Source organism: Colletotrichum lupini, chromosome 10 (assembly GCF_023278565.1).
Source record: "Colletotrichum lupini chromosome 10, complete sequence".
Classification (NCBI taxonomy): domain Eukaryota; kingdom Fungi; phylum Ascomycota; class Sordariomycetes; order Glomerellales; family Glomerellaceae; genus Colletotrichum; species Colletotrichum lupini.
This window is the reverse complement of record NC_064673.1, coordinates 1,439,593-1,504,945: the sequence shown is the minus strand read 5'-3', so window position 1 is coordinate 1,504,945 and position 65,353 is coordinate 1,439,593. Positions and strand designations below refer to the sequence as shown.

The 65,353-nt window shown below is 46.4% G+C and overlaps 14 protein-coding genes across 14 annotated transcripts; 6 read left to right on the top strand and 8 right to left on the bottom strand.

Moving 5' to 3' along the window:
* Window positions 1-10,575: 10,575 nt before the first annotated feature.
* CLUP02_17648 (phosphatidylinositol-specific phospholipase C) lies at window positions 10,576-11,631 on the bottom strand (the record flags this gene model as incomplete). Its single annotated transcript, XM_049296556.1, has 1 exon — window positions 10,576-11,631. One exon carries the CDS (start codon window positions 11,629-11,631, stop codon window positions 10,576-10,578), a length of 1,056 nt encoding a protein of 351 aa, XP_049137780.1.
* Window positions 11,632-14,642: 3,011 nt separating this feature from the next.
* Window positions 14,643-21,283, bottom strand: CLUP02_17647 (uncharacterized protein; the record flags this gene model as incomplete). The annotated part of the gene is made up of 29 exons (XM_049296555.1): window positions 14,643-14,795; window positions 14,857-14,968; window positions 15,042-15,251; window positions 15,317-15,415; window positions 15,498-15,686; window positions 15,759-15,823; window positions 15,882-16,059; window positions 16,130-16,223; window positions 16,288-16,776; window positions 16,853-17,022; window positions 17,085-17,125; window positions 17,185-17,355; window positions 17,410-17,495; window positions 17,558-17,744; window positions 17,813-18,045; window positions 18,168-18,319; window positions 18,378-18,494; window positions 18,574-18,709; window positions 18,801-19,165; window positions 19,267-19,325; window positions 19,491-19,581; window positions 19,633-19,776; window positions 19,832-19,895; window positions 19,995-20,257; window positions 20,307-20,434; window positions 20,522-20,660; window positions 20,699-20,763; window positions 20,820-21,191; window positions 21,248-21,283. The coding sequence occupies 29 exons, from the start codon at window positions 21,281-21,283 to the stop codon at window positions 14,643-14,645; spliced, it is 4,608 nt and encodes a 1,535-aa protein (XP_049137779.1).
* Window positions 21,284-23,009: 1,726 nt separating this feature from the next.
* CLUP02_17646 (uncharacterized protein) lies at window positions 23,010-24,704 on the top strand (the record flags this gene model as incomplete). Its single annotated transcript, XM_049296554.1, has 4 exons — window positions 23,010-23,020; window positions 23,157-23,347; window positions 23,474-23,772; window positions 24,141-24,704. 4 exons carry the CDS (start codon window positions 23,010-23,012, stop codon window positions 24,702-24,704), a joined length of 1,065 nt encoding a protein of 354 aa, XP_049137778.1.
* An 882-nt stretch (window positions 24,705-25,586) lies between these two features.
* Window positions 25,587-25,898, top strand: CLUP02_17645 (uncharacterized protein; the record flags this gene model as incomplete). Its single annotated transcript, XM_049296553.1, has 1 exon — window positions 25,587-25,898. The coding sequence occupies one exon, from the start codon at window positions 25,587-25,589 to the stop codon at window positions 25,896-25,898; it is 312 nt and encodes a 103-aa protein (XP_049137777.1).
* On the bottom strand, window positions 25,836-27,490 carry CLUP02_17644 (uncharacterized protein; the record flags this gene model as incomplete). Its single annotated transcript, XM_049296552.1, has 5 exons — window positions 25,836-26,108; window positions 26,153-26,233; window positions 26,330-26,373; window positions 26,469-26,600; window positions 26,665-27,490. The coding sequence occupies 5 exons, from the start codon at window positions 27,488-27,490 to the stop codon at window positions 25,836-25,838; spliced, it is 1,356 nt and encodes a 451-aa protein (XP_049137776.1).
* A 2,384-nt stretch (window positions 27,491-29,874) lies between these two features.
* On the top strand, window positions 29,875-31,835 carry CLUP02_17643 (uncharacterized protein; the record flags this gene model as incomplete). Its single annotated transcript, XM_049296551.1, has 3 exons — window positions 29,875-29,914; window positions 30,005-30,588; window positions 30,642-31,835. 3 exons carry the CDS (start codon window positions 29,875-29,877, stop codon window positions 31,833-31,835), a joined length of 1,818 nt encoding a protein of 605 aa, XP_049137775.1.
* A 970-nt stretch (window positions 31,836-32,805) lies between these two features.
* On the bottom strand, window positions 32,806-36,003 carry CLUP02_17642 (uncharacterized protein; the record flags this gene model as incomplete). The annotated part of the gene is made up of 1 exon (XM_049296550.1): window positions 32,806-36,003. The coding sequence occupies one exon, from the start codon at window positions 36,001-36,003 to the stop codon at window positions 32,806-32,808; it is 3,198 nt and encodes a 1,065-aa protein (XP_049137774.1).
* Window positions 36,004-38,098: 2,095 nt separating this feature from the next.
* On the bottom strand, window positions 38,099-39,679 carry CLUP02_17641 (uncharacterized protein; the record flags this gene model as incomplete). The annotated part of the gene is made up of 1 exon (XM_049296549.1): window positions 38,099-39,679. One exon carries the CDS (start codon window positions 39,677-39,679, stop codon window positions 38,099-38,101), a length of 1,581 nt encoding a protein of 526 aa, XP_049137773.1.
* Window positions 39,680-41,853: 2,174 nt separating this feature from the next.
* Window positions 41,854-42,216, bottom strand: CLUP02_17640 (uncharacterized protein; the record flags this gene model as incomplete). The annotated part of the gene is made up of 1 exon (XM_049296548.1): window positions 41,854-42,216. A coding segment is annotated over one exon (363 nt), but the record flags the coding sequence as incomplete, so codon positions are not given.
* Window positions 42,217-55,199: 12,983 nt separating this feature from the next.
* CLUP02_17639 (uncharacterized protein) lies at window positions 55,200-55,557 on the bottom strand (the record flags this gene model as incomplete). Its single annotated transcript, XM_049296547.1, has 2 exons — window positions 55,200-55,361; window positions 55,390-55,557. 2 exons carry the CDS (start codon window positions 55,555-55,557, stop codon window positions 55,200-55,202), a joined length of 330 nt encoding a protein of 109 aa, XP_049137771.1.
* Window positions 55,558-55,804: 247 nt separating this feature from the next.
* Window positions 55,805-56,270, bottom strand: CLUP02_17638 (uncharacterized protein; the record flags this gene model as incomplete). The annotated part of the gene is made up of 2 exons (XM_049296546.1): window positions 55,805-56,006; window positions 56,119-56,270. The coding sequence occupies 2 exons, from the start codon at window positions 56,268-56,270 to the stop codon at window positions 55,805-55,807; spliced, it is 354 nt and encodes a 117-aa protein (XP_049137770.1).
* A 497-nt stretch (window positions 56,271-56,767) lies between these two features.
* On the top strand, window positions 56,768-57,477 carry CLUP02_17637 (uncharacterized protein; the record flags this gene model as incomplete). The annotated part of the gene is made up of 2 exons (XM_049296545.1): window positions 56,768-56,944; window positions 57,133-57,477. Coding segments are annotated over 2 exons (522 nt in total), but the record flags the coding sequence as incomplete, so codon positions are not given.
* Window positions 57,478-57,847: 370 nt separating this feature from the next.
* CLUP02_17636 (uncharacterized protein) lies at window positions 57,848-60,620 on the top strand (the record flags this gene model as incomplete). Its single annotated transcript, XM_049296544.1, has 3 exons — window positions 57,848-58,056; window positions 58,110-59,746; window positions 59,800-60,620. The coding sequence occupies 3 exons, from the start codon at window positions 57,848-57,850 to the stop codon at window positions 60,618-60,620; spliced, it is 2,667 nt and encodes an 888-aa protein (XP_049137768.1).
* A 765-nt stretch (window positions 60,621-61,385) lies between these two features.
* CLUP02_17635 (uncharacterized protein) lies at window positions 61,386-65,121 on the top strand (the record flags this gene model as incomplete). The annotated part of the gene is made up of 4 exons (XM_049296543.1): window positions 61,386-61,466; window positions 61,634-62,327; window positions 62,381-63,264; window positions 63,319-65,121. 4 exons carry the CDS (start codon window positions 61,386-61,388, stop codon window positions 65,119-65,121), a joined length of 3,462 nt encoding a protein of 1,153 aa, XP_049137767.1.
* Between the last annotated feature and the right edge of the window lie 232 nt (window positions 65,122-65,353).

Genomic DNA, 65,353 nt, shown 5'->3' with positions numbered 1-65,353 from the left:
TTGTGTATATGTTCTCTTTCGAACTCATCAGCTCTCCGTCTCCAAGATTTGAAGTAAAAAATGTCTCAGTGATTGATAATGTCTCTAGGACGCGTGACTTTCCCATGTTCCCTGCTCACTGTGTCGAATCCATGGTTTATAACTGCTAGTGAAAATCGACCCGTAAAAGTAAACGTTGGAAAACTTCATATAGAAAAGTAGAATCATGTAGGAATACCTTTTCTGAGAAAGTCCTTCCAACTTTGAGAACAGGCGGTCGCCTGGCTTTGAAGCCTCGTCTCCGACTCCGCTAATGACCTATGTCAAAGATTCATCAGCAGTCGGTTTCCATAAACTCAACATATGGCGTCTATCTTCCAAATTCAACAAGTGCAATATATTTGCCTTCCGATTTGGCGTAACACTGTGACTCTGGGGGTTTTCGAACGACCTAACTTGTTTTGCCTTTCGAAAGTTAGTGAACATCAAGCTGTCAACCAGCGAAACCTGAAACGCCTGGATTTTGTGTCAAGGAGTTCGAATCACTGTTCAGAGGATGTGCTGTACCTTTTAATTGAGCTTCAACCTCTTTGATCCTTTGAAGGCGCTCTCAATAGCCAGCTGGTTTCATGAAATGCAAGTGCTCAGTGACACGAAAGTAAGCGTTGGCAACGTGGTTTTCTTTCTTCCGAGTTCATCGCCTTCAAAAACGTGTATAATTTTCTTTCGCGGCTTTGGGGTTTTCTTTAAGGAAGACTAGATGCCGCCAGAACCGGTTAATCTAGTCTCAACACCCGAGACTTTAAACTTGCTCATTGGACTTTCATCAAGTTTCGCAGTGAGCAGATGCATCCTGAATTACGGCATATGGTTAGCAGGTAATGTTAGAAGTACTTAACGCAGAGACGCTCTCCTATATCACACTTGCCAACGAACTCATTCAATTCCTTAAAAATATTCATGCAAATCGTGGTCTGTTGGCTACAGACACTTTGCAGCCGAATGTCTTGATGATTGACTCACTACCCCATAGTCCTTAGCAAGGAAGTCGGCGCTTCGGGAGTTGAGAAGATTGAACACCACATGATTCAAGTATTATGTCTGAATGCTGATGTGAACGTTTCACTACATTTTTGTCTATCGATCTGGATCTCAACCTAGTGTAAACATACAAATGGACCAGCAACCTTGGTGCTGTCAGCCATGAGCTCTTTGGCAGAACTTCAACTCTGACAACTGTCTCGGCATGACTATGTGCTTGGCAGATCTAGCCTACTATCAACTTGTTAAGTCTACTTATGTTTCCCTGGAGAAAGTGTGGTCACTGACAGGTTCTACGCAATCCAGATGGAGATACCGCTTTGACTAAGAGAACATATGCTCCAACGTTCCTGCATCATTCCTCACAATCAGTAAATCTAGGTTGAGTCCACCTACAAGACTAAACATCACTTATAAAGCTTGAACTACATCGTCTCGGAGTTAGAAAGAGAGTATTAAACCGTCGCTACCTGTTAGTATCCCTATTATAGGGTAGTTAGTTCGAACCGTAGTTAACGAAGAGATTAATTAAACTATATAAATATCTGCGTAGGTATAAAAAGGAGGTTCTAATTATAAGTTAGGCTAGCTACGATAATTATAAATAGGGCCCCCTAATTAGCCCCTATATAGTTAGCTATATACCGCGGTTAAATTAGACTTCTAATCCGATGCTAACTTTCTCTTTTTTTTATCGATTTAATTACTATAGTTAGAGGTATAATTCGACCTCGGGCCCGTCTACTAAGTCGTCTCCTTTTCTCCCTTTTTTCTACTCTTTTTATATAACCTATCCCTCTATTCGTATAGTAACTTTTTTACTACTTACGAATTACTCTAATCCCTTATTTAGTATTACTTTTATAAAAGCATTTACGAGGTTATTTTTATTATTAATCTAATAAATCTCGAGTATCTCGCGCCTTTCGTACGATTACCTAAGGGCTATAATATTAATTATAAGCCTCTTTTCCTTCGTCGTTCTTAATTTAATAAGGCATTCGTATAGCGAGTAGGAATCTATATAGATAATTATTAGAATAAATAAAAGGCTAATTCGATCGGTAATCTTCTTTAGCGTTATTAAAATCGCGTAAAAGAGGTTAACGCCGTTAATTATATTATAAACCTCTAACGCTAGTATATTTCTTATTACCCGCTTATTTTTAGTTAATAAATAGTAGATTATATTACCGTATATAGTAAATTTACTCTTGCTTATACTCTCGTTAGCTAGGATAATAATATACCCTAATTACAAAATAAGGTCGTTATTATTTATAAATAACCTATTAACGAAGATATAAAGCTTGCTCGTCGTAAGGTCGATTAGTTAATAAACGAGACCTTAATCGAGATTTATTTACTACTACTTAAGCCGCTTATTAAGTACTTCGACGTCTCGTTTAGTTAGATCCATAGCCTATACTACTTTAATATAGTTAAAAGTCGCCTCGGGCTAATAAATATTTATAATATATACCCCTCGCGCGAGCTTAGTTTTATACCGCTTCTTAACGTCGGTTATATTTAAATTAACAAGGTTAATCTTCTTACCCTACCCCTTTTATTAAAAAACGACGGTTTCCCTTTTAATTATAAGAATCCTATTGTTAAATACTAGGGGGGTATTTATTATAAGGACCTCTTTTAGCTTCGCTACGAAGCCCGCTTTTTAAAGCTCCTTATCCTCTTTTTTTATAAAATTAATATTAAATAAGCTTAATATATTGTTAGTCTATATTCTAACGATCCTAAATTAGTTACCTTCGTACTCCGCGATTAGTAAGCACGGGTCGTACGTAAAGGTAACTATTAATAATTAATTAATATAAAAATCGTAATAGGTAGCCCACTAATAGGTGCCCGATTCTGCGAGCCTATATAGTAGCTTAAGTACTTTAATAATCGTACTTTCTAAATACTTACTAGCTATTTCCTTTAGTAAATAGGCTAGGATTCTCCTTATAAGCCCTATAGCTAATTAGGTATAGGCCTAGGTAATATTACGGCTCTAAATCTCGTATCCCTTTTTCTATAGCGATGCTATTAGTACTATTATTAATCGTTAGCTATAGCGCTATATAGTGGGTAATTATATAAGTAGCGTTACCTTTTTAACGTTACTATACCCCTAAATTACGTATCTAAACTTCTCGTACGGCTAGGGTGTTCTTTTCCCTTTAATCTTACAAACTATTTATAATTTAAATATATAGAGGTTTATATATTTTTCTAGGTTATATAAGATAAATCGATAGACCCCTTAATTACGAAGAGTGTTTGTTTCGATAAGATCTGATCCCTTATACGGCTTTTTAGTAATTATAATTACGCCTTCCTTATATAGTTTAACTACTAGCTCGAAATCGGCTTTCTCTTTTACTATATAAAAGGTGTTAATTACCTCGTTATTAGTAATAAATTGCCGCATTAGGGCTTGCTATCGTGGTCTTTTGCGACGTCTTATTAGTAGTATTAGTGCCCTTTTAGTAATATCCTCTTCCTCGTCGTCTATTAGTACTATTACGACGATTTCGTTAAGGATAATTTCTTATACCTCTATTACGGGTTATATAGTTTCCCCTAGCTCTTCTTTTTTTTATAAGTTAGAAATTACCTCGTTAGGATTTATATAATACGGTCTAACTACTATAATTAATACTTCGAGTAGCTAGTCGCGATCTCTCGCGACTATATAAGAGCGCTCGTTAACGGAAATTAACTTATATAGCCTAGTTTATTATTAAGTAATTTCGCGCTATACTCGTATATCCGAATTTAGTAATATATCTAGATTATCCCCTATATCGGGCCTATTATACGTAGTAATTACCTTGTTAACTTACCTTTTTACGCTTACCTTACGTAGTGCCCGTATTACTTTTTTAACTACTCGGGCTCGTTAGCTTATACCTAGCGACGGTAGCGAGGCTAAGGTCGTTTTTAAATATATTCTAAATATTAATAGCGTTAGTATAAGTCCGTTAGGCCCTATAGTATCGTTATAGTATTTAAGTACTATTTAGAGGCATTCGTCGTTAATAGAATCCGGATTTTCCTCTTTAATAATTCTAAACGCCCTTTTTAACTACTAGTATGCCCTTTTTACCTTTTTAATATTATAATACGCTTTAATAAGTACGACTTTTAGCTATATACCGTAGGCCGTTATATTATTTTTAAATTTTACTAACTTAAAGCTAGTACTAGCGTCGGTTCTAATACTATCTAACGGTCCTTAGTATATATTAATCTAGCTTTTTCGCAGGGCTACCCACACTATCTTTACTTATAGATCCTAGAGGAATTACCCTACTTAGAAAGATATAGCTACGTCGATTATATATAGTACTAGCTAACTATTTAAATAGAAAATATTAATAACGATTTCCTAGTTAAAGTTAAGCTTATTACGTAATTTAAACTTAAATTTGCGTAGGCTCTGCGCATTTATCTAATATTAATAATATACTTTCGTTAACTACTCTAGCGCCCCTATTTCGATATTATTATTATTTAATTATTTTAAGAGGTTATATAGCCTCGTAACTAACGGGTACCCGAATCTTTAGTATAATCTTCTAAGCTTACTTTCCGTTAGGTAATTAATTAACTTCGTGTCGTTAATAAGCTTTATAAACGCATGCCCCTATCGTTGTTCGACTATGTCGAAGTACTTACCGCTAGAGATTCTATTCCTTATATTATCGAATATAATACCTAGTTAATCTATATCTTTTAGACATAGGAGAAATAGGGTATTAATAGGCAAAATATAGAAAATTATCGTTCCGAAGTGCGTCTCTATTTCTATTATACCTAGGGCGACGATTTCCTTACTTAGGCCGAAACTAATCCTCGTAATACCTATTATTAATATATTAAGCGTTACTAGCGCGATTTTCTATAGCGCCTAGAATTGCCCTTTTCCTCTAATTAACTATTACGATGCCCTAGTATTTAAGATAATCTTATAAAAATCGTTTAGGCCGTACCTTTTACTTATATAAAATATCTATACGAGCTTAGTATTCGAGGGATCTAAGTAGTATAAAAAGGACCCCTCTAGCTACCCCTAGATATGCTTAGTACTATATTCCTTTTTTTTAGATATTAAAAGAGATAGCGTCTTCTCTTTAATTATTAAGATAATAGGCTTTAGCTATGTTAGATTCGCCCTTTTAGCCGCTTCTATATCCGTTATTTAAGGGACCTTCCCTTACTATTTATATATAAAAGCCTACTTATTAAGAGCTTTTACTACCCTCTATTCGTTTAGCCTCGTATATCCTCCGGAAGCTAACGGGGCGAAAAAAGAGTAGTTAATATCTTCGATTTCGTTATAATCTAATTCGTTAATATAAAGGGTAAGATCTTCCTTATTTTCTAAATCTCCTATAGAGGGTATATACTTTAGGCCGCTATTTTAGCTACCGTCGCTAGGTTCTATACCCCCGGATCTACCCTTATATATAACGAGGAATTAGTTAAACCGATAAGAGCTAGTTTTACTATCTACTACCCTCGACTTTTTATACTATTCGTACGATTTAGTACGCTCTTCTTTAGAGTAGTTATTTAACTAATATCTATCCTTTTTATAAATATAGTATTACTTCTTTTATTACCTTATTTATAAGTTAAATCTCTACTTATTTAACGAATCTAGGCCTCCTTACTAGCGATTACCGTATTTAGCCTCTTTTCCTTTTTTATTATACGTTCGATCGACTTAATATTACTAATAAGGGCCGTCGTACGCTTAGAAATAAGTTTAGCGCGGTATTCTCGCTTTAATATTAAAGCTAGATCTTAGCCTCGAGTAGAGCGTCTCGTAGTCTTTAGATACTTAGTATAAAGTAATTTTTATTTTTAATATACGCTAGACTATAGTATAAAGATATCCGACTTTCTACTCGTTTATCTCCTTATTTAGCTAGGTTTTTACTAGCTTATTAATTCGATTAATAAGCTCTTTAAGGATCTCTACTCGTAATTTGCCCTCTATTATCCTAGCTATAAATATAAAAGAAATCGCTCGTAGCTTAGATAGGAGCTCTAAGTTCCTATTATAAGTCTCGAAGTAGCTTCGGATTACGTTAATTATACTAAGGAAGTCGTTTTAATTAAGATTACGCACCGCTTCGTAATAATAATTAGAGGCTTTACTTATAAGTACGATATTAATTACTAAATAGTACTAGTGTTCCCTAATTCCGACTTTTTCGTAATAATTATAAAATATCGTTAGGGTTTTTTATAAAACCTTATACTTCCCCTTAGAATATAATTTCTTTTTTAAGAAGATCTTTTTAAGGTTTATAAATTATCTCGTATTTATTACTAGATTTTTAGTATTTATATACGAACCCTGCGTCGCTACGTACTATTAGTGACTTCGGGTCGTCTACCTTCTTTTTTATTAGCCGATTAGCGCTAAATTTCGTATTAATAGCAGTAATAAGTTATAGATCGAAATAGGCAGAATTATTAATTATCGTACTTCTAATACTATATTTTACCCCGATATATCCTTTTATAATAATAGATTTCCGTTAGTAATTATAGGGAGGAAATCTAGGTCGTTTACCCTTTTTTTAAATTCGTTAAAGCGATTATATACTCTATTAACCTATACCTAGTTCTATAGTACGAATTCCTCCTTTATAATTATTGCTATTAATATTTCGTATAGCTCTTGCGATTATAATTACGCTAGTAATACCCCTCGCTCGTAGAGGAATTTATTAACTACTTTTATAATTCCTAGGCTTGCGTTCGCGAACTATTTATCTAGCTAATAATTAAAGTCGTCTGCGATTTTATAAAATAGGGGTTGCCCCTATAGCCCCTTTTTCTTATAGACCTTAGTTAAATAGATTAATACCGCGTTAATTTACTTATTATTAGGCTAATCCGCGATTTTATATATTTACGTCCCCTAATAGTCCGGGTTAATATTTACTTATTTATAAGGGATTAGGATTCTATCTAGGATCGGGTTTCGTCCTCTTTTTCTTTACCCTAACTCGCTAAGGGTCGTGCTCTAGCTTATACCCATATTAGTAATTACTAGCGTATTTAATTTTAATAGGGATATATTTAATCCGCGCGCGGGTCGTAGTAAATCCGTACTTTTATTATTTAACGAATTTATTAGGGTCTAGGAGATTCTTATTTCCTCTCGCCGTCTCGCTACTATTTTCGTTTTTATTATTTTTAGCGATTACTACTACCCTTTTAAATCGCTAGCTATCGTACCTACTAGGATCCTCCTTTTTATTTAGTAAAAAAGGGTAGGTTTTAGTAGTTTTTTTTAATAATAATAGCGGTAAACGTTTATATTACTATAGGAAGATGTAATAATTAGTCTTAGGACTTTTACTAGTTACCGATTTCCGCTATCCCGTATACTTTTAGCCTCCTAAGCCTCGTGCTCTCTATAGTCTTTAAATAGCTTCTTTAGTTAATTTCTAATTATAGGCCGGCTATAGAAAAGTCGTTTAGTAAAAAAGCTACTCGGGGCGACGGTAAAAGGCTAGTTACTTAAGTAGTTCTATTAATTAACGTAGTTTAACGTAATAAACGTCGACCTCTCGTAAGTAGTAAAAGGCTATAATTACTTAATTTTATATAGTATTTAAAAATTGCCTCTTTTTTTATCTACTTTTATAAGGTTAATTAGTATAAATCTCTTATCCCGTACGGTATTAAGAGGTCGTTTCTTTTATATATCGAGATACTTTACTAATCTATAATAATAGAATTTAACTATTAATTAGTATTAGTATCCTTATTATAAGGTAGTTAGTTCGAACCGTAGTTAACGAAGAGATTAATTAAACTATATAAATATCTACGTAAGTATAAAAAGGAGGTTCTAACCGTAGGTTAGGCTGGCTACGATAATCGTAAATAGGGCCCCCCAATTGGCCCCTGCGCAGTCGGCTGTATGCCGCGGTCGAATTAGACTTCCAATCCGACACTACCATTAGATATACCAAAAAGTGATCCAAATGCTTACACCAGACATGATTGTATCGTTAGCAATTCCTTTTGGGGAGACTATCACTTCAAGTAAGGTAACTAACTACACCTACCTTGTTGGATAGTGGACCAACTCACACTTTTACGTAGAAGCATAAGGATCTCAGTAGCCAAGGCTGCCTTACAAGTAGAGACTCGAAATAGTACATTCTGGGACACCTGAGTTTTGTTTGAATCGCATATTTCACTTCGGCAACAAGACGCATCAACCCACGGTCCTGCTATGAGCAACAGACACTCGGTCGTCTTCAAGTTTTCTACTCACATTTCAAAAACCAGATCGATCGGCCAGACAGCGCCGTCCGTACATATTCTATCAATTGATTAAGATCAAAAGATCACCAAAACACAAAGCCCCCAGTAGGTTCATCTCTCAACATAGACACCATCCTCTATCCAGCATACAACCTACGTAGTATCACCTCTATGACTGAGCTCTCAAGTACAGAGCAACAGATCCGACCCGCTACTACGCAACCGACCCGATGTCGACTCAAGATGTGCATTCTCACCCCTAAGCCCACGTGATCGCGAGTGCCCTCATACCCCGTCCGTGGTGCCATCTGAAGATTCGCTCCTCTCCAGTGATCTTCTGAAAGTACTCTGCCTAACAAACTAGGCAAGAACAAAAGCTCCCTTCTCGGGCCTGACGCTAAGAGAAGGGGAAGAGGCGGGGAGCGTCTTGCGTCAACAGCTTTGCTCGCACCAAAAACTCGGCAATCGGACTCGGTTCTCCCAAGCTTCGATCTTGGCCGACGGAGAGCGATGTAGCTGAGCATGATGGGGTTGAGCTTAGAACCGACGAATAGGTTCCATCAACGACAAACGACATCAATCAAATCTCCGCTTTAAAACCACAAGTTCCTCGATCGATCCGGTTTTCATATTGGGTTCCAGGCCATTCACAAAGTTTTCCATCCCCGGGGCTAAGGAAAACCGTGTACGGAGCTGTCCATGAAGATCGTCCCTCAGCTCCGTGTGCGTGGCTACCGTAGGGGTTCTTTAAGCACTGAGGATGGTGCGGCGATATCCACGTTCCTGACGATCTCTAGTCCCACGAGGTAGAGCCGCAGAGGGCTTGGTGAAAAATCACGACCAAGAAATGAATGAAACCAATCACCATCGAACAACACAACCTCGACCACAAATTACCATGCTCCGTTTCTCTGAGCCCCAGCAACGCCAACAAACGGGGGATCCAAAAAGGCCCTCAAGCTGGTTTGGCAGCTCGGGAACGCACACAAGCTGAAACCGCCACTTGCGTAGTTGGCGTCGAAAAAAATGGCTACCAATTGTGGGGGTTTAGGGAAACACCTGATGAGAAATGGATTAGCCGAGGTGGGACGGCGTCAAGGAAACATCACGTAGCAGTCGCTTGCGTTTAGCAGATCGAGATCGAGATGGCGGGAGAAATTGACGCATATCCGACTGGAGGGTTCTCCGCAGACGCGTCGGCCATGTCGTTGATGATGATGAGCAGTCGACACAGCCGGCGTCGACAACGAACAAAGAAGAGGGTCCCTCCGCTCTCTGTAGCTTGGCCCGAATAGAGAACATTCTCAACCGAGAGGATCTCTAAACGCGCGTGTGTCCTGTTTACCTTCCAAAAGGCCCGAATCACACAGATGGATGGCAAACAGGTCTAAGGGGTCATTAGTACCCTCACGAACCCCCTATGGTCCCTATCCAAACCTTGATTCGCGATGAGATCTTATCCACTCAATCAGCCAAACTAATTAACCCAAAGGGTACAGACACCGAAAGGAACAGAGGGATCTTGCGTCGCCGGCCGGCCGGGCAGAAAAAAAATACACCACCGAAAAAGTAGAATGCGTAATAGGTCCTCGTCAAACAACTCCACATCAAGGCCGGCGCCGTTTCGGGCTACGCGGATCACCCGGATTCCGACGCTAGTCGTTTTCCCCGGCGAAGATCCTCATCTCGGGCGGGTCGGCGAGCGAGAAGGAAAAGGAGCAAGGGGAAGAGTGGAGCGAGACCCGTCAAGCAAGTTATCGTTTGGTTCAACCGTTGCCGTGGCTCATCGTCTGGACAAGTATGAACCGACCGCTGAACCAACCCCTTACCAGCATCCATAGTGTTCTTTTTGAGGAATCGAGCCTCTGACGTCCAAATCCCGCTGTTTCCACCCCGCTTCGCTATGACCAACGTCTCGAAAAGCTGGCGGTCTGGTAGTTTGCCCTGGGAGACGAGAACGAAAACGAGGCAGTCTTTTATGAAGCTTTCGGTTCGGGCATTGTGATTCTGTCTTGCCTGCGTGGAAACATGGTCTACCTTAGTTTTCGCAACGTGGAAGGGGCGTGTATGCTGGAAACGCATGAATCGTGTAGAGCAGATAGACGTAACGTTCGAAGACCGCGCTAATCATGAAGAGGGTAAGAGACAAGCAACGGTGGAGTATCAAAGAACAATGGTATTACGCTTGATATACGACAAACTTCCGCCCCGGGGGTGAGGTAAACACTTCTAGCTCTACGTTCGGACCTCTCACAACTCGGCACTCCGGTCCGTCAGCGGTCTATTCCGCGCCAGTACCAGATCCACCAGCTCCTTGCCGGGGAAGTCGATAATCACGACACCCGTCATCCCGCTGTCCCCCCGGTCCGCCGTCGCAGCGAGCCAGTCGCCGGTGCGGTCGTTGATGCCGGCCACCGTCCGGTTCAGGTTCCCCGCCGCGGCCTCGATGGGCAGCACGCCGACACTGGCGCTCAGGTGCGCGAGGTAGAGCACGCGGTTAGCGTGCGGCTTCGCGGTGGCGGCGCGGCGGAGGGCGTTCTCGACGGCCTCCCACTTCATGTAGAGGTGCTCGACGCTGGGGATGATCCAGAGGTCCTCCAGGACCATGTCGGCCGACTCCCAGATGACGCCGTAAGGGCTCTCGGGGCCCTTTGAGGGGAAGTTTTGCAGCAAGAAGATCTTGCCGCGGAGGGCGCCGAGGGTCGGGTAGGGCTTGCGCGGGTTGTGCTTGCGGAAGTGGGATTTGGCGCCGGGGGAGGTGGCGGTGGAGTTGTGCAGGTAGTAGTTGAAGGCGTCCTCAAAGGTCATGCTGTTTGTGCCGAGGGGCCTGCCCTCCTCCTTGAGGCGCATGACGATGGTCTCGCTGGGGTGGTCGTCGAGGAAGTCGAAGAGGGTGAGGAGGACTTCCGTGTAGGAGTGGCCCGTGTACATGGAGGCGTGGTAGATCTCTATGGAGTCGTTGACGAGGCGGCCCCGGATGTCGAGGTAGCGCATGCCGGCGTGCAGCTGGGCCGAGAGGTTGTGATTCTGGCATTGGAAGACCTGGTTGGTGAGGTCGTAGGTGAGGGTGTCGTGGGTACCCGGGATGGAGAGGGAGGTGAGGTTGGCCTCGTCCGGGATGGCCCTCATCCATTCGGCGTGGTCGGCCTTGTCGACGTCGAAGGAGTAGTGGGATTCATAGCCGCGGTAACAGTGGTTCTTGGACTTGACGAAGCAGGGAGCTAGTGAGAGAAGGACGGAGAAGAGGGCTGAGACGAGGAGGAAGAAGGAGAGGACGTAGAGGAGGGGCATGCAGTGAAAGCGCATCTTGTGAGGCTACACCGCGGTCTATAAACCGCGGGGGTGTGTGAGAGTGTGTGATACAGGGCACGCGTAAGTAGGTGAGTGAGTGATACACACACTCGTTTGAAGTGAGTGAGCGAGTGAGCGGGATGAGTGAGGTTGTACTGAGATGCAGAGACGCGGACGGGGGGGTGTGATCCGAGAGGTCCGCGATGCACGGATGAGGCTCCTCTCTCGGGTGAGACGCGGATGACGGAGCTCCTGGCACCTTGTTTGGCTCGCTCGCGGTGCGGTGCTCTGCAGGACTCCGGCACGGAGAGGGTCCCCACCGCAATGCTCGGCAGCAGAGTCTTGTTGGAACCGTTGAAGAAAAGGGGGATATGCCCGAGACTCGGTTCTTTGAAATGACGTCCAATTAGGTACACAAGAAGAAGAAGAAACGATGTACAAACAGCAAAAACCGAGTCTCCCACGCGTTACTTCTCCCACACACTCTCTCCAAGGGAGTAGTCAGAAAAAGAGAAGGTTTGGGGAGGGGGACGGGGCGCGGACATGTGAGGTTCAGATACTTTTACTGTTGAGGGAGACTCGAGAGTGAGAAGTGAGAATGAGAGTGAGAGTGAGAGTGAGCCTCAGAGCTTAGCCGAGCGTCACGTCACTGGTTTCCTCCCCGTTGGACGTCCGCGGCGTGGCTCACCTTTGGAGGGCCCACGTGCGCCGCGTGAGAATGAATCGAAGACCGCACCAAAGTTGTTCCGGAATTGCCTTTGCCTCCGGGCGGGACGCGGGCGGCTCAAAGCGCTCCACCATCTTTTTTGCGGGTTGCCCCTGAGACTGGAGGGGTTATCCTGACATTGGGGGAAGCAATCTGTGAACTTGAAAAGAGGTTGAAGCGTGAAGCAAGTCGTTCGAGTCCATCACGAAAACATCAGCATTGTGTACGGCTGTGCCAAGCTCGGATACTAGTCCCGTAGGTACGGACACCATATCCCAAAGCCACTAGATAGTCGACAGGCGATAAGACCATGGGATCAGCACATAAGTCCACGTCCAGGGCTCGCAGGTCACGGCGGCACAACCGTACTATTACAGGGCAACGCTCTGCCCCCGCGTGCGGCTTCGGCGGGAACAGCACGCGGCCGATCCTGGCCCGGCCACCGCCGAAACAACGACAGCTCGGCCCGCCAACCAATCCTCAACCAGCAGTCGGATAACCTTTCGAGTGCTCAACTATCATGGCTCATGTTCTGCCGCCATGTCTTGTGTTCTCATGATCCCCTCTGTTCTCAGAGACAGCTTCACGAGACGGTTTCATCTATCCAGAACTCGAAGAGCGTCGCACGAAAGGACATGGCGAAATGGTGAAACCACACGGGGGAACATGCGGTGAGTCGGGCGTGTAACATCACACAAGATAAACAAGAAACAAGGCCAAAAACAAGTTGTTGGAAAAAAACAGGCGTGCAAACGCAGCCAGCCGGCATGCCGGCACCCCGGCTGGATGGTCACGCATCTCGTTACTCCTGCTCCTCCCCCCACGTTTGCGATGGGCAAGGTGGTTGGGACCTGGGACCGTTGATCATTGATGGAGGTAGTTCCCCGCGCTGCGTTTCCAACTCTTTCGGCCGGTATACTCTCATCTGCGAGTCCTTTCGAGTCGCAAGATAGTTTGAATCTGCCGTCTCGCGGACATGTCTTACCTGGTGCTGCTGCTGCGGCTTCACACTCTCAGTCCATTTTATGATTTGACTCCCACCGCCGCAACCGCCGTCGCCCGACTTGATTTGTTCGTAAACAAGAACCTCTCCAACCTCTCTGTTTTCGTCAATGAACCAACCATACTCCCTAAAAGCATACATTGAACCACAAATATCTCCCAAGGCCCTGTCCTGTCAACGCACATATCCGCTGCCTGGTGCTGGGCCCCGCACCGAGCATATCTCCACCGAAAGCGGGCAGTCACGCTGCACCTGTGCGGATGCGTACATGACGTGACCCGCCGCCTTGCGCTGTGATAGAGCTCCGTCCACTTGAGCGTTGTTGATATTCTATAGATGATAGAGTTCGTTGAGCACAGATTGTGACCTGGGTTCGACCATTGACGATCTTACAGGGTTCGGTGTGGCTGGATGGCGGGGGTGAGTCGTGGAGTAGCAAACCGGAATAGAGGCGTGGATGTCCGTTCTCGCGGTACACTGAAGTCAATCATGGCACCATGATGCACGAGTTTTGTTGATACAAGGAATTCTCGCAGTCTTCATGAAGTTTTGGTACGGCTTATCACGCTGGCAGGATAGTGCTTGACGTTAAAGTACTCTCCAACCAGTGTTCGACCATCTCAGAGGGTTACAATTGTGAGGCTGAAAGGGAACCGTAAATAGCTCAAGTCTGGATTACTATCAAGAAAAGCCTCCTCGTCCCTGGTTAAGCGATGACACCCTCAGAGTTTTTGACAACGACTGAGGAAAAGGAGGCTCAATCACACCGTCTTAACACGAAACGACGGGAAGTCTGGAGGTAGGTTAGTTACGCTATATGCCAAATTCTTATTGGATTGCCAGGCGGTCGCAATCTCGACAGCGACAGTGGCAGTTCCCATTGGCACCTCGTAACACGAGTCCTTTCTTTGACACTGACAGGTTAACATAGGGTTTCAGAAAAAAAAAAACGCCTTCAGCCTGGTGGTGGTAGTAGCAGCTCGTGCGATTGCCAAACCTCAACTGTCATCCTTCAGGTCGATGACTGGGCAGTGATGAAGTGTGGTTCGACGCTGACGAAAGACACTCGTCCACGTCGAGGAATCCTTCCATCATGACAGCGTGAAGCGAAACAATCACTGCCGTGAGAGCAAAAGACTGCAACGGCCTGCAATGTGACGGTCAAGACTCCTTTCTCGCCACTTGTACACTGTACTGCGTATCACGGGCACGGCAGAACGTGCCGCGGAGAGCTTGCCCTCCAAGAGGCCACAAGTCGAGCACGTCAGGACTTCCGTAGTCATAGCTCCTCCTCCAGCTTCAAGGCTTACCACTCAGCTACTGTAGAAGCACAGCTATGGCCCCGTACAGGTCCAACTGGAAAGCCCGGCATCGCGTATCTTGGTCCGTGTTCATGGCCTGCTTCACTAGTCCCCGTGGATAGAGGGGGGACGACTGGGAGAGGAGCTTGGGAAAAGTTGTAGCCAAAAACTAGTGCGGCGCACGAACCCGATGAAGAGGGTTTCCATCTCGAACAATGGGATGGACAGACAGTGTACAGTTGGAGTGTGGAGTAAAAAAGCGAGAAGCAGATGTTAGACAAGAAGCTCCTGAAATCGCCGCCGACGCCGACGCCGTCCCTTTCCGTGAGTATTCCCCTTCTACTGCCGCCGTGGTATCGTAGCGTTGAACATTCATCCCCCAAGCCGACGAGACTCATCCAAGAAACAACAAGACCATGTGAGAGTCAAAGTCTGCTTCCCCCAGAAACATCTGATTCCCGAGGCCTTTTGCCGCCCGTGGAAACAAATACAAAAAAAAGATGAGATGACTTTTCTGGGTGAACCGCCCGTATGCTCCCAGCTCTCAATCCCGCCCCCGACGGCTTCATGTGATCCGAATCGCGCCTCGTATCCCCCCAATCTTTCCGGCATCCAACCCCCATCCCTTTTCGTATGCAGGCGTCGCGCTGCATACAACCCACCATCAAGTCTGCAACCACCACCACCAACAGCACCTCCACCACAGAGAAGGGAGGAGGGAACCGCTCGTCGTTCACATCATTAGGAAAAAAAGGCCATTCGCCAATCGCGCGCGAGAGGGTAGGTTCCCTGCGATTTCGACAACAAGAGCCTCCGAGAAAGATCGTCCCCCTCCCTCCTCTCTACAATGTACATGCATACATGCAGTCACGATATGAACGGCGAACGGCGTCTCGCTTGGCGGGTTGCACCGATTTGCAGAAGAGCCAAGAAAACCCAAGAGGAGACCAGCACTCGGGACACTGAGACTCCGGGGTCCATTAGTGCGAATGTGTCTGCGATCTTCTTCGCGCTGCCGCCATTCGTTTCAATGCTGCAGGTGTTTGGATAGTGCGAAGGACTGGGATTTGAAAGGTTCAAGAAGATCAGAAGATGGAAAGAATCAACAAAAAAAGAGGTAGGCCAAAACCACCTTGTTCCTTGTACGGAGAAAACGCCGCACCTATCGGGCCTTTGGAAACCAAATCTTGTTTCTTGCTACCATCGGTCGATAGCAGGTAGGACCTTGTCAAGTTGTCATTTTTTGCTCACCTACCTTACCGCAGACAGTAGCCTGCTCGCTGCCGCTTTTGCCCCGCAGCCGACTCCGCATCCATTGGAGATGGTTGAATTGACTTTTTGGATTTTGGATTTTGGATTTTGGATTATTTATTTCTTCGAGATCCTCCCCCGGGGGCCGGAGTAGATGGCTCTGTCTGCGGAAGCGATTCGGCCTTTTTGGTTCTGGCAACTCCGTCCGACACCAAAGAGTTGTAATGCGTGGGCAAAGTGTAGAGCACACACCCAAGCTTCTCGCATCTTCCAAGCAAAAGTGAAGTCATGAGCAGAAATATCGTGCAAGAAACTATGCCGCGGATTTGCGACCCTCTGTGCCAGCCTGGTGACTGTGGAGGCAAGAGAGAGAAACCAGCCCCCGGATCCGGCACCGCGTTCCCGCATACGATTTTGCGGCATGAGGCCCGATTCGTGCCGAAATGGCGTGGCATCTACGGCAGGATTGGTCCCCTCTGTCTTCCGGGAGGCCTTGTTTATCAGATGCAGATGCAGATGCAGATGTAAACCACGAGGTTGGTGATACGAAGTCGAAGCTCGTCGTGTGGTGGTAAATCGTACCCACGCTTTGTCATGGGGATGTCGGACTAACATGATGAATTCTCGCCGCATGGTGTGCCCGACTATCAATATCATGATGCGACGCAGGTGAGCCTTGTCAGAACAAGTTGTAGCTTCTAAGGCAGTCTGGGCAGCGCATATGATTGAGCTCTTGCCGAAAGTCGGCGAGGTTTGTGAATATGGGGCCCCGGTCTCCGATCGGGAAGCTTTCAGGCGGGCTTGAACTTGAAGGTTTTCGGCGTTCCGGGGGTGGTGGGATGAATGAGCGGCGGGGAATATCGTGGCACACCTATTCCATCGTCCCCTAGCCACCCGTCCTTTTCTTCTGTGAAGCATTACTGAACAGAAGCGAGTAACTATTTCTCCGGGATCCTCCAAAACAGTTGAACCAACTACTGCTTGTGGCGGGGTTCTGGAAAACAAGTGCCGTAATATTCTGCCTCTTTGCCCAGGTGGCGCATCTAGGCTGATGTTTCGAGATAACCATGGTACCAGAAGGTAGAACTTGGAAGCTTGCCCGCCACCCCTGCGGCTCCGGTTGTTTGGATGCATGCGACCATTGCCTCGAGCGTTGCCGAATGGGGCCTAAGAGCTCCCCGACGTGACCACGGTCATGGATTCGCACGGTTTCTCTACAACTTGCTGGTGCTGATAGAAGCCAGGATGCTGAGGATTTCGTCCGGTGTTCCTTTCTTTGCTAAGACGATAGCTTCGATTTACCGGACATGGGATGTGTTGAAGACCAGGATGACAAGCGTGTGTGTCCAAGGCAGAGCAACTCGGAGGGTGACAGTGGCAGGCACACACACAATTAACAGAAAGCGGCCCAAGAGCCAAAACAGCGCGACCAAGTCGGTAAAGCACTGCCGCATGTGTTTGGCGCCGGTGCTCCTGCCCTGGGAAGGGGAAGGCTCGTCGATGCTCACAAATCAAAATCAATGGTTCCCAACGAGCAAAAGGGGACATATCCCTTTGCAGCAAGAGGGTAAGGTACGGTAGTCAGGGAGAGCGTTGAGGGTGTAACCTGATGCGGCGGCTCAGGCCATGATGGGGGAATTGCAACGGGGGGGCTTTTCCCATAGTAGCGGCAACGCTAACACGCATTTTGTCGCGGTGCTATGCTGTTATCGGCGCGCCAGGCGAGTGCGTGTATGGTGAGTTTGAACTGGTGTGTTTGGTGGGTGTGAGTGCGGGTGAGAACGTGGGAGAGGAACAGTTCCATGACGAGAACAACGACGGACGCGATCCGGCTGCTGGACTGAATGCCTATGCAGATGGACGTGGCCTGGTATCTGGTGTAGATGAATCATGGACGTGAGCCGAGAGAACCGGGCAGAATGGAGTGTAATGGACCAGAAATGACTCGGCGTGCCAGCGGGCTCTGGCCTCCAGGTAACCCGCTCCGGGACCGTACTTGTCTATCAGCGTCAGCCCGTTTGGGCGGGCAACGACACCAAGCAAGAGATACGAAAAACAGGCCGGAAAGCGGTGCGAGTAAAAAGGTACGTATTCGAAGTCCGGGGCAAGATGAGAGCAGTCGCTGACAGCCCGGCAAACAATGGGATATCCAGGCGCCATGTCCACGGCTAAGTGAGGTAAAGTATCATATAGTAGACATGTTATTAATGTCGTTTGCGCCCCCGAAACAACCGGCGCCCCCGGCCATGGTGTTCCTGACCTCGTATAGAGTGACTACCTCTCTGCAAACAATATTGTTGAGGAATAGCCTGTGAGAGGTGACTGAGAGCCAACTCGTAACCAGAGAACAAGCAGGACTTCAATGCCGGATGAGGATAAGACGAGGAGACGGTAGCAACCGGCCAGAAGGATGCGAGAAGAACCGAATGCTTGTGAGATAGACTTGGTGTCATTAGTATGAGAGCGAGTGAGTACGAGTGACATGAGGTGTTCTCAGCACAGCAACAATGGCCCCAGAGACCGAGAGGCAGGATAAGACGGACGAAACGTGGCCGCCTTGCACGTAAGAACAAGCGAGTGTGAAATGTCCGCAAAACAAATGTCAATGTGGAGGTTTCTGTCTGATGGTGGATGCATTCACGACTCAGACATTTTTTGGGAACAATCAGCAAAGTGGGCGGAATAAGATAAGCAACAAGATTGAAGGGGTTGATTTAGACGTCGAAATGTCCAACCACGTTAAAGCTTTTGGATTCCCCGGAGCCGCGGGAATTGGACTGCAGTCAAGGCTCAAACATGACGCTGCAGCGCGCATCTCCGACATCGTATTCACTACGGCATGGTGTGTGTTGTTCTGTGAGTGTGTTGCCTCACTCGAGGCGGATCGATTATCCATCCACCCACCCATCCATCCATCCCTCACCGATTGAATGAGCGAATGGGTGACAGCGAGGGCGGGCGGTAAAGCAAAATAGCATGTTCCAAAGTTGGCAGTGTAAATTGGATCCGTGGAGGCGCCCACCCTTGCTTGTGTCTGGTATTTTAGCGACGAGATCATCGCTGTGGGGGAGAACTCTGTCGCTGTTCCAGCGCTTGACTTCAGCTGATGTTGTACCCGGGGGTTTGGGGTATCGGAGTTGGGGGGTTTTTGTGGAGAGCTTGAAGGCCTTGGGTGAGGGGGAAAGGGAGAGAATTTGAGTGAGAGACAGAGACAGCCGCTGAAGGCAGCTGAGAAGATGTCGGGCTACGGCAAGGAATGCAGGCATCATGCCTCCCGGGTACGCATGTCTAGTTTGTGTTGCCAGGCACGGCACAAGCGGCCAGAGAGACAACGTATCCATCCGTATCCAGCTGTTTTTTATGTTGTTTTTGTGCCATGCCAGATCCACCTATCAACGAGCATAGAGACAAAAGAAGTCAAGCGCTTGCTGGTCGGTGCTTTCTGGAGCTTGAGAGTGGAGAGTGACGACATTCAACATGGGCTCAGGGGATTAGGGGTGTGAAAGGAGCAGGGGTAAAGTAGAGAGGCAGCAGGGGGTTCTTGAAGGTGCATCTTGGGAGTGACAGATCATCCATCATTCATTCGAGTCTCTCTCTCACTCAAGTCCGAGACCCATACTGCGTAGATGGAGAACAAAAGATCATGAAGAAGAAGAAGGATGGAGTTGGCGGCGGTGATAAGCATGTGGCTGCCGCCGCGATGCCTGCCGCTTAGACAGCATTGATGGGATTGACAGACTCTCAGTCATTTCGACACGGCGGCGGGAGGAACGCAAGATTGAGATTGACGGACGCCGCGTCTGCTCATCCACTCACACAGCCGCATCGTTGGTTCGTTCTCGGGCACTTCTGTCGGTCCGTCCGCATGCTGCGTTTGATTTGGATGTTCGTCGAGACCCCTGCAAGCTCGACTAACAGTGCGCTGCTCACGACGCCACAGCCGGTCTAAGCTACATCAGGCCGAGCTCGGGATGGATGCGCCGGGCGCGCGCGAAGCGGGACTCCTTGGGCCATTCTGCTGTGACCGGGATGTCGTGTCGACTTCAGTGCCAATGGTGGGGGGTTTGTGGTTTTGGCACCTCTCTCGCTGATTGTCCGTCGGCTGGAGATAATTAACTCCCCTGCCGTAGGGCAGCTTGAAGAGTCAGGGAAACCAGGTCCAAGATGGCGAGGACGGCGAAGGGTCGGCGAGCATTGTATAGGCAGGGCGAAAAGACGAAAGGGTCCTTTTGGTGCTGACTGAAGAACGAAGTATTAACTTCCGCTTGTTGCACTTGGTTATCTTTATGCAAGTTGTGTCGTCGTGAGAAAGGGCTTGTTATGCGGTTGGACACAAGTGGCATAGCCGGTATATCTGCTGTGTATACGGAGTTTCGCTCTCTGTATCTTTGTTAGCTTGCGGCTTTCACAAGACAGGCAGGAGGCGCACTTGCTGCTATCCCAATCGCAGGGCTCATGGCCGGCCGGCCGTCCACTGATCCGGATTGGATGCGAATGCAACGGTAAAGTTGCAACGTCGTTACACACATGCTTGGGTACCATGTGCGTGGTGATGGTCTTTGATAATTCTTCTGGCGTCTCTTATTAGGACGGTACTCCTTAGAGTATTCGTAGCTTGAGGTACTATGGGCGGCACGCGTCCACATATCGAGAGGGTTGTGGTTTGTCGCTGAGCGTGTTCCATCGACCGCCACCAGCACCGAGTTTGTCTCTGGCGGGCCATTCGCAAGCTCGCACGCGGACGCAACGCACAACATGGGTGAGGATGATCCACCGGGTCATGCTGTTGGGTTTCTCAGCTGTCGTGTTCCACTCTGATACTTGAAGAGAAGAGCATTGGCATTGGCACGTCCAATCGGATGAAAGATGCGATGGCCTGTTGTTTTCTTGGGTGCAATTGGGATCGATGAGCATTGTAAGGGAAACACACAGAGAAACACACAGAGCGAAGAAAGAGCCCAGAGAACGTGATCGAGGTGAGCTGAGGTGAGGAGAGAGTGTGCGTGGATTTTGGACTGTTCGCAGTATCTACATAGTACACAGCAGAAGCAAGAACCACCCACCCCCGTCCTGGTTCCTTCCTGGCCCTGGTCGCAATCAAATGGGGTCGTGTCCTTCCTGCCTGGTCCTGGTTTGATGGCCCCACTCCAGTCACGTCAAATCCACTTTTTGTTTTTTTCTCTCCTTCTGCAAGGCAAGTTCCAACCACCCGCTCGTTGGGCTTTCCTTCCAATTCCAATGTTGCAACTTTGCCGGTGCTGGTTGGCAGGTGCTGCAGCCTGCCAGTGACTGCTGCTGCGTGCGTCGTTCTTGGCTTTTGGTGGTCGTTGCTCGGCTCGTGCTCGCCTCATTCGTCTTCCACACACGGACAGTTGCCATCCCATCATCCCAAGAAATCCACTCCATGACCGTCTTGTCTCTAGCGTCTAATCCTCCTCTCCCCCCGTCGTCCTCCTCGGATTTCCCAATTGTGCCATTCTAAATTTCTACTGATACTCCCCATGCCCATGCCAATTCATGATCATCCATGGTATCCGTAGCCACCGTGACACGCCCCCCCTCCCCTCCATCCATCCACGATCCCTACCTCTTCTCGCTCCCAGAAAACAACCCGCAGCCGTGACCTGGCTTCTGCCTCTTTACCTGTAACTCCTCTTCCTCGATCCACCTTCTTTTTCGATATTGGAATCTTCTCTCCTTCTCTCTTCTTCCTTGCCTGCCTAGCTAGACTCCCTTCGTTTCCCTTATCCTTTTCTTGTCATTATCGTCAACTTTTTCTTCTCTACGCTATTCCTAGTGTTCCCACCCGTTCTCTGCCTCCGCCTTCGCGCCTTTGTCTCTGTTGGTGAACTTGGTGAAGCAAGCATCCCCCGGCAAGACCGACAAGAGACACACTCATAAATCTCTGTGTTCGTACCTACGCAGTATTCGCACTCCGTCCAGATAGGTACAGAGGGGGAATACACCACCACCACCACCACCACCACCACCATCACAATCGCTTCGCTGCAGCTCTTGCCTGCACCCAGTCTCTCGTTTCCCTCCCCGGCCCTTGCTTGCTTGGGTCTTGGGTCCTGGGTCTTACTCCCAGCTAGCTACCTCAAGGTGCTGTCGCTGCTAGCCTGCTGCATTTGCCCTGTTGCCGATGCCGTTGTAGCTGCAGATACCGGTTAATACCTTACGAATTGCATTCTGCTGCTTCTGCTGCTCGGCACCAACCACCAATTCCACCTCGCTCGCTCGCTCGCTTGTCCACTTTCTTCCCTGCTCTTGCGGCTTGTCTCCTTCCCTTCGCTTCCTTCCTCTTGGCGCCTGCTTCTTTTCTACCCGGGGCTGCCTGACCATCACCACTTCTCCAACATCACCCTCACTTCACCTCTTTCCTCCACACCTTCTCCTCCTTCCCTCCTCCTCACTCTCTTCCCCTCCTCTCCGCCATCCGGGCCACGACCACATCACAGCAAGGCCGACAACCTTCTGGACGACAAAGACAGCATCGGCCCTGCCTGATTGACAGACCCTGCGCATCCCTGACCCTCAGGCCACACCTTAATCGAGGGAACAAGGACGCTGTTCATTAATAAAAAGAGGGAGGACCATAATTATACTCGGACTCTTGCGCACCCGGTCGTCTCGTTGCTCTTGTCTCAAAAGGTCCCCAATTCTTATCCTCAATCATCGCGCTAGTTGTCTCTAGGGGCAATCATCTCAGTCACTGGTCCATCGGTGCTTGGCTACTCTCGGCTGCCAGTAATTATTCGCCGCGTTCACTCTTGGGTTTTCACATCCGAACCCTTTCGCCCTCTTTCCCCATTCACACTTGGCGCCAACAAATCTCGTACCAAACGCCACGGCCCGGCCTACTTACCTTCCCATTCTCTCTCTCCCACCTCCCGGCCTCAACCTCATTCGAGTCGGCACCTATTTTGCGGCTTTCACCCTTCCAGTTTCAAGCAACGATAGTCGATACTCGAAATTCGGACCAGCTGCGGACGACACTCAAGGTCATCATCAACGACTCCTGCGGTCTCCCGCTTGCCTGCGTGGTCGTGTAGGACAGGCACAGCATCTTACCTTTGGGAGCACCTTTTAACCTTTCCTCCCGCCGCCCACCGACCGATCCAGACGTCAGATGTCAGCCCCGTGAGCGTCTGACTCCAGCAAGTGTAAGTCCAGAGTCCTGAGAAGCCCAGCCATTGGTTACGAGCTTATTTTGTCAACCTAAAATTACTTCTTCCCCCTCAATCTAGAATGTCTATACTGACCGAAAATCTCTCAGTACAATTGTCTACCGGGACGGATCCATCATGACTTTCACCGAACGAACGACGAGATGCTTGGGCATCTTTGCCTTGGCGCTATCATCATGGGCGACAATGGCTCAGGCTGCGCCAGAACCCGAAATCCTCATGCCTCGACAATTGACGCAGAACCTCTGCTCTAATACGAACACGGCATCCATGAGCGCAAGTACGTTGGAGTCCTCCCAAGACATGACATGGCAACGCTACTTGAGGCTTTCAACATCCTCGGCCAGCTCTGCCCTTGCCTTCCTCTGCCCACGCGCATGCAATGGCTAATTCACATCTATAATAGATCTCAGCACATGGCAGACGAATGGACTATGCACCGACTTCTGTCGAGACAAGAACTACGCCTTTGCCATTGTCCAGTGGCAGTCCTGCTGGTGCTCTGATGTCGCGCCGGCCGCGTCCAGCGAAGCCGAAGTGAGCGACAAATGCAATGATATCTGTCCCGGCTACGACATCGAGCACTGCGGCTCAAGGCCCAACTACTACGGATACCTGACGCTGGCGAAGACTCCTACCAGCACCGCCGGCAGCGGAGGTGACAGCTCGTCATCGTCCAAGGCAGCAGCCAGCACTACTACACAAGTGAGTACAATCCCCTCAGCCATGTATCGTGAATTGCATGCGTGATTCTGCGTGATCTCCATACCCTACACGATCCCGAACCTCATCCCCAGACTCCATCGTCTCACCTCCACCACGTGTGATGCCTTGGCTTAATCGTCTGGAAACCAGGCCCCTCCGGCCCCGCCTGCAACAACCGTACAAGTCATCACAACAGTAAAAACTGAGACAATTCAGAACACAGTCACGCCCGATCCGGAAACGACGACTACGTCAACAACATCTGTATGCTCTCAAAAAGTCCCAACAACATGCCGTGCCCGTAAACCTGCATTTGACAAATGAGGGGGTGTGTCACTGACACGAGCAAACGCTGACTGAAAATCCAGACTTCGAGTAGTAGCAAACCGAGATCGACGGTTCAAACGGTGACAGCCGACGGAACCGTGAGGACCATCTTCGTTACGCCGACTGCCACGGGCACCGAGGGAGCAACGGGCGCCTCCGAACTGACGCCCGGCAGCCAATCGTCGTCGAATGGACCCAGCACCGGTGCTGTTGTTGGAATCGTGGTCGGTGTTATTGCCGCTGTTGTGGCCATTGCAGGACTGGGACTCTTCTTGTTCTTCAGACGTCGGAGACAGCAGCAAAACGAGAACGACAAGTACGACGAGCCTAGCCATCGTGGTAGTTCCGCCGGCATGACCGGCTCGCCACGAAACCCCGAAATGGTTGTCACTGTTGATGGAGGACGATGGGATCCCGACGCCTCAAGCGATCATCGCCGGAGCCGCCTTCTCGCTCATGACCCTCGCCTGGATCCTCTTCCGAGAGGCCTCTACGTGCACAACAAGAGTGCAGAGAGTATTAATACCCTACGCGACGACCAAGATTACTCCCGCAAGGTTCATCAACCAGTCTTGCGGGCGACCAATCCGGATCCTGACACTTGAAGGTCGATGGATTGATCGGGCGGACCAAGACAACGAGATGTCATACACTCGTTTACGACGTACACGAATTCGGTCCAGGTACCAATTTTCGGTCTTCGCATTGCGTTTTTGAGATACCAGGACGGCGTTTCCATTCATTTAACGACTCTGCATAGAAGGATTCTGGATTGGGTGGCCCTCGCGGCAACACCAGGCGTGATAAGGTTGATCAGTTAGGATCGACATTCGCCGCAGTACATTATGGGCATAAGGCCACTGAACACGAACACGAACACATCACATGGGCAACACGAACGCAGAGGACGACGGCTGCCATAATTTCAATTCTCTATCTCCCCTTTCAACTGGCGGTTTGGGAGTTGTCGACAGCCCAAAGGCGATCCTCCACATCGGCGGGGTTTCTTTACAAGGCAGAGCCAAGTGATCGTAGACGAAGAGCCCTGCCTTCCCAGTACGAGAGTCGGGCTACGATTCTTAGGGTATGACGATGGCGGCATTTGTACATACACGAGCGGGCCATGAGCCAACAGCGAAACGACTTGGACAAATTCACGATGGATGGATGGGTGAGATTGGTTACAAATGGTAGCAGTTTTGGCACCATTCCTCTTTCCATGGGCACACACTTGTGGGTGATGATGCATCCACGACACGTCATAGAGTGACCCGGGACTGTGGAGGCTGCACGAAGCTGGTCGAGCTGAGCCCAAGATGGAGGCCTCGCGTCGAGGTTACAGGCTGTGTAGCCCGTCACCGGATGTCTTGGGGGACCGAACAGCAGAGTGTGCACAATGGTCACTGGAGCGGAAGAAAAGTTCTGTAGCTAGTTGCGACAATCACAATATCAATCGAACGCGTACAAATGATGCATGTCTTCGCCATATGGTGTACAATGAGTATGTGATGATCATGAGTATCGCGTCAAGACAAACGCCGCAGTCTCGGGCAACGCTTCAAGAGTCCTTCTCGATGGGTCGGACCGGGGCCGGCGAGGAAAAGGCTCGGGGACTCGAGTGCGTATGTGTGTGCGTATCGGATACGGGAGTACGGGGGATGGACGTTGCAACGATGGACGGAGGCACATGTTGGATGAATCATAGATGGCACAGGGCACCAGGGGTTCAGACTCTTTTACTGCTTATGATTGTTCGCGTAGAGCCTTGCTGTTGCAAGGATTTTGTTTGTGCGTTGTGAGGAAACCTGAAAACTTGGAGTTGTGTACTTCGCACCTACTTGTAGTGTGGTAGAGAGAGGGAAGAAGATGGAGGGTCGGAAGAGGTACGGATAGGTCACGGCCGGGGAGGGGGGGGATGGGCGGAAGCAAGGCGCCGTCGATCGCAACTTTTCGATGTGGGGTGGGTTTTGTGCTCTGAGCCTCTGATGGAAATCTCGTAGACGGTAGCCCTGATGAAGATGCATGTTGGGTTTTTTGTTTACGGATACCTGACTCCAATGTATGTGTGTATGTGGGTGTGTAGGTGGTGGGTTGATGTCATTGGTGATTTGGCCGCAAGGGAAATTTTGAGCAGCTGGTGAGCGTGATTAGATGCTGCTGGTGTTTCATTCGATTTTTAGGGGGGTGTTTTTGGCGGAAAAGCTTAGCGTTTAGTTTTGGATGCGAGGACAAGGAGAGAGCGGATTTCGAAGGTGGGTAATATGATCTGATTATCTGGATTCGGGGTGTGGATGGAATGAATGGAGACAGAATGGATTACTGTTCCTACGGAGATTGTGGGTGTACATTTCACATGCCTAAGCAGCTACCATGTACGCCGACTCCCCCGACGGAGTTGACGATGGTAAAGTCCATTGTTCCATGTCCCCTTTTTCGCCGTAAGTTGCAGTTGGTAGTTAAGAGGGAGGTCGGTTGAGTGAACTTTCTTAGCAATGGGGGATCTGATGATTCCATGTGTTGTTGTGTTTGGGGGTTTGCCTCGTTACTAAGTCATTTTCCGTGTACAGTAGATCGTTCCCCTTTTCCTAGTATTGTTGATCGGAGGTTTGAGATGAGGCTCAATCAAGCCGGGCGGACTGGCGTCATGCGCAAAATAGTTTGGTATGCAGGATTCTTTTCGGAGCGGACTGGCAGCGCTAGGAGCCTTGGTGTCTTCTTGATCGGACGCGTTCCTCGGTGGACGGGGCTTCCAAGGAAGGAGGCGTCGATGGTGGCACCTCACCCCTATTTCACGACCAGAATCATCTACAATGCGTTTTTGAACCGCCCTGGGGGATCTGATGGCGGATTTGAGGCGTCCGTGTTTAAGTGGCATAAGCATACTTTCATCGACCGTGGGAGCCGTGAGGAGCGAGGGGAGGGATTGATGGATCGATGGGAGGCTGCATGTTTCGAAACAAAACCGAATTAGATGACGGGGGAGGGGGAGGTCATTTGGGGCTGAAAAGTAGTGAGGTTGTTGTTCGAGATGGGGGCGCGTTTTAGGGTGGTAGTACAAAGTCACAGCCGAAACTGAGTTTCGGAGGTGAGAGACATTGAATATGGGCAAGGTGAGATTGGAAGGGGCGAGTACATACCGAAACCAACAGAGGATGATGAACAGCACACGAATGATGAAGGGAAATACGCGGTCGGTTTTCCGTATACGAGTAATACGAATAGGTAATGTTGGTTTGACTCGTATTTCTGACAGAAGAGGAGCGCAAATGCCAAAATGAGATGGACCTGGAATTGGAGAAGCGAGGTACTGTCGACCGGGGCTGTATGGTATACGACGACCGCGCCTCAATTGTGGCTGACGATGTGGGAATAACCTCTTTCTGGTTGGCATGGACAGAGAGTATTTTTGAGATGGGAACTTGTACGGATATCAAGTTAGGGTATCCGTATGGTGTGCGGAAAGTGGGATGTCGTCGCGTCTCTAGGAACATAAAAAAGGAACATGGGGGCAGGCTTGGCACGTTGGCATTGACTTTTTCTGCTTCGTCGTCGTGGTCCCGGGGCCGCGGTAATTAATACATAGTATGAGTGAGGCAGAATCGCGATGATGAATAGGTGGTATCCCTGAGGAGATGGTGAATGTGCTTCTCTTTCTCACTAGTGTCTTTTTCGCGCATCGGGTTTTCCCCCGTTCTTTGGGAGGCCTGTGACGTCGCATCTGTCAGTCCGTCCGGTGTTCGTCTCATTGCGATGGGCCGTGTGTTTGATCAGCCGCCTGGCGGCGGCGAGGAGGAAGGGGGAGGGTTTTGCTGTGCAGGAGACTGAAAGATTGCTCGGACGAAAAGAATGACGTTGATTGAATGTGCTCGAGGTTGATCGAGGCCGAGTCCCTGCATCATCAAAAGATCAGTGCATGGCAGGCGAAATCCATCGTGCCGCTGTGCGTGCGCACCCGCTGCACATCCCATCCGCGGTGGTCATATCGGGGATTTTAAACAGCCAGTGAGAGTCGGTCTTGTTCCGCAATTCGTTCATAGCTTCGAGTCTTGGGTCGCAAAATAAGTAGGGATCAAATTTTTCTAATCTGCTCTCCTTCGTTTCCGAATTCTAAAACGCCGCGCGGGAGGGACAAGATTTGAGGAAGGGGCCCAGGGAAGGGGGAGGAGGGAGCCCGGCTGTTTGGTGTTGGATCCCTGTTCATAGCCCGTCGCAGTGCTCCGTACGGCGAGGGGAAAAAGATTGAAATAAGAGATGGTAATGAGATTGCCCCGTACGAGTGACGCGTTCACATTTGCCCATACGACGTACGAATAAATACTCTGATGATGTTGATTTCGCAACGGTGAGAGTGTGGCGTAGATGTACCCAGCATAAGGCAGACGATGCTGCAAATAGATGTCTCCGGTAACCGGCACTGATCATAGCAAGGCGGTGACGCTCTTTTGCATTGAGCATCCGATGTTGGTGGATTTGAACAATGATGCTGTTCCACGCGCGCCACGGCTGTGTACTGCGTACTTTGGTACGGCTGAGCAGCCCCAAAAGTCGAGACGAAAAAGGGCCATGTGAAGGGGAAACCCCTGAAGGGCGGCGCTGCGTTGTCCCGGAGGCGGGAGGGATCTCGCTGCTGACTGGATGCCGCCGTCGTCAGCGGCCCTGTAATCTTAGTGCGTCCGCTCCGTCGTCGACCCTTGGCACTCAGCCACTTGGCAAACGGCCCCAGACTCTTTCCATTGCCTTAGCACCCACTGGGCCGCTGCACCTTAGGTAATGCACCTCGAAGTACCCGGTACCCCTGGTCCCCTACTAAGTTACGGAGTACGTCCTACAGCTTGAGGAAGGAAGCATGCTCATTGCTTTGGTGCTTACCTCCTGAGTAACGGGTTGTATGTCTCTCGCCAATTTCCCCCCCTCCAAGTCTTGCGCTTTCGTCATTCTTCTTCCCTCCTTCCAAACCCTTCACCACAACGGCCGTCTCCTTGGTGCGCGTCTGTCTACTCTTCCGATTCTACCTTGCTCTTTTGTTTTTGCTCCTTGGCCGCGGGAATCCTCCATCGATTGACCGAAACTACCTTCTTCATACCACACTGTATTTTATTCAACGTCACACTCCCGATAACGAAGACCAAAACGATACCCCGAACCCCGACCAACGACGAAAAGGAAAATCCCCAGCTCTGTAATTGCGCGCGACGGACCGTTAATATTTCTGTGGAATCTTGCAAGAGGAGGATCGACGTGCGACTACATTACTGGGCGCGGACTGGGGAAAGACAATCCCTTCCGAACCACTCGGCCACGATCTTCTAGCACCCACAGAAACCCACAACACAACCATACTCGTCTCGTCTCAGAGGGAGAGACACGGCGCGAATTGAAGGGAGAAATTCACTCTGAACCGGTAGAATTATAACGAGGAAGCCATCCCGAAATACGACTCCGTCGTTTTGAATTCGAAATTCGACCTTTTCCTTCTCCTCTGCGAATCCGTTTGCGACCACGCGACCCGCCCCAAACGCAGTCCAGAGCCACCAGGCGACCAAGCTCTGCCAAGACCGGCACCCGCTCTGTTCCTGCAGCGCACCAGTCTTGGCACAACCATTAAACCCCAACCCACCGCCCTCATCCACACCGACATCGTCATCGTCTGCTCCGTTCCACGCCGCTTATAGTCCTCCCGTAACCCGCTGCCATAGTCTGCGGGCCTTCCGTTCCGTACACGATACGCCGTCCTCCGGAGGTCACCCCTCGGCACGGTGCTGAGCTGTCGTCGCCATGAATTTAACGTGTAATTCAACGCTCGAAGAGCTGAGGAGTATGTCACTCGACCCTGAAATCCCCTAGCCCAATCCCCGTGAGACATCCGCATCGTGCAAGAAAACTAACAAGCCCTCTTCTCTCTCAGTCCTCCCCGGCTCCGAGATCCTCATCGCTGGTCCCCTGACCTTCCACGACCTCGCCCTGATCATTGCCGGCTCCTGCACCATCATCGCAATATGCCTCTCCTTCTACCTCGTCTTCATGCACTCGATCAACTATACCAAGCCCCGCGAGCAGCGTCAGATCATCCGTATCCTCTTCATGGTCCCCGTCTACGCCGCCTCCTCATTCCTTCAACTCTGGTACTACTGGCACGCGGTCTACTTCCAGCTCATGAGCGACTGCTACGAGGCTTTCGCCATCGCATCCTTCTTCTCGCTCATGTGCCACTATCTCGCCCCGGATGTCCATACCCAGAAAGACTACTTCCGCAATCTTTACCCCATCAAGCCTTGGGTCTGGCCTCTCGATTGGTTTGCAAAGTGCTGTGGAGGACAGAGAGGACCCTGGCGCACGCCCAAAAGCGGCTTGACCTGGTTCAACGTCATCTGGATTGGTGTATATCACTACGTCTTTATCCGCGTCGCCATGACTGTCACGGCCGTCGTCACCCAATACTTCCACCGCTACTGCGAAAGCTCAAATAACCCAGTCTTTGCTCACATTTGGGTACGTTTTATTTGCCCCCTAGGCCATCTGGAATTCTTCACTAACAGAAACAGGTCATCTCGATCAACTGTGTGGCCGTCACTATTGCCATGTACTCCGTCATTCAGTTTTACGTCCAGATGAGAGAACCCCTCAAGGAGCATTCGCCCTTCCTCAAGGTCCTTGCCATCAAGCTTGTGGTCTTCTTCTCTTTCTGGCAGGTCACCTGCATTTCCCTCGCCACCTCGACGCTCGACCTTGTCCACCCGAACAAAGTACTGGCCTACCCGGACATCAAAGTCGGCATTCCTGCCCTTCTTCTGTGTTTCGAAATGGCACTATTCGCCCTCCTCCATCTTTGGGCCTTCCCTTACGCCCCTTATGTCCCGGGCGCCAAAACCACATACTACCCGTCCGCGGACTCTCGAGATAGCCACGCTCCTCTCCGCGAAAACGTCCATACGGCCCCCGCCGGCGGATGGATGGGTCTAAAGGCTGTCGGAGACGCCCTTAACCTGTGGGACTTTGTTAAGGCCTTTGGTCGCGGTATGCGCTGGCTGCTCTGCGGTGTCAAGCGCCGCCACGAGGACCCTAGCTACAAGACCGCAGCCAGCCTCGACATGGACGACCTCGACAAGGGCGGAGACACGGGGTACCATCCCGCCGGTGTCAAGAGCACCAATCACCTTCCAATCGCCACCGAATTCCGCCGCAGCACATACCTGCAACCCTCGCGACCACCTCCACGACCCCAGCGCCCTGGTAACGAGAGCGACAGCCTCATCGCCCACGCCCAACCGAATCCCTCGCAGATGTCTCCGCCACGTCGTCCCGCGCGCCCGGTGTCCCCCTTGTCGCCCATGTCGCCAATTTCGCCCTACCAGGACCAGAGCTTCCAACAGCAGACGGGCATGACGCCAGTACACTCGGCACACCCGGGGCCCAGCAACGGCGAATGGGGGAGAACGGGGCCGGCAGCACCAGCAAATCTGGGTGTCGCAGGTCCCCGCGACTTGACGCAGCAAAGGGTAGGAGAAGCGCTGTGGGGACCACCACAAAGCCCAGCAGCCGCCTCCATCATGCCAGAGAGTCCCGTTCTCGGATCGCCGATGAACGGCGCCTACGGACATCCGGCCCTTCAGCAACAGGCGTACCAGCAACAAGCATACCAGAACCAGGCGTTTGGCAGTCAGCAACAACCGCATGCCAATCACCCGTACGGCAACCAGACGCACGAACAGCAGCCGGGGCCTGGTCAGGCTTTCTAGGCCGAGCCATGTATATAAGATTTTTTTTCTTGAACAAAAAGTCACAGATCGCGACGGTTCACATGTTGGATAATAGTCAGCGGTCTAAGAGAAACTGCTGGAACCCTTTCACGACTATAAGGTTTGAGGGGATTAGTTGGGTCTTTTTTGGGGGTTTTCAAGGTGGGAGGCAATGCATAGGAAAAATCGGCGTTTATTTGTTTTTCTTTACGAGATACCACATCATTTAGCTAGGTGGGAATGAACATACGCATTTACAAACAATCTTGAATGGTCCTGGCGCCGTCGACTTGGCTATGAAATCTCTACCGTGATTGATGCTCGTTGGCTAAAGCACTGATGTATCCACACGCTTTGAACGTAAAAGTATTCACACGCTTGCCCAGTTTTCTACATGCGAGATCCAAAAGTCGATTTGGTTTGTAACGTAAGCGACAGTAGATACGCCTTCACATTCGCCGTGGTAAACTAAACACAAGATACAACAAATTTGCCTCTCCCCTCCAATAAAATATCCCATGATTTGTCCGTCCCTCAAAATCCAGATCCCCGTCACGCCGAACGGGAAGAGGCCAAAAGACTCCCAGATGTTTCCATTGTATACACTGTTTGAACCCCCCCCCCCCCTTCTTCCCATCTCACACACACGCACACATACACAGGTCAGATGACCGGGGGCCCCCCCTTCCCCCTCCTAGATTCCTTGGAACGAACGGCGGTTGATATCCAGCAAAAACCCAAAACGCCTCGAGAAACTCCCAACGCAGATACGCTTTAGACCGGCGGGACAAAAAAAGACAAAGGCCCCCGACTGATTCACGACCAACAGAGAGCCCCCCTATGGTCCGTCTAATCAGACATCGGAAGTACCAGATCCAGACTCCGCCAACGCAGCAGCAGCAGGTCCGACGGCAGAAAACGAGTCAAACAGGGTAAAGCCCCCACGTCCTTTGTGATCATCACCCGGCGCCTAGCCGAGCGACGGACTGGTCTCCCTGCTCCTCGACTCGAAGCTCTCCACCATCTCGAGCACCCTCGTCCTCGGCCTCGCCACGCTCACGACCTCGGCCGTACGAAGCGTCAGCGACGGCCGGGGCTCCGCAGAGTCTTCCCGGCTCGGCAGCGGGTGGTCGTGACCATGAGATGACTCCCCAGAGTCGTCCTTTGGCGGGGGGAGGTGGAGTAACCTCCGTCCGCGCACCGGCGACCCCGTGCTCGGCGACTCGGGTCTGCGCGCATACACGCCCCTATTCCGGGATCCCAGGTCATCTTCGTCATCGTCGTCGAGAGCAATCTCCTTGCCCTTGCCCTTATCCCTATACTCCTCCGCGAGAGCCCTCTTCTCCAGATCCGCCCCGTCGAGCCCCTCCATCTCGTCCTTATCCGGGTCCACGAGGATCGCCTCCTCCTCCTTTTCAATCTCGGCGTTGACGACCCGCAGCCGCTCCTTGGGCACCGTGAACATGACCTGCACCAGCCGCTGCTCAATCGCCTTTTCGATATCCCACTCGTCGAGCGACTTCTGGTCAATGTCCCAGTCGTGCCGGCCCTGCTTCCTGCGCAGGAGCTCGGCGCCCCCGATCCCGGATAGCCCGACCAGCCGCGGCTCGTAGTCCGAGCTGACTTGGTCGAGGGATAACCGCCTCGGGCTCTCGTGATCGCTCGAGTCGGACGAGTTGTTGTTGACGCCGCTGCTGAAGACGCGCCGGAGACTGCCGAGCCACCCGAGTGATCGACGGGGCTTGTGCTTGCTGGGGCTGCTGGGGATGTGTACAAAGTCCTCTTCGTCGTCGTCGTGCTCGTTGCGTGGTCGCTGGCCTTGGAGGAGCAGCGAGGGACCCTCGGCTTGCAGGGCGTTGAAGGTTGTCTTGGCGGTGGAGTATGTGTGCCCGCTGCTGCTTGACGACGAAGAGGTGCCAACCCGGTTATCGGTGATGATGGTCAGGTTATTCGGTCCTGTACTATTTCGTCTCGCAGACGCCGAGCGCGTGGGTACGCTGATGGCACTCCGCGCCGACTCGGAGACGTTGCTGGCCGTCCGCTCGTCATCTGCCATGGACCGCGCCGAACGCATAGACGCGCGCCGTGTTGGGGAGACGCGGCTATTGCGGCGCGAGGGCATTCGAGCCAGGAGGGCTTCTGTAGCGTCAATATCCGACTGCCAGTCTTGCACCTCAGTGTTGCGGCGCAGGAGGGCCTCTGGACTGGGCGTCATGGAGTTGCGGTTGCCGGGGGTCAAGATCGGGACGGAACCCGTCGGCGTCATGAACGGGTCGGCGTGTCCCGGTGTGGTAGGTGTCGCGGGCTCCTGATCCTTCCTTCTGTTGATGTGCTCGGGGTCGTCTTCATCAGCTTCGTAGATTGGGTGGATGTGGCCTGGCGTGGTGAGATTCGCTGCTGGTTGGTATGCGCCTCTTGCCGCGCGAGGTATGGGTTTGCGCGGAATGAGCAAACCGGGCGGCTGTTGATATACACCTTGGTTGTTGCCCGGACCATGGCCTGTCCTTAACGATTCGTAGCCGAGCGATCTGTCGATCGTCTCGTAAGGATCGTGACCTCCCGTGTACCAAGAATGGCTCGTCCAGGGGTATGCCGATCCGCCATCCCGCTCCATCATGTCGTCTTCTGGATGCAGAAATCGTGTCGCATCTTGCGCTAGAGACCTCACCGTCTCCTCTCTCATCTCCTTCTTCTTCCTCAAATGTCTCTTGTAACAATAGTAAACCAAAAAGGCGCCGAGAACTGCGGCAAGCCCAACGCCGAGGCCGACACCCAGTCCAATCTTCTTGATGTTGTCGTTTCCGGTGGAGCTATTGGATCCACTCGACGATGTCGCATGATTTGGGTTCGTGTAGCTCGAACTCCATGCCATAGAAGTCATGTTCAGAAACCTAAGCCCGGTCCCGCTTGACTGTCTCTTCGCCTTGGATCCTGAAGTCGTGATTTCGTATCCTCCGTAAACCATCATTACATTGCCAGGCAAAATCGCTGCCCCGTGGCCATATACGCCACCATCCGGTTGCTGAGATGGAATCGACCACGTCCAGTCTCCGTACGTATCACCCATCTTGAGAAGCGCAAGCTGCGGAGAAGCAGCTTGAGATACACTGCCAACCCAGCCGCCAAGAATAATGAGCGCAGTTCCATCTTCGTTCAGCACCGCTGTGTGCCCGGACCGGCTCTCCACCTGCGTCGCCGCGCGCTTCTCGACGTTCTTGACCGCGAGCTCGCTGCTTCCGACGCGCGTGGCGCTGACTGTCGCAAAGTTCCACGACTCCTCTGGCAGGTTCCAAATGGCGGCGGAGCTCATGTTGATAAAGGCCTGCTGGGTGTGGCCGCCGAGCAAAACGTAGCGGTTCTGTTGCGTGACGATGCCGGACCGGTTTGAGATTGACGGGCTCAGGGGCGTGAAGGAGAACCCCGCCTCGGCGTAGGCGGGACCCTTGCCAGAGATGAAGCTGGCTGAGTACCCCGAAGCCACAGAGTCTGAAGGAGCCACTCTCAACATGGCTTTCGTATATGTCCCGTTTCCTTGCCACGTAGATTCGTCCGTTGTCGGCGCCAGACATATGCCGCCGAATGAGTACAGTACAGGTTCGGACATGCTCGGCGCGAGGGTCGACGAGAAGCTGATACCTGCACCAAGGCCATACGGACCTGCGTCCGAGTCCGCGCTGCTAGGTAGTGTTGCTGAAGTCTTATACCAGGATCCTGAAGAGCTCGAAGACCCTGATGCCGCCCCTGGAGTATATGTCCAGATATCGTAGCCCTCCGCCGTCTGGCAATCCCCCGCCTGAACCACAATAGTCCCATTGTCCGCCATAGTGGGGAGGAAAGCCGTCGTCTTGGTCGCATCGTCAAGGAACGGCAAGCTCGTCGATATCGTCTGCAGGCTGGCAGCGCCGTCGACGGTGGCAGAGGCATTCACCGACAGGAGCTCGACGCCGGAACTACCCTGGTGAAAGATGTATGCGAGGCCATGGTTGCTGTTATTGCCTGATGATCCCGGCAAGGCGGAGGAGAGCAAGATTGTCGTCGGAACGTATGGGAACGTTTGTTGCGCCGAGACCAGGGAAGTGAAGAGCAGCGCCGCGGCGGCGAAGGTCGTCGTCTTGCGGATAGCTGCTTCTGGCCCCGACAAGGCCCACCGGCCGGCCGTTGCGGTCATGATCGTTCCGTAAAGGATCGTCGTCCGCGGTCCGGTTTTGTGTATTCGTATACGCCAACCGCTGAGCGGTGGTCAATTCATGTTCTTTTGCCCCCCTCTCTTCTGCGCACTCTGGTTGATCGTCGTTGTCCTCTCAAATGTTGATGCGATGTGAAGTCGGGAAGAGATCCTGGTTCTAGAACGGATGATTCCTCAGTAGGCCGGCATTCCCTCTTTTCTTCTTCCTTCGTCACTCCTTCTCGCTTCGACACTCTCAACTAGCTAGCCGGGTCGGAAAATGGGCCTTGAGGAATACGTCGACGAACCGAAAAAAAAGTGATAGGCAGGGAAAGAATAGAGGAAGGAAAAGCACGGGGCATGCGGGAAAGAGGAGGCCAGAGCTGGGTCAGGATGACCAGAGATGGAGAAAGACGAACACCCCGGACAAGGGCGATGGGAATTAATCTGGATGACGAGCAAATCGAGGGGTTGGGGTGTGGCCTGGTTTGCGGATGCGGATGCAGTTTGGACAAGGGTAGGTTTCTGTACACTAAGGGAGAAGGACAAAAAAGCAAGATGTCAACAAATCGAACGGTTTCGATGTGCAGGGGGGCAACGGAGGAGGGGTCGTTTTGGCGGCGCGCCGCGGCGGTTGACTGGCACCGGTGGGAGGGAGACGAAGGCTGAAAGGCAGCGAGCCGTGTGAGCGAGTCGCCTACAAGACCCGAACGAACGTCTATCAAAGGGCCGCGCACTTGGGAAATCCGAGAGCCAAGGATGAGCGGGAAAAGAGGGGTTGGTTAGGAAGCCTAGAACCAAGTCTTCAATCTGCGCCGCAGGCTTAGCACCGATGGATGATAGGCAGATGGGCCAATTAGTGTCCGCGGTATGGCATCATGAGGAACCCGCGGGCAGGTCGGCTCCGATCGAGGATGCTAGACCGGTCAAGGGTTGCCTGCAAGTAGGAAGTGTGCTGGGTGCGTGAGTGAGTGCGTGTGAGTGTTTCCAAGCTTTGGAGGGTTTTGTTTTGGCGGCGGCAGCGCAGACTGTCAGACCGTCGTCTGGGGCAACGCCCCGCTGGGTGGGAGGGTCTCGGCTACGGCGGACCCCTGCTGACTGATGTGCGCCATCCCCAATCGGGACTAGAGGTATTGTACATCCCTGCTGCCGTTCTTTGTTCGACGGGGGGGCCATCGGTGATTCGCGAACGACCGACGGACGGTTTTATCTCTCGAGTGTCTGTTTCAATCTTTCTGTCGATGCTCGGTGGAACTATTGTCACTTGCAGCAATATGGCCACATGAGTCCGGTCTCAATGGAAAAGTTAATAAATCACATGTTCAACGTGACAATGCGAATAAGTGGTTGTATGAATCATGCAAGGGTCCCCCTTACGTGCGTCCATCTGTCTTACATTGCCTCATCAACCAGGCTAAGGTAACTCATCTGAAGCTACACTACCGCAAAAACATAAGACATCTCCGTCCAACCTCCAGCCTCCAGATTGCGCGACTTTTGCATCTCGGTCCTATCTCCGCGTCACCTAGACACTCAACTTGGTGACAACATTATCTGCCTCTCATTACATCTGGAGGTCCTGCGTATACTTACCTTCCCTCAGTATCACTATCACTACTAATGCTTCTGCTGCCACTGCTTCTGCCGCTCTTTTTAGCTGAGCTTCCATGACTATCCCTACTGCTGCTCAAAATATTTGACAACTCTATATCTGAAGTACTTGATCTTCCCTTCGCATCACCATTGCTCATGCTGCTCTTCTAGGTTGAGTTTTCATAGCTATATTTATTTCACAAGAAAATTCATTTTGCTTAAAGAGACGTTCTCAAAGCGTTGGCTCTCCCAAAATCCAACCAGCTCTGGTCAACTTAAGAGAAATCAGGCCTAAAGTATCGTTGGTACCTTACCTACCTTGGTGAAAAACAAAAAAGGGTTCTCATTCATGTGGCAACTGGCGGACCTTTGAGTAACATGATACTCATCGAGGTCACCTTACCTCTGCATCACCACTTATTCAAGAAAGCACCATCTATCAAACTCCATACTTGTACAACCCCGTCCATGTATTCATCTACACACTTTACCACCCAAACATCAGTCAAACCACATCTTCCTCAGCCGCCTCGCCACCCGCATCAGCAGTAACCTCCTCCTCCTCCTCACTCAACTCCAACAAATCATCAAACAACCCCGCAAACTGATTCGGCAACTTATCCCTCACCTCCCTCACCATATTCAACAGCCCCGTAATCTCATCCGTCTTGTCCTTGACGTCCCTCTGCAAGATCGACACCGCCCTCTCCAACATCCTCGGCCCCTCCGCCACCTCGGACCGCCCGTAGTACTTCTCAAACTGCTCGTTCATGAATCTCGCCTTGTCGAGCTCCGTCGCCAACATCTCATTGTGCTCCTTCATCGCCTCGCCCGCACTGGTCAACCGGTGATTCTGAATCCCCATCCGCGTCGCCTCGTCCAGCTGGCTCTTGTACTTGCTCTCCCAGTCCGACACCCGCGCAGGCCACTTCGGCGCCACCACCGACACCACCGTCGGCGTCACCTCCAGCCGCCGCGTCTGCTGCACGGCAGGGTGCTCCCCGTGCGCCGGCAGCACGAAGATGGTGCTCTTGCTCCCCTTGCCCGCCAGCCTGTAATACCTCGTCTTGACGTCGTAGAACACCAGCCCGCGGGCGTAGAGATCCCCGCCTCGCTGCTCGTTCCACATGCGCTCCCCGTGCGTCCCGTTCGCCGCCCACGCCTCCCTCTTCTGCTCAATCTGCGCCTCCTGCCTGTCCAGCACGCGGTGCAAAAATTCAAACACGTCGTCGCCCGCGTTGGCGAGGATCCACTTGTCCTGCGGATACGCCACCTCGCGGCCCGAGGCGGCGTCCGGCCCCATCCTCGAGAGCATCTGCATCGGCACGGCGGCCTCGCCCGCGGTGACGTCGAGCGCGTTGGCGTAGCCGAGCTCGAGGTCGTGCATGCGCGCCACGAGGTGCTGGGTGTAGAGGAGCCACTGGCCGAGGAGGCTATTGCGCACGGCGGCCATCTCGTCCGAGTCGCGGTGCTCGTTGGTCGGGAGGAGGGAGAGGAGGCCGCCCGTGGCGCCGTACTCGTGGTCCAGCATCTCGAGACACTCGTTTGCGTGGGAGGCCAGAGCGGTGTGCGTGGCGTAGGGGCGGGGTTTGGTCCGCTTGTCCTCGTCTTCGTTGAATTCGTGAAGGGGGCAGTGGTGGACGGTGCCCTGGGTGTCGGACTCGTGCTGGATCAGGTTCATGAGGTCGGTCAGGGGCTTGTTGTGCCACTCGTCTTCGTTTGTGTATGGTTTCTGCAAGTCGTTGAGCCAGTCAAAGGCCTCGTTGTCTCTAAACGACTTTTGGATGCGGCCCTCGTTGTTGTTCTCATTGTCCACCTCGGCGTACTGAGATGTCGGCGCGAGCTGGGCAATCAGGATGGTCAGCGCTTGCGCGTGTTGCTTGAGGGCGAGCAGCGTAGGCGCGTGTCCATGTGTTGAGAGATAGCTGCAGTTGACGTGACCCAGAAGTTCGGTATCCATCTCGGCATATGGACCGTTTGGAGCGTCTTCATTCCCGCCACCTAGGCAAAGGATCTCCTCAATGTAGCGAGACTGGTAGGCGTCGGCATATGGTGTCTTTGGCAGGCGAGCTTGGAAGGAGGCCATGATGAGAAGTTTGGTCAAGTGTAAATCTCAAGAGAAACTCCGGTGTGCAGTGGGAAAGCCAGCTGATGAGATGAAAGGTTGAACAACGTGACGATACCGGTAAAGGCCATCTTTGAGGCAATGAGTTATTATCAATGCTGTCGATTGGACGGAATGGGCTTTTCATAGTGGTGGCACCTGATGGAATTTTTGGAACAAAGAGACTATGGAGGGGTTTCCAATGGCAAGCTCAACATTGATCAGACAAACAATAGCTGCGCTTGGTTTTCATGTTGGTCTAAGTCGGGAACAATGATAGCTCTCATTCATGGCATATGAATGCGACTTTCCTTCATTGTCAGAGTATGGAGGTGATGTCTTGTCTGAGACGACAGCCTTTATCATCCTCTAATCTAGGGGAAGGCGGCATCCTTCCTTTGTCCCAAGATCGTCACTTGTCTACAATGTCTGAGCAAGGATGAGCAACAAGGACTGAGAAAATGAACCATGAAACATCAACCGACTTCGTTGAAAGGCCAGGCAACAACACCTAGACAATGACATCTTGGAGCAACGTGACCATCGTCCTGCAGATCGAGATGCCCAAATGTTGGCGCCCTTAGGCACATGCATATTTTAAGATTCAGTAGCAAGGCATGTAATGTACTCTTGCTCCGGAAAGACAAGCCTCGTCACTTCAGCAATATGGGAAAGTGTATTTTAGATCAGACCACATATCTGAAAGTGTCGGAGGGATCGGAACTGTAAAGCCATGTGCAGTCCACGGCCTCTGGATAGCTTCGTTCAGGCAGCACTAGCTGGACCGGCTCTAAGCGTAGTCATGAGTCTAAAAACCAGGCAGAAGTTCGTCTTATCCGGTCATCGGCAAGTGTGCTTGCTTTCCTGCTGCTTAGCAGTATCGCCAATGGTAGTTTATCGGGCGTAGTCCCGAACGGAGCCTTCAAATAGAGTTTAGAACGGCCGCCTAGGTTGGCGTTTCCCATTTCTCAACGGAGAGGTCCGGAATTGAGGCGAAGTCGCCCGGGATGTTTGATGAAGGGGTCGAGTGCGGTATGGGGGCCTGGGCCGGTCGAAATGCGGCCGGTCAGCTTGCGGGTGCGCACGTGGGAAGCGAACCTGCAAGAGGTGCAGTAATGTCCAGCTATGCAGGCTGATGAGTTGTAAACATGCAGATGATGCTGAGGACTGCAGATTGCCCTGATCGGGCTGATCACTCTTCGGCCAGGGACGATGCCGCATTGTTGGCGGCATTGCCTACCTGTCATCGGCGTCGTGGCATTCCAGAATGCGCGTCCTTGGCCGTTTGGCGCGCAAGCTGGAAACAAATAAAGATGTCTCGGAACGGTGCAACCGGCAGTAGGCCGTGTTTAGAGGGCCACGGGCGGCTACTGTCGTCAAACGTTGTACAGAGTACGGAGTACAGTGTGCGTAGATATAACGTTACAGTAGTGGCTGGTGGATTGTCTTGGTTCTCAGGCGGTGCGGCTTTGTCTCTCGTGGTGTTGTGGCTCACCGGCCCTGGGCTCGACTGGCCGCTGGTCCACCATGAGCGTTTCTCCCGGAGACACAATTTCCTTCGTCAGCCGAGCAGGTGTTCTAGAGGAGATGGTCTGTCGATGGTACCTAGCATGGGGACGGGTGTCAAACTGTGGAGGATTTGAGATTTTCTGGTAGAGTAGCGCCGATGTAGGTTGATAGGACGTCCGGATGCGGTTTGGGGTGGGCGACCATCGGCGCTAGGGAAGAAAACATGGGTGGGCGTCCAGCGAAGCGTTCCAGAGCAGGAAATTGGCAGCATTCGTCGAGACTCGAGAGACGGTAAGTGGCACAGATCCCATCATTCATCCTTCGTCTCGGTGCCCCGACTTCCAAGACCACCGGTGCGTTGGGTCACAGAGCTATAGCGATTTGGAGGTGCGCGAATACCAAAGTCCATGCGGGCATGGCATTTTCGATGACGCCTACGAAGGGCTGCCCAGCCGGCCGGTGTGTAAACCGTCTATTCTGGGGTATCTTGAGGGCTGTCATGTTATCGACGTTTTCGAACGGGATGCGCAAGAGCCGCGCGGAAGTGGATGCTGGATTGTGCGTAGCTTGTCGATAGCATGGACAAACATGAGGGCATTGCGTCAGTGGGCAGGCGGAATTGGGGTATTTTCTGGTAGGTACGTCGCTCACTCGGCCGAGGAAGCCAAGCCAAGCACGTTGATGTCACTCGGTAGGTTTGGTGCCGGGTGGCTGCCGTTACTCGTGCCGCTCGCCGTGTCGCCGGGTAAAAAAAAAAAAAGCTTCAAACGTTGGAAAGGGCCAAGAACTTTCGTCGAAGAATTGGCGGTGGTCGGGGAAGACGCCGTGAAGGATGATAAAATGGAGGTCTTAATATTCAAGAGTTGGCCGTCTGAAGGCCAGTTTGATGGGGTTTGATGTGGCACCGCCCGCAGCAATTGGCCGTAGACCCTGTAAAACCGCGACGAGCCCTGCAGCGGGAAGGATAAAAGTCGAGATTTTAAGTGGTGAAAACCGGGAATCTCAGCCAGCTACGGCAGACTGCAAGAGGCACTCCGCCAAAACCGTTCTTTCTAATAGACCTATAGCTACCGTAAATTTTAGGTATTAATAGCGCGACTTTCTTATACGTATAAATGAATATTATAATAAATCCCGTATATTATTATAAGGAATTGCTTATGACCATAGGCAGTAGTGGTCACGTAAGGGCGGTTATGCCGCCTAGCGAAAGTGGGGTAACTAGGGGGCATATCCTCCTTACTAATTTCTATTACTAATTAATTTCCCTTTCCTTTTAACTAACTTAATATTCCTTAAGTAAGGTAAGTAATCCGCTTATACCCCTATAGTTACTTATTAGTAATTATATTTTACTTTATTATATTTTATACCCTTTTTTACTTTACTTTTATTATTATTACTTAATTATATACGCAATTATAAGTATAATATTCGCAATTTACTAATTAGAAATATTAATTAGGTATAATTAGGCAGTTTTATACGTAATGACTAGTGTAATTTTTACTAATTAATAATTATGCTTCTTTTTAGGCTAATATATACGTAATTATAAGTACAATTACGCGTATATACCTATTTATAATTTAATTCTTTTTATTTACTTTTTTTTTTTAGTATTAACTATTTACGTATATATATTAATAATTTTATATAAAATACTCCCTTTCCTAATAATTATATATGCCGTATAATACTTATAATAAGCGCTTAATATAGCATTCTAGCTTATATCGAAAGTATATAGCTCCCGATAGTCCCTATATACTAACCTACGTAGTACCCTAACGACCTTATGTCCTATAAAATAACCTCTTACTTCCTTACTAATATATATACTTCTATATAATAGCTTCTTTATTATACGGATTCTTATATTATTTATAGGCTCTTTATCTTCCTTTTTAAAGACTTTCTACTAGATTTATAACCTTAGTATTATATAAGTTAGTATATACTACCCTATACTATTTAATATTACTATATTAACCCGTATAATTTAGCCCTAGCGTTAAATTAAGCTTAACCCTAAGATTACTAAAAATAGCCGTTATATACCCCTAGATATTGCTATAACTCGTACTTAGGCTACTAATATTATCTAAATAACTATATATAGCGATACTAAGACTAGTGCTAAGTTGTGCGCTTATTATAAGGCTAGTAAAAGTATTTTTACTAATTACGTTACTTTTATAAATAAGGGCTACTCTAGTTATAACTATATATTTACTATATACGAGTATATACTCGTTACGCCTCCTATTATTATTCGTACGTTACACTATACTATTTTATATCTATTTATAGTTTATTAATAGTTCGTACTAGCTCGTAATACGCTTACTAAGGTCGTTAAGTACGGTTATAACTATAAGGGCCGTAGTAAAATCTATATTAGCGCTTTACTTAAGTTTTTAGGTACTATTCTCGCTATATACCTCTATATAATAGTAGAAGCCCTTAAATAAGTAGCTAAGTAGGCTAAAAATAATAAAGAGAGTATATATAATAGTATATAAGATTATAAAGAGCGTTATTAACTTATATAAACTCTAAGTAAAGAGTAATTAATTTAATATTCTTATATAGCATAGTATAAGAGTTTATATAGGTATATATTAGGATATAGTATAGTTAGGCTTAATACCCGGGTAGTAAGGCCCTTACGGAGTCGTAAGGTACTTATTAACTATAAGCTAGAGTATACGCACTTAGTTTAGCCCGTAAGAAGTTATAACTAACTATATAAAGGCTCCCCCTAAAGTTTAACGTTTCTAATAAAATTATAAAACTTTTATTTATTATATATTATTATTATGTACTTTTCTATCCTTTTTAGTATTATAGATCCTTATAAGCGTCTATATTTCTATATATATACTTATAAGACTTTATAAATAAAAGGATACCCCTATATATTATTATAATTATATATAAATATTTACCCCTTACTTAAAATTTCTTTTTTAGTTTCTTACTTTATATATTATTACTTTCTTAAAATAGTATGACTGCGTATTAATCTTTTATTATATTAAATAATAATTATTATAAAGTTAGAGAGTAATTAGACCTATAATATAATTATTATATATATTTTTATAGTTTTTAGTACTAAAATTATAAAGCGAACTTTCGAACGTTAATTTACGAAATAGGACTTACGACGAGAAGAGCGTACGGTCTTTTTTAAGGATCTATTAATTCGTATCTAAGAATTATTTTTCTAATAATATTTAAATAATAAAAATATTCTTTTTTAACTCTAGTCTAAAGGATTTATAATTACGATTATAAGATTATTAACACTTCGTTAATAGAATTAGCTTTAGTAACGATAAATACTAAAATAGCTCGTAATTATATAATAACGATTAAAAAAGTTCTTTTTTAATATACTAGAAGTTACTTACCGTACTAAAGGGTATAATAAAAAATATTTTTATATATAAGTTTGCTAATAAGCTTATATTATTAACTAAGATGAACTATACCTTATATATCATAAAACCTTTCTATAACAAGTTTAAAATCGGTTAAGTAAAATAAAGTATTATTATAAAGGATTTACGACTCCTAAACTAAATTATATTTAATTTTATAAGAGATTAGGCTATAAGTACTTAACTAGCGAGGCTATAATATAAGTATAAGTATATTATAAGACTAAAGCTTATAGAGTCCTTTATAAGGGCTCTATTTTTTAAAAAGTTCTTTTATAATAAGATCCGTATACTAGTCGCTAAGTTATTAGCGTTTTATTACCGGCCGTATCCCGAATTTATTATAATTATTCCCTCCTTACGTAACTTTAGTCCCTAAAGTTATTACGTAATATCTTTTTTTAATATTAATAATAAAACTATTAATATCGTTATTTATAATAAATTCCGTAAAGCGTTAATAATATCCTTTCTTATTTAGGAATAAGGCATTGCTCCTATTTCCTTATTTAACGGATACCTTATTATTATTATTTAGTAATAGCGCGCCGACTAGTTACTAAGTTAGTAATATATATTCGTAGTAAAATATTCTAATTATTATAATATATAAGAGCCCGCCTAACCTCGTAGTTATTATTATTACTAAGCTATTAAGTATAATAAAAGATTTTTCCCTCGTTACTAGTCGCGTGTTTACTTTTTCTTTTCTCCTTCTATTTAATAACCGTTTTACGAATTCTTTCTTATATAACTATACTTTTCTTTTTACGATATTTTAATTCTATATCGTTTCTTAATTATAACTCTCTTATTATACTATTACTAAGTATTTACTAAAATATTTACTATTTTGCGCATTTAGAATATATTCAATATAAAATATAATTTTAAAAAGGGCTTTTGCGGTCTCTATAATAATACTCCCTATATACGCTACTTAGCTAGCCTATATCGTAATATTAACGAGCTCGTTTATATTACCGGCGCTCACGTTACTAAGTATATTATTAATTAATTTAATAAAAAGAAGTGTTCTATTATAAGTCGTTAAGTCCTTACTAATCCGTTATTAAAATATTAATTAACGATATCTCTTAGGTTCTTAAAGAGCTATATAGCGCCGCTTAGTTTACTTAAAATACTCTTATAAAGTTCTATAATACCGAGGAGTAGGGTAGCCTTAACTTTTATAAGCGCGGCCGCGTTCTTTATACTTTTAGCTATATTACTAATATATAAAAAAAGGTTATTACTTATATTACTAACCCGTTAGCGAGTAGTAAAGTAAAAAATGTTTACTTTAAATAGGCTACTCTTTAAAAGCTCGTTATTAACTACGAGTATTTAAACTTATTAATCTTAATTACGATAAGTCGTTAGTAATCGTTTAGCGAATTTTCTTTTTACTAACTTAGATTTCTTTTTTTAAGCTAGTATTTTTAATATTAATAATAAGACTAAGATTATTTTTTACTTTAGTTATTTCTAGCTAGCTTATTTTTATAATAATAGCTATATAACCGCTCTATAAAGTAACTTCGACGCTCTAGCTTAGTATTATAAAGATATTCCTAAGGGCGTTATTATTACGCATATCTAGGAGTTTTTTACTTTCCTTATTTTTTATAAACGCGTTACTAAGTTCTTAATAAATAAAGTACCTACTTATACTATTATTATATATAGCGCTACTCCTATTTCCCGCGGTCCCGAGACTTAGATTCTTATTAAGAAGCGTACTCTTATTACTAACTATATTCTTAATAATAATAATAAGCGGGACGACTTCGGGTTTAAGTTTAATAAGTCCTAGTGCGAGAATACTAAATCTTAGGAGCTTAGTAGCGACTTAAAAAATTCTCTTTTTTAGCGTCGTAATAAGCGCTACTATCTTAACGTTAATAACTTACTAACCCCTACTTATAACACTCTTTTTAATATAAACGAGGGTACTTTAGTCCTTAGTTATATTATTTTAGATCTTAATAAGGCTAGTATTACGCTCCTCCCGCTCTAAATAAAAGCTTTATAACGGCTCGACGAGGCTATTACTTATACTAAGGTTAAAGCTATAGGTCGTAATAAGTAGTTTAACGTTAATAAGTTCCTTATAAATATTAATATTATTAAGGTCCCTTAGCTCGACTAGGACTACGAGAGCGTCGCTTTAGATAACGTCCCCTATCCCTAACCTATTATTAATAATAATAGCGTTACGGCCCTTATTTTACCTCCTACTCTACCTCTTATTATAGCTCTTATTATACCTCTTATTATAGCTCCTATTATACTTCCTATTATAGCCTTTAATAATAACTAAGTAGCGAACGCTCTATAAACCGCTATTATTAATATATATAATACTCTGCGTAACTTTAACTACCTCCCTCTTACTTATCGTAATATTAATAAAATTAATAACTTTATTCTAAGTAATTAGCTAAGTATACGTATAAAGCTTCCCTATTTTTTACTTATTAAGCGGACTACTATTGCTAATTATTAAGCTTTAGAAGTATATATTAGAGCCGCTACTACTACTATTAGTATTACGTAAGTTACTCCCCTTACGTAGCTAGATTTTAGTAATCTCTTAGCGACGTATTACTAAGGGTTATAATATTATATTTTTTTTTAAAAAATTACGCTAAGCTAAATAAAAAGGGTTCTATAGTATATTATTAATTAACTTATTTTTAGTAACCTTTTACTACGAACTTAACGTTTATTATCCTATTTTATATATGCCCTTTTTTTATAATATTCGAATTTATTAACTATTTCTACTACCCCTTTAAGATACTTAATAAGCTCTTACGTATTATACTTAGTAAGCTACTTAGCCTATTTAATAAGATATTATAAGTTTCCTCCCTCGTTTTATATCGTAACGATTTTTTTAATTTCTTAAACGTCTTACTCGTCCTCTAACTCTAGGAGATTTGCTATTTAATTACTGACCGTTTAATAATTTCCCTATAGCTTAAGCTAGGAAACTAAGAAAATATTATATATTCTCTAATATTACTTTAGTAAATATACTTAGTAAGCCTATTTCCTTACCCTTTTAGTTATTACTATTTTAATATATTTTAGTACTAGTTTATTATTTTTAAATCGTATATTTTTTATTAATAAACTAACGACCTCTCTATAATTAAACTCTTTTAGGGTATATTTTTTATTATAATAAGCTACTTAGTTTTTAAAAGCTTATACTTACGCTCGCGTAGCCTAGGCCCTAATCTCCTTAATTTTCTAGACCCTTTTTTAAACCCCCTAGACTATAACCTTATAATTAAGTACATATTTAATATACTTAGGGTAATAGCTATATAATACTATATATAAGGATACTTTTATAATAAAATATTAGCTATTATTATATATAAACTCGGCCTTTTCTAGCTACGCTACCTATTTATTTAGCGAGCCCTCGGTATAAATCCTTAAATACTTTTTTAATATTTAATAAGTTCGCTCCGTTTAGCCGTTCGTTTATAAATAATACGTAGTAAATAGTTAGCGACGTATTACCTATTCCTTAGCGAACTCTTCTTAAAATGCGCTTATAAAGAGCTTATTTCTATTCGTAATAATACCTTTAGGCATACTAAACTTATATTTAACCTCCCGGTATAAGATACTTACTATTTATACTACGTTAAGTATTTTAATAATAAGTAAGAACTTTATAAACTTTATTATATAATAAATAATAATTAAGATATTATTATACTCTGCGCCGTTACTATAAGCGCTCGGTAATAGCTTTATAATAAAGTCTATAAATATTTTTTAAAATAAGTATAAGGGTAGTAATAATAATTATAGCTACCCGTACGGCTTATATCTTAGGGTCATAACTCCTAAATAATATTTATAATTCTTAACGTATTTTTAAATATCTCGTTAAATATTTTTTTTAATAAAACTTCTTTTAAATTAGCTCGAGAGTTTTTATAGCTCCTATATAACCTACCCTATAATTATCGTAATATTAGTAAAGGATCTCTATTTAAAAAGACTCTACCTAAGGAATAATAAGTCTTTTTTTAAAAAATAGTATACCCTATTTATTAAGTAAATATGCTCTTAGCTCGCTAGCTATAGTGCGAACTCTTGCTAATTATAATATATAAAACTCGTCTTTAGCTTATAATCTTTTAACGAGCTCCTTAGTCTTTAGTAAGAGATAAAAAGTAAATACCGTTTTGCCTCTTATAAGCTCTTTTATAATAGGGCATAAGATATACTATTTTAATATAATAACCCTAGCTCTATCTAACTCCTTTTTATCTTTACCGGACCGTTAACGAGCGTTTATTAATAACTTTTTTACTTTTTTACCTCGAGTTATTATAGTAATAACTATTATTATTTTATTAGTACGCCCTATAATACGCTACTAATATAGGGGAGAGGATTCCCCGTCCCTAGAGCTAGTTAATATCTAGCTAGGATTATAAAGGGAGGCTTTAATTATTTAAACGTATGCCTTAGTAATATTATTTTATTTTTTTAGGCTAATTATCCTTTATTAGACGTCGGGTAGTAGTTAGCTAATAAGATATAGCTTCTAGGCTAGTATAAAAAGGACGTTTTTATAAAGCACTTCTCCCTCTATATAGTTTAGCTTTTTAAATAGACCGTTCGCTAGGTTTGTTTTTCTTAGCTAGTATTCTAAATTAAAATTAAATACTAATAGTTTATATACTTACCTTACGAGCCTTCTCTAAAAGTCCCGCGCTAATACGCCGATTATTCCCTTAAGTACTTAGTAATCCGTTAGGATTATAAACTTTTATAAAAGGCCCTAGAGGTAGTAAGCTTAGTACTCTAGCCCTTTTATTATAATAAGTAGTTCTTATTAACTCGTAGCCTATTATTACTTTATATCCGTGAGCTTCTATAATTAATAAGTAACGGGTCGCTATTCTCTATCGGCCTACTATAATAAGATTACTATAATAGCTTTAACTAAAGCGCTAGTTTTTATTTATATAATACGTTATAAATTTTAATATATAAGTACGGTTACCGAGGTAAAAGCGACTTTTAGCTAATTAAACGCCTCGTCTACTTCCTTAGTTTACTAAAAGTCCCTTATCTACCCTTTTTCTATTTTTAGTAATATTATTTTTAGTAATATTATTATTAGTATAACGATACCCGAGTATTTAGTAATAAACTTCTAATAGAAGTTATAAAACCCTAAGAATACTTAAATATCCTTAATAAACTCTAGCGCCTTTTAATTAGCGATCGTTTATACTTACGACGAGTTAATCTTAATTCCTTTTAATATAATAATATAACTTAAGAACTCGACCCTCTTTTAATAAAACGAGTACTTTAATAGTTTAATAAAAAGCCTATATAAATATAGACGTTAGAGGACCTTTTTAATATTCTCTATATATTACTCTTTTATTATTAAGTAGATTATTAGATTATTTATATATACTATATAATAAGTATTTAGTAAGTCGGCGAGCGCTCGGTAAATATATACTTAGAACGTTATAGGTACGTTCGTTAGTCCGAAAGGTATAATAATATACTTAAAGTAACCGTATTAGCTCCGGAACGCTATTTTCTATTAGTCTTCTTTTTTAATTTAGATATAATAATAAGCATCCTTAATATCTATTTTTAAAATCTATTTCGCTTTACAAAGCTTATCTAAGAGCTCGCTAATAAGTAGTAATAAGTATCAATTCTTTACGGTTACTTTATTTAACCCGTAGTAGTTTATATAAAAACATAGCGTACCGTCCTTTTTTAATATAAAAAGGATCGGTACCCTAGCCTTACTAACTAAAAGTATAATACGACCGTTTACTAAGTTCTTAGTAATATATACGCAAAGCTTATTAAGTTATTTCTTACTTAACGAATAAATAGGACTATATAGTAGTTTAGTACCTAGAACTAAGTTAATAAAGTATTCTACTCCGCTATATAACTACGGTCCTTTTACTAATTACTCGTTAAACGTTTTTACTTCTAATTAAAGTTTTAGTAATAAACCCCCTCGTAGTTTAGTCTCCGTTACCCCCGTAATACTTCTTATAGTAGCAATATATAATATATACGCCCTCTTATAATTCTTAATAATATTACGAGTTATTACCTTTAGTTTAGTAACCGAAATAGGCTCGTACGACTATATATTCGTTACTATATTAATATAAATACCCTCCTAGTTTATTAATAGTTACGATAATAAGAGGTTTATTATTTTTTTATCCTTATTAACTGCGGTAAATAGTTACTAAATCTTCCTTAGCTATCTATAGTAGTTAATAAAAAAGAGCGTTAATTAGTAAGCTTTTCCCTAGCTTATAGCTTTACCCTAGAAATCCCTTAACGAGGGAGCTATAGTAGTAGCCGGGGTTAACCCTAAGTAGGTTACGAGCCTAGTACTAATAATATCTATCTCGGAGTATATATCTATATTAACTTTTACTAGCTTTTTAATAATACCTCGTAGAACTATTACCCTACCCTTTATAGTTATTCTTATCGGTACCCTCTTAATACTTAGTATAAGCGTATTAGGTATATTACTTATACTTACTCGTTTTTTAATAAGTTAACTTTTATAACTCTTAGCTCGGTAGTAACCTATTAAACGGTTACTAACGTTAGTTTTAATTAGGGGTACGTCGGCTTATTATTACCCCTACCTCCCGACTTATTTTTTTAGTACTTACTAAATATATAGCTTATTTTATTATATATAAAGTACTTAATATTATTATTACGATGCTTTTATAATAGCTCGGTGCGAGTACTCTTATTATATAGCTTTTATAATATTACTCTTAATAAGTCCTTAGAGCCTGGCCCCTTAGAGCTCTCCTTACTCTTTTTTTTATAAAAGGGGGATATTTAACGCAGTTATTTTAATAATAGATATAGCCTCTTTTTACCGTCCTTTTATAACTAGTCGCTATCCTTTTACCGATTTAATAACTATAGTTTATTAGCTTCGTAAGCTATATCGTATGCTCTCTTAATTAAGACTTTATAATAAATTAGATCGTCCTATAACTAAAATAGTAATCTAAAAAAGAACTAATATACTTTTACTTTCGAATTCTTTATATTTTCTATACTTAAGTTATAATAAATTACTAATTACTTAGCGAGGAACTAAGTAGGGGTCTAGCCCTCTTTTAGCCTCTTCGTCCTTAGCTCTTTATAATATTCCTATTTTTAAGTCTCGGGGTCTACGTATTATTAATAAATAAACGCTAAGAAGTTACCCTAAGAGAGGGGATCCTAGAGGCTCTTCTCGTAATTATACTATTACGTTTATGATAATAAGGATATTTTAAATAGGGCCTATTTAATATACTATTTTATAGTGCTTTTTGTGCGAAGCTTATTACCTACTTCTATAATAATAATCTAGTCTACTACCTAAGTACTTATAAACTCTTTTCTAATTAGTTTATAGTTATAAAAAGGAGGCTTTTTATATTCTTATTAACTTAGACGCGTTACTAGCCGCTTAGTAAGCTATTAAACGAGCTCCTCATATTAACGCCGTTTTTAGTTTTAATCTTTAACTATTATTTTTATCGTTTTATAAAAGTAGGTTATTATTAAGCCTATAGGGTTTATTAAACTAGCTATCCTAGTACTACCCGCGCTTTTATACGTACTTTAACCTCGTATATTTAGTAATCGGTTACTAATAAACGCCCCGTTTATAACGAATAAGGTCTTCGGGGTATTAACGAGGTAACTAGCCCGTAAGGATAATCTACCCCGATTATTTTCTTTATTTAGCTTTTTTATAAACGTTAGTATTTAGGTAGGACTCGCTTTATAATAAGCTCGTTTTCTTAAATAGAATAGGGTTAAGTAATTAACTCTAGATAACTATAGCTCGTTAATATTAATAGCTCTTTATTAATAGCTAAGCGTCGTTTTATTAACGTTCCGTTCGTTTTTATAATTTATTATTACTTATATTAATTACTCTATAAAAATAGAAGCTTTAGAATTATAAGAAATTAGGCTATAAGTACTTAACTAGCGAGGCTATAATATAAGTATAAATATATTATAAAACTAAAGCTTATAGAGTTCTTTATAAGGGCTCTACTTTTTAAAAAGTTCTTTTATAATAAGATCCGTATACCGGTCGCTAAGTTATTAGCGTCCTATTACTAACTATATCCTAAATTTATTATAAATGTTTAAATACGTACGATAAGCTTTTACTATTTAGATTTAAGATTTATATTAGTATTAATACTTATTCGTAGTTTATTATATAGTTCTATATAGGGGTTTCTACTTATACGTCCCGGAATATACTTATATAATATCTTATTATTATTTAATAACGGGGATTTATGCTATTACGAGTTCGTTTAGACTAAGGGAAAGAAACCGTTCTTATATCTAGTGTTTATTACTACCTTTTATAATACTATTTAATAGCAAAAAGTCTAATTATATTCCGTAATTACTAAATCTTTAGTAAAAGTATTTATAACGTTAAGATTAAGAGTTAGTAGAATCGTTTTTATTAAAGTAAATTAGTATATTAATAAGTAAATAATATATATCTTAATATATATAAGTATACTTACGTTTATAAGAATACTTCTAACTACTTAAGTTCTAAGGGCTATTCTATATAAATATACTCTCTAACTAGATTATACTTTTATTTACGTATATACTACTAATTCGTTCTAATTTTATTAACTTTATATAAATTTAGAACTCTTATTAAATTCATTATTAAAAAGGTCGCCCTTATGTTATTTTTAGTTAGCTATAGTAACTATACTATTAACCTACGTTACGAACCGTATAAGACTTTATATAACCGATTAACTAAGACTAAGTTTAATAACTATTAAACGTTATTTAGAATAGTAATAATCTAGACGCATATCTTCCTTAAGCTACTTTATAAATTTATACCTTAATTATTAAGGGCTCCCTAACTATATTAGCTAAAAGTACGAAGTTTAATAAGGCTAATTATCCTTATTTTAAAGCGTATTAATATCTTCGTATTTATTTAAAATAGTATATACGTAATAAGCTCTAATTAGAAGTTACTTTACTTAGTAAACTATAGGGCGGTATTATATAAGTTAAGTAGAGATTAAAAAACTCTAGAATTAATCTTAGAGTATTAAATAGCTTTATAATTACGAGCAATACTAAGGACGAAGAGGAATTATAAATATAATTATAGTTTACTCTAAACTATTTACTAATAAGAATACTCGTTTCTATCTTTATAATATATTAGGTTATTTACTATTATAAACTTTATTTTCTTATTAAACTACTATAATCTCGTTTTTCCTATTGTTTTTATCTTTTTTAACCTTTTTCTTAGCCTTTACCTCCTTCTTAACGATTTTTTTTTCTTACTTAACTAACAATTCCTCTTTAATTTTTATTGTTAGTTTAATACTAATACTTATTAAAAGCCGTGTTTTCGGAACATTTTTATACGTCGTTTTACTTAAAGTTTTAGTTATAATTAGCTTTATATAACCTTTTCCCTTTTTTATTAACTAAGGTTTAATAACTAATAACTTAATTTTAGTTTAAAAAATAATAGAAAGTTAGTAATTGTCTTTTTTATATAAGATCGTAGCTTTAAAAAGGAATTTCTCTAAACTTATAGCTTCATACGCTACTTTATAGTACTCTAAAATATCGTAAGGATTCTTTATATTAATTAGAAATACTATCTACTCTATGAAAAAAATTTGCTAGTTTATTATAAAATATAAAATAATAAATCGTATTATATCTTAATATAAAGTAAACGTTAAAAAGCGATTAAACTAAACTTTCCTAATAAACTTCTTAATAACTTAGACGTTAATATAAGTCGTTATTTAGAAACCGTTAAGTTCGTTCTTAAAAAAGGATACTTTATATAATATAATAAAAATATTAATTATTAATAATTACTTTAGTTCCTTTTTTATTTACTAAATACTTCGTTCCCGCTCCTTTAAGCCTATAAAAAGAGATTTTATTAATATCGAGGCTTATACGTTTATACGTTCTTATTATATAAAAAGGGTAGAGCTTATATAAGTATTATTATTAATCGGTTATTTCGGAATAGTTTTATAAAAAGGTATCGTAAGGTTAATTAGTTCGGTAACGTTTTATATAAAAACTAGAAGTTATTATAGATCTATATTATAATATTTATAAGCGAGCTATTAGTTTAATAACTTAAGTAAAGAGTAATTTTTATTTATAAGAGGGTAAAAAGTAGTAATTATTTTTATAATAAAGTTATAAAAAGAAAAAAAACTTTTATATTAGGGTACGATATTGCGCAATTTTATATACCGCTATACGGTTTAATATATTACGAAATTAAAGTATTTCTTAAGCTATAAATCTCTATAACCCCTATTTATAAGTTACTATACTAGTCTAGACCCTATCCTAGGTAGTGGGGTAACCGTAAAATACGATTTCTACTTTAACACATGAAAAAAGTGTTTTGGCGGAGTGCCTCTTGCAGTCTACCGTACCAGCGCACTTTGGGTGTCTGCCGGGGGTTTCATTTGCTGGCTGCGACGCTGCCGGCGGACGGCAGGGCTGGTGGACCACGGTGTTTCCGGGTAGTGAGCCGCGTGAATCAGGACAGGTCGGTAGCGGTAGAGAGGAAGAAGGAGGAAATGCGACTTGTAAGGATTAGAGTGAAGACCATACCAGACCGTTTGAAGTCAAAGAGATGAACGCATCCCAAGACAAGCGACGAATGTTTGGGTGCGTCAGAACGAACGGGCCTTGATGGTGTCTGAGCCTCTGGAGGTCACCGAGGGAAGGTGCAGACGGGAGGGAGCCAAAACCACAACTGTGTACTCCGTAGGTATTCATACTTTGCAGACTTTTGCTACTGGATGGCAATCTAGACCCTCGAGTTGGGTACAGAAGTTGAAGAATACGGTACTCCGTACCTAGCTTGAGAAGAAAAAAAAAAAAGATTTAATCAAAAAGTAAGCAAAAAAGATTTGGCAGTGCCCACAAACCGGCAACGGCATCGTTGAATCGTGAGAGATGGTTTCCAGTTAGAAAGACGTCGGCCAATCAAGAAGCGTCGCATGCAGTGTTCAGCCGACCCACTTCACCTCGAGTGGCCAGGAATTGTCGATAGGCTGTAGAGGAACCCACCTGGTGGTAGGTGCGTTTCCGTTCCCAGGATGGCAGGCGCATCGACACCAGGAAGCTGCCAGGGGATCCAACTTTCCATGCCCAACTTTGAGATAGAAGTGGGGCCAGAAGTTGGGAAGGTGCAGGTTTGCAGGTTTGGCTTGACCTCTTCCTGCCTCCAAGATGGCACATTCACATTGAGCTAGCCCCTGTCTGGACGAAGGGACTTCTACTGTGTATGTTTCTTACCACGCTTACGCAGTAGTGCAGTACTTCTCCCTACCTTACCTGCAGTCCTGGTGTGCACTCAGAGAAGACAATGCACTTGCAAGTTGCACGGGCTTGTTCGAGTTGGATTGGCGCTGCGTGTCTGCGTCATAGTTGGCATTGGCTGGCATTTTGCTAGCTACTCCAAACCCTGCGGCGCGTCCAGCGTCCATTGAGACGGTGGCTCTGCCGACAGCTCAACCTGGAACACACCACCTCCGCGCCTCGTTTCCCCTTGCCCGCGCCACCAACACGATCTGTCCCGGCACTGTGAGGGAGCAATCTTTGCATGTGAGGTGAGGCTTTACTCGATTGCATGAACAAGCAGTACCCAGTCGGCCTTCACTGCTGACGGTGGTCCAAGAGGAGGGCCCAATGTAGCTGTCTTCAGCTGGTGTGTGTCGTGCACCAGCGGCATACCAGTGTGGAATGGGTGACAACCCGTTCTAGGCCACGCCGAACTGGGATTCTCAATTTGAATCTATCGGTGGCCTCCCTCTCATGCTTCGTCTCTGTGTGCCTCCTTCCTGGTCAGTGGGAGGGCTTGTTTGAGAAGAGAGAGGACCCTTTGAAAATAAGAATAAGGGACGATGACGACCCCTCATCGGATCAAGGGTATTATGATTCATCTCAAGCTTTCGGATCGCATTGTCCAGATAGAGACATCGGACTGCAGACATTCGATAGTGAAGAGGCATTACGACTCGTGCATCACTTCCTGCCACAGACTTTATCCAACGACTCCATCCATCTGTCGGTCTGCCCATCATTCTCCACCAAGATCTGCTTGTTATTGCGTCGTGACCAACCTCTTTCCTGCCTGCAGCCCTTCATCGCTTCATCGAAGGTAAGCTCCCTCGGCTCGATCGACAATTCCTTCTCTCATCCCCAGAAACCCTCCATGCTCTACTCCCCCATCTCCATCCTTCTAGCTACACTAGACTCGACTTGAGCTGGCGCAACAGTCGTGACAGCAACAGCAGCAATCATAGGCAATAGAAGGGGGCACGAAAAGATAGACTAACACTGCCCCTAGTGCTGTCTTGTGGCGTCACCTCCTTTCAGCACAACGGGACTGAGACATTGGGAGACGCGCCCAATTTCCCCCAAGCTACCATCACTTTACGGTCACGTCACTATTTGCTTCTTCTGCTCTGCTCTTCTCTTGCGCTTCGACGTACCCCCTTTGCAGCTTTGCACCAAGTATCCAAAGCAGTAGCACACCGCACCACCAGAAGGCCAGACCATAGCAAACCATCGCCCGCAAGCGCACCGCACTACCTCACCTCACCAGCGCGCAATCAGTTACCTCAGAGCTCTGGGCACCTCGTCGCTTGTGTAACTGATCGACGCTCGGCCTGGCCCATCCCAGCATCCTGACAAGCTACGAACCCATCGTCTCATTTCCCAACTCCCGGTTTTTCAACAACGCGCACCACACATATCATCCCCCACCCTTCCCCCCTTCCACTGCTTCTTTTTTAACCCCCTGTCCCTTGACCTTCTTTTCTCTTCCCACCCACTGCTCAGGTTCAGACTCCAGTGTCCACGGCCCTTCGCCTGTCTGAGTCTCTCCACGACCGCACACGACCCTCGATACCCTTCCCTGTTTAATACCCGACTTGGCCCCAGGGACCCCCACCGTATTTGACCTCGCGTCTTCTCTCTCGACTCAACTTTGTCCCAGCACACACACAAACACCAACAACCGAAACGACCACCAGGCGTCTCAACTCGCCTAGACGCCATCATGTCGGGTCTTGGCGATGCCGAAGGCGGCCAGTCCAACCGCGGCGAGGCTCTCGACGATACCTCGGGCAGCTCCATTTCCGGCCTCGTCAGTACTCTAGCCGTCTGCGCTCCCATTGCCGGCGTCTACCTCGTCATCTTCTTGATCCTTCGCCGCAGCCAAAGGCGATTTTATGCCCCGAGAACTTATCTTGGCAGTTTGCGTGAGAGGTGCGTGGGAATTCTTGTGTCTTGATGAGTCTCAAATCCTGACTGCCTCACAGCGAGCGATCACCAAGTCTGCCCAGTGGCTTGTTCAACTGGTTTAGTCACTTTTGGAAGATACCTGATGTCTACGCCCTCAAGCACCAGTCTCTCGATTCCTATCTCTTCCTTCGATTCCTCCGCATCTGTGCCACCATCTGCCTGGTCGGCCTTGTTATGACATGGCCGGTCCTCTTCCCCGTTAATGCTACCGGCGGAGGCACCGCCAAGCAGCTCGACATCTTGACCTACAGCAACATCGACGTCGCATCCTCCTCTGGACTCAACCGCCTGTACGCACATGCTCTCATTGGCTGGCTATTCTATGGCTTCGTCATGTACATGATCATGCGCGAGTGCATCTTCTACATCAACTTGCGTCAGGCTTTCCTGCTTTCGCCCACCTATTCTAAGCGAATCTCGTCTCGCACTGTCCTTTTCGTATCAGTCCCCGACGAGTACCTTGATGAAGCCAAGTTCAAGAAACTCTTCAGCGACTCGATCAAGAGAGTTTGGATCACTGGTGACACCGAGAAGTTGGACGATCTCGTTGAGGAGCGTGACAAGGTCGCCATGAAGCTCGAAAAGGCCCAGGTGAAGCTCATCAAGTTGGCAAATGCCGCTCGTCTCAAGGCTGCCAAGAAGGGTGGTGCTCCTGAGAAAACTCCCTCGGCTCAAGACACCGAGGCTGGCGCTTCCGATGCCGCTGCTCGTTGGATCCCCCAGAAGAAGCGCCCTACCCACCGCCTTGGTCTCCTGGGCCTCATTGGAAAGAAGGTTGATACCATTGAATGGTGCCGTTCCGAGCTCCAGCGCCTTATTCCCGCCGTCGATGCCGCTCAAGCCGACTACCGTGCTGGAAAGGCCAAGAAAGTACCGGCTGTGTTCGCAGAGTTCTACACCCAATCCGACGCCCAGGCTGCTTACCAGGTTACCACTCATCACCAAGCTCTTCAGATGACACCCAAGTACATTGGGATCCAGCCTACTGAGGTCATCTGGAAGTCTCTCAGAGTATCTTGGTGGCAGCGCGTTATCCGTCGCTATGCCGTTATCGCCTTCATCAGCGCACTTATCGTTTTCTGGGCTATTCCCGTCACAGTGGTCGGAATTATCTCCCAAGTCTCGTATCTCAAGAAGGTTTCCTTCCTTACGTGGCTCGACAAGATCCCCGACGTCATCATGGGCGTCGTTTCTGGCCTTCTCCCCAGTGTGGCTCTGGCTGTGCTCATGTCCTTGGTGCCGATTATCATGCGTCTTTGCGCCAAGCTTTCTGGCGAGCCTTCCAACTCCCGCGTCGAGCTTTTCACCCAGAACGCGTACTACTGGTTCCAGCTCATTCAGGTCTTTCTTATTACGACTGTCTCCTCGTCTGCTGTAGCGACCATTCAGGCAATTTCAAACAACCCGGGCTCCATCTTCAGCACCCTGTCCACGGCAATTCCCAAATCCTCCAGCTTCTACGTCAGCTACTTCATCCTCCAGGGTGTTACCCTCGCCACCGGTGTTTTGACCCAGGTGGTTGCATTTGCCATCTTCGTGGCCATTTTGAAGTTCCTCACCAATACGCCCAGAGCTTTGTACAACAAGTGGTCCACTCTTGCTGCTATCTCGTGGGGAAGCGTCCTCCCTGTTTACACTACCATTGCTGTCATCAGTAAGTTCCTGCACTTCCATCTCAATCCTAGTTTCCTTGCTAACTTTAACCAGGCATCACCTACGCTCTTATCGCTCCTCTGATGCTGTTCTTCTCCACCATTGGCATTGGCTTGTTCTATCTTTCTTACCGTTACAACATTCTGTTCGTCACGGACACCAAGATTGACACCAAGGGTCTCTTGTACCCCCGCGCCCTCAAGCAGCTCTTTGCTGGTGTCTACCTGGCAGAGATCTGCCTTGTGGGTCTGTTTTCCGTGTCGAAGGCTTTTGGACCCCTTGTCCTCATGATCGTCTTCCTCATCTTCTCCATCCTCTTCCACCTCACTCTAAACAGTGTCTTGGACCCTCTCTTGTACACTCTTCCCAGATCCCTGCAGGTCGAGGAAGAGTCGCTGAGTGCCGACATTGAGGGCATCGACCGCAAGGATTCCGGCAGAGGCGTTTCTGAGGAACAGAACGGCGATTCGAGCGGCTTCATGAAGAAGATCCCCAACATCAAGAAGTTCGCCCCTGGAGGTGACGAGAATGTTGTTGAGAAGGGCGGTAACATTGTTACCCGCTTCCTCAAGCCGTGGATCTTTGCCGACTATCTTCACCTTCGCACCCTTGTTCCCCACGACCCCACACAGATTGACGAGATGTACCCTGGCAACATTCAGGATAACGCCTACTACCCACCTTCAGTCTCAAGCCTGCCTCCTCTTCTCTGGATTCCTGAGGACGCCGCCGGTGTTTCCAAGTACGAGATTGCTCAGACTAGCAAGATTATCCCTATCACCGATGAGGGCTGCACGTTGGATGAGAAGAACAAGCTTGTTTGGGATTCTGAGGGCGCCAGACCTCCCATCTGGGACGAGAAGATTTACTACTAAAGCTCGTGCTTTACCTGTCACTTGTATACCATTGATACCCTTGGGAGTATGAGCTCTCTCTAATAACTCAATGCCTACTCGGTATTGGCCCATTTTTATGTAGTCACAAATGAGAATTTTATAATCCCACTCGTCTGCTTCCGCCTGCCTTGCTAGTGAAATTACGTAGCATGATTGAGATAACTGGTATGAATACACTCATGGCCAAATCTGCCATACACATATCCTTGACAAGACTCATGATCGCACGTTGTTGAGTTGATAATGAGGCGGCAAGATCCAGGTAACAGAGACGAACGATGCATCCAGGCCGATGTTTCTTCTGAGGGAGGTGTGTGTGCGTCGAATCGCTTCTTGTCTAGAAGGTCAGGTGCTTATTGCCTCAGTGGTAAGTGCCTCGAGGAAGGAGTGGGATATGAATAATTACTGGATTGTCGAAGCCTCGCTGATGAGGCTACACGATCATTCAGGCTCCCTTATCCACAGGGAACTTTGCTGAATGACTTCAACTTCGACTTGCGAGTGCCAGGCTTTCTGCCTACTTACCTACTTTTCCCCCACTTGGCGACCTGCCATTTACACTATTCGTCTCGCACCACCAACGTGAGGCTTTCGCGCCTCCATATTGTCAAGCACCCCAACCTTTCTTCCACGGTCACCTTTCCGTCGTCTGTCAATTTTTGCTCTTCCAATAGCTCTAGCAAGAAAAACGAGAAGAGGGTTCCACGAGCCACTTCACTCGCCCTTGGCCGCAGCATCATAAAAATGGCGGCGGTATCAGGAGATACTCCGTTGTTGGCAACTGCTATCGGAGCTACTCACCAAATGGAGACTGACGACGAAAAGGTATGTTTACGGGAAGCGTGCCTTAAGCTTCGCCAATGCTAATTGGTCAGCAGCCAAGTCCGAGTAGTAGTGCTGGAGGTGCTACGTGCACCCCATCCCATTCTCCACTCTGGGAAACCCCCCGCCACTCTTCTGAAGGACGCGGAACCGCGCTTTCGCGCCCCCAGCCTCTATACCAGCCAACGACTCCAACCAAAGCGTCACTCGGCTCTCTCCAACGTTGTTCCGTCACAACCCAACAATCGCCCACTGCGAAAACGCGACTTTGCGGCCTTGCCGCGTCGATCCATAGAGATCAAAGACAGAAGCCGCAGTCGACCATGGCTGAGGCCTTGCTGGGCCTCGCGCCCTCATACGGAAGCGCGTCGAGGAATAAGCCGTCAATTGCGCATCCCGATGACATCCCCGCCCAACTCCGTCGCGAACTCGATCGAAAGAAGACACCCACACGATGCGAACATCTTTCCGTCACACTCGAGGTGCCCTCTACCCTCGAATTCGCCATTCGCGATGGCGACAGCGATGCGCAGGAAAATATCGACTCAGCGCTGAGCGGCCTCCGAACTCAGGTCGTCGAAGGTCAAACCGTCAAGATTATACGCGCCTACGACACCATCATCAGCCAGCCCCACGACAACCCCGTGATGCAGAGAGCCGTGGCGAAGCATATTGTTGGGCTTCTTTCTGTGGTGGATGAGAGCACATGGGTCGTCAGAGAGGTTTCGCGCGGCCAGTACGGGTGGTCCTTCACCTACAACTGCAAAGACTCTCTCGTGACTTGGAACCGGCAACATCAGAAGACGCCAAATAAGACTATCATAGGAGAGTATAGTCAGAAGGAGCTTGAGCCGGAAATGCAGGGTAGGGTTTTGCGTCTTCGAGCGCGCATGTTCTATCTGCTAACAGCTACATAGCCCGACCAGCTTTCGACTGTCGCGGGACGCTTACCGTTGCGTTTTCAAAGAATACCCGAACCATCAACGTCAAGTACGAACACACGCCTCTGCATAAGACTTTGGGCGAGATGATCGAGCACTTCAAACCCCTTCCTCCGGCAGCACCTCCAGCACCTCTCACTCCCGCGGGAGAAAAGTCCAAGAAGGCGAAAACGCCGCGAAAGCGAAAGAGCGAGGCATTGAATCCGGACGGGACGCCTGTTGAGCCAAAGCCAAAGAGAAAGAGGAAGAGCGAGGCGTTGAATCCAGATGGGACGCCTGTTCAACCGAAGAAGAGGAAGAGGAAATCTGAAGCCGCAAAGGACGCACAAGCAGCTGGAGACACTACCAACGGCGAGGCAACAACCACTGTTCCGACCAAGGCGGATGCCGCTGTTCAAAGTGGAGTGCATTCACATGCGGTGCTGAATGTGCCCCCCGGCGAAGCGGCTAGGCGCCGCGAGGTCGCCATCAGACTCCTTAGCGACAGCGGCTTAGATCCCGAGAGTCTTTCTACGGAACAGTTCAGTATCTTTGCCAACCAATCTCCGGATCTTCAGAAAGAGTCACTTGCCATGCTGGTCAAGTATGGTGCTGAGCGACTCCGCATCGTTCATCCCAACGATGCCGCTGCGTCCTCGACCAGCGCGTCACCCACGCCTCAGCAGGAAACAGCACAACAGGCCGCTGTCACGACTGCCACATTGGAATCTCCAGCCTCAGGCAAGAAGAAGAAGCGGCCTCGAAAGTCGAAGGCCGCTGGAGACGCGGAAGAAGTGGAGTTGATTCCGGCACCCCCAGGCACGCCGATGAAGCTGATTTCGAGGGGTGGATGCATTGCTTGCAGAAGAGCAAAGGCCAAGGTACGTGAATCTGTTTCGTTGAGCTGTCTAGTAAGAGAGACTAATGTGTTCCAGTGCGATCGCGCCAAGCCTGAGTGCGCCTCTTGTGAAGAGCAGGGTGTGGAATGCCAATATCCCCTGATTAATAAAATGCCACCAAAGAAAAAGGAAGAAAGGCCTGCAGATGTAGTGGAGGACGAGGAGGACGATGACGACGCCGAGGCCGAGGTTGAAGCCGAGACCGAACCGGCGGAGCCTGAGATCGAAGTTGAAGAACAAGAACCGGACGACATTGAGACGATCGACTACACTTCAAACATGCCAGTTGCCAACATGCTCACTCCTGCTGCGCAGGCTCCCAGTCAGGACTACTTCAATGATGGGCCAAACGAAATGACCTATACTCATTCCGCTTCCAACGATATGAACATGTCACACGGTGTCTCATCATACCCCGAGCCTTCTGCCACCGCAACTTACGCAGAGCAGCAGGCAGTCTCCACGAGCTTTTCGCAACCGTCTCTTACCGGTACGGCAACGTACACTCAACCGAGTACAGATGCGAACAGTTATACAACCGCCAGCAATGACACAATGTCGAGTCTCAATTACTCCCAACCCTCGGCTAAGAGCCCGAGAGCGACGAGGACCTCTTCACGGCGCAGTTTGCCATCCGGACCAGGACAGCCGCATCAGCCCACGGCCGAAAGCCCTGTTCCTCTTCCCAGTTACGTACAAAACTGGCAAAGCATTTCTCCTCCCCGGACAGCGAACACAGTTTCGCCTACCATGACGACTAAGCAACACAGGCCGCGAAGTTCGACCCAGATGCCGGCTGCGACCACGGTCGCTCCCCAGGAAACATCCTATCGCAACACGCAACAGGCTGTGGCTCATGTCGCTGCACAGCAACAACGGCAACACCGTCCTTCCCCGACTCAGCAAGCAGCTCAAGTAGTGCAAACAGTCACCCCGGCCCAGGTCTCGCCATTCCAGGCCCCTGTACAAGCAGCCCGAACTAAGAGTCGAGCTGGACAGAGAGCCTCCACTCGTACTCCCGTCAATGAACCCCGTGCAACACCGTCCCATCATACCGTCCAACCATCGGCTTCAGCGACGATGGACTCAGCAACTTACAATGATGCCCAATCCTTGAGCAATTACAACAATTACAATACGAAGCACTCCAGCCAGAGCAATAACTCGACAGAGTTGGACACCACAAGACTCGCCTACCAGCCTTATGCGGCACAGAATACATCTGCAACAACATCTACTTACCCTTCGTATGACTACGACAGGACCGGCACCACTGAGCATACATCCAGCGGCAACGCGCGGTCCGGACAGTTGTACAACAGCCAGTCACAATCTCGCAACACGCAATCATACAACAATACCAACACCACGGCCGCGGCAAACACATATGCTCAACAGCCATCGACGAACCAGCAGCAGTCGTCCTCCCTGCAGTCGTTTAACATGCGAAGTTCAGCAGCGAACAGCACTCAGCCAAGATCGTCCTCTCGGAACGCAAATCAGCAGCCTCAACAGCAGCAGTCACAGTCGCAGCCGCAGCAGACACAATCGTATGGATCTTACGCAAACCAGACGCAGCAGCAATCAGCTCAACCAGACCAACACAACTGGTATGGCTTTGGCTCGGGATCTAACACTTCTTTCACGCCAGCCAATGTCGCTGGAGGCTATGCCACGAGAGGTGCCACTTCCGCCAACTACGGCAGCGGGTCCAGCACCTCCAACCAAGCATACCAGCAGCAACATGGCTCTCTTAACATGACGGGCCACAGTTACTCTCCCGGAGACAATGAGATGTACGAGTTGTTGAAGAACTCTCTTCACGGCCCAGGTCACTAAATGAAGGCGGGTGGCCGACGGCCTTTTTGATTGTGTTGTTCTGCGGTACGCGGTCAAGTGTACATACCTACTCTACTACTTCAGCGACCTGCTTCCAGCAAAGAACATGGGCGTGCGTGGGCCGGAAAAGCCTGAAGGACCGGCGGTCGGAATTTTATGTTCAGGGAAAAGGACTTCAGTTTTGGTGGCACATCGGCCACAGGTAGCCCACGGGCACCTTATTTGTTATTAG